At 37.9% G+C, this 54,561-nt stretch overlaps 4 protein-coding genes across 6 annotated transcripts; 1 reads left to right on the top strand and 3 right to left on the bottom strand.

Moving 5' to 3' along the window:
• Nucleotides 1-4,100: 4,100 nt before the first annotated feature.
• Nucleotides 4,101-20,513, bottom strand: LOC100642242. Its single transcript, XM_048405570.1, has 16 exons — nt 19,920-20,513; nt 19,201-19,829; nt 18,537-18,622; nt 17,372-17,668; nt 10,515-10,817; nt 10,253-10,354; nt 10,031-10,182; nt 9,539-9,702; nt 8,726-8,789; nt 7,482-7,534; nt 6,813-6,898; nt 5,709-5,999; nt 5,286-5,588; nt 5,027-5,128; nt 4,819-4,955; nt 4,101-4,471 (listed from the first exon to the last, which is right to left on the bottom strand). Exons 3-16 carry the CDS (start codon nt 18,616-18,618, stop codon nt 4,313-4,315), a joined length of 2,295 nt encoding a protein of 764 aa, XP_048261527.1. The 5' UTR covers nt 18,619-18,622; nt 19,201-19,829; nt 19,920-20,513; the 3' UTR covers nt 4,101-4,312.
• On the bottom strand, nt 15,362-16,972 carry LOC125384944 (venom protease-like). The gene is made up of 4 exons (XM_048405165.1): nt 16,571-16,972; nt 16,315-16,416; nt 16,092-16,243; nt 15,362-15,744 (listed from the first exon to the last, which is right to left on the bottom strand). Exons 1-4 carry the CDS (start codon nt 16,905-16,907, stop codon nt 15,586-15,588), a joined length of 750 nt encoding a protein of 249 aa, XP_048261122.1. The 5' UTR covers nt 16,908-16,972; the 3' UTR covers nt 15,362-15,585.
• Nucleotides 20,514-27,623: 7,110 nt separating the features above from the next.
• On the top strand, nt 27,624-41,916 carry LOC125385040. The gene is given in 8 exon segments (XM_048405575.1): nt 27,624-28,158; nt 28,570-30,296; nt 30,298-31,529; nt 34,295-34,333; nt 35,011-35,182; nt 35,837-35,930; nt 39,820-41,534; nt 41,728-41,916. Coding segments are annotated over 8 exon segments (5,703 nt in total).
• Nucleotides 36,498-47,016, bottom strand: LOC125384943 (venom protease-like). 3 transcript variants are annotated; one of them, XM_048405158.1, is made up of 9 exons: nt 46,662-47,016; nt 46,451-46,503; nt 45,776-45,861; nt 45,242-45,331; nt 44,462-44,764; nt 44,200-44,301; nt 43,978-44,129; nt 43,395-43,649; nt 36,498-36,775 (listed from the first exon to the last, which is right to left on the bottom strand). In XM_048405158.1, the coding sequence occupies exons 2-8, from the start codon at nt 46,456-46,458 to the stop codon at nt 43,485-43,487; spliced, it is 906 nt and encodes a 301-aa protein (XP_048261115.1). In that variant the 5' UTR covers nt 46,459-46,503; nt 46,662-47,016; the 3' UTR covers nt 36,498-36,775; nt 43,395-43,484. The 3 variants fall into 3 exon arrangements, with proteins under 3 accessions (XP_048261115.1, XP_048261117.1, XP_048261116.1); XM_048405160.1 differs by having other exon boundaries at nt 43,359-43,649; XM_048405159.1 differs by having other exon boundaries at nt 46,451-46,587.
• Between the last annotated feature and the right edge of the window lie 7,545 nt (nt 47,017-54,561).

A 54,561-nucleotide genomic window follows, 5' to 3' on the forward strand; every position in this document is an offset into this window, starting at 1 on the left:
CGATAACGAATCCGCGGTCAACGGGATAACAAATGTACGTTCTTCCAAAGTCTAAGTCTGACTCGATTTACTTGTCTACGGTACAAGTATAACTAAACTAGCTCTTTGTTAAAACGTAAAATATTCACCGAGCGTAAAGACACTATGTAACTCGCTAATGCGACCTCACGAGAGAATGACTGTCCGTCACGATAATGTTGCAGAGGAAAACTATAATGGGGCGTGTCTAAGGACATGAGATTGTCACGACCGGCATACCTCAAATTCGATGGATCGATGATGGAGATAGAGATGTGGCAGCCTTGGCGACAATGTATATCGCCGAAGTGCCTAATGAGTCATCTGTATCCCAACGGTCTTTCCACCGAATGTCCTAGAAGTGTGACAACGGTCACGTACGCCTACAGGGTAGTGGGGATATTGAGGGATGACAAACAAAGAAGAAACAGATGTTACCGAAAGTCAAAATGTAAGAGCTTCAGTCTTGGAAAGTCACGGCTGGAGCTCAGAACAAAATCGCAGTCAGTGTAAATTCAGAATACAAGAAATAAATTCTCTTGTTTTTTTGTTACCTTAATTTTTTCTTTTCGTTCGAGCCTCCTGCTTTTTATTTTACGTGACAAGATCATCGGATTCGTCGAGAAAAGTCTTCGTTCGGAAAGTGAGAGAAATTGACGTTGCTGTTAATTGGTCAATTTCCATGTTGGCGGTTAGAGAGAAATTTCAGAAAATGATACTTTAATAATACTCAATAGTATATATTCAACAATATTTGTGGAAATTGGAACTTACTCGAAAATGGCACCTCCTCCACCAATCTAAGAATGGCAATATCATGATTGTGTATATTGGGAATATAATCTGGATGTATTAGTTTAGATTCGAATCCCATTTGAATAGGATGCGCTCCGTCGTCATCTCGTTTTAGATTTAAATCCGCGATACGAACCACGTACAAATCACTGCGTATTGCACAATGTGCTGCGGTCAAAACATGCTTAGCCGATATTAGGGTACTTCCGCACAACCATTGTGTTACCCAGTGTGGGTTTGAGCAGTTACGGAAACCTACTGCAGCGATTCATGGCCAGGTACCTAAAATGCAATAGACATAGTTGTGAACATACATCATTTTTTCTCGCGTAATGAGTTAAAAACTATTGTTATCGATAACTACATTTGTACAAATACGATACATAAATACAATTATGGAAATTGAACTTAAATAGAAATTTCTTTGATTAAATACAATTAAGTATCATAACTCATTTATTACGTTAATCCTTAAGAATATAACAAAAACTTTACTTTCAATATTTTCGATATCTTTACACATTATTCTATGCAATTTGTGTATTTCTACACTTTTAAATTTACTATAAATGTACAGTCTCATTATAACATTATAACTCATCACAATGGCTTTGTCTAAATTACGTTTGTAGAATACGTCTTACATTTGTCAACAGAGGGCCATCGATATCAACATAGGGCTCCCGATGTTAATTACTTTCTCACTAGTGGTCACATTGACTGTTTTTTCAATAAATATAACTTCTAACACAAGTTTTCCTATTCCAGTGTCTAAGGTATATAGGTCTGCTAGGTAAGCCTTACTGAAGAGTCCAACTAGCAGATCTCGGACGAAACACTGCTGCTCCTCTCTACTCCTTTTCCTTTATTTATCCATCGTAAATCAAGGCCGGAGTATTTTCGCGATTGAGGATTAATTGAAGAATGAGTGTTGTAACGAACTGGTGTTGGGATTGTAAATTTATCTCTTATGTTCTTACAGCATTTCTTCTCTTCACATTCTCAAGTCCCATGGAGGTTCTGGAGAGAGGGCAAAAGACTAAATATGTGCCAAAGATGCCATATGAGGCTCTCTACTAAATCTAGTCATAGCTCATTAGGTTAACACATCAGTATTAAATCTATACCATGATAGTATTAACCTAATCAGTATTATCCCCCTCCTGATACGGAGTGGGATGCCGCTCCAGTGGGAAACATCGCAGAGAGGATGTAGGAGAACCGCTCGGGCCTTGGATACAGCGGCGCAAGAGGGAGGAGCCTTCGATTACCAATGTTCCTACCATATATATACAATTCCTCCCTCTTCCTGTCTTCCATTGTGTCTAAGGCATGAGCCTGCTAGGTAAACCTTACTGATGAGTCCACTAGCAGGCTCTGGACGAAACACACTTTTTTTTTCTTTTTCTCCATCTTCTTTCATATATTCGTGATAATTGTAGCTGCTGCATGTAGATGTCGTCGTGCTTCTTTGCTGGGGTACTGCTGTATTTTCTTCTTATTTAGATGTCATGGAAGAAAAGTCGGACGTCGGAAAAATACGGACGCCGGGGATTTGAACCCGGGTCCCGAACGTTTGTACCCCAAGGCGCTAACCACTGCGCTGCCGTCGTCCGACACTAGTTCGCGTCGAGTGGTGGTGTCTAGTGCAGCCACAGAAATGACTACAATGTATGATGTATAATATAATGAATTCAAATTGTCCAAAAAATATTACAAGTTTATAAAGATTTTTATGTAAAATGTTTTAAAAAGAAGCTGATGCTATTATATAGCATTTTCAAGCATTTGCGAATAGTAATGTAATTATTAGGTCTTAGTTAAAGCCAAAGGACGGAACATAGAAGTATCTAACACTTAAGCATTCGAACTAAATTGAAATTCTAAGTCTTTTTAATTTTCATGGAGAAATTTATTCTTTTTCTGAATTAAAATTCTAACTGAAATACTAAATAAATGTTAGAAATTTTGATTTTAATGAAAATATCACAATTCAATCAAATAAACTTTCAATCACAATATAAAATGTATAAAATTTAAATTAAACTGTAATGTCATACTGGTAACTTCATACTGGTAAAAGGATATACATGTCGGGTTGGCGTTAAGATTACGGTTAGGATTAGGGGCGTGAAACGAATCCTCATTTGAATTAGACGTTGTTATTATGCAATAGAGAAGATATTTACTAGTACAAATATGATTATTAGTACAAGTGTGGATATTGCAGAATTGACAAGTAACCGCTGTGATTAGACATAACGACTCACGTTTTCGGCTGTGTATTAATTAATTTATTTATGTATTCCAAATATATTTGACGGGTTGCGACAGCAATTTCTCGCTCTCGTTATTTCACATTATCTATCCTCGACCAATCCTCCACAAGTTTATATGAGCAATATTGAAGCGTTCAAGGGATACAAAGGTAATGTATACATGTATTCTCATGCAACAAAATACAAACAGATTTAATAGTATAAGGATTTTTATTTGTCATAATAGTTTGGGAATTTATGTCCATAAGTATCTGTAATGTGTAAGTATACCTTTGGCTGAATGGAAACTTCTCTTAAATCTAGCTAAAAATGCAGAACGAGTATATTCAATTGGAAAGTGATAAAAACATAAGTAAAGTTTCGGTGATGCACGTCATTGCATGTGTCACGTAAAATAAAGAGAAATTTTATAAGGAAGAAGAAAACTTTATTTTTACTTCGTTTATACACTTATAAGACACTTCCGAGCTCTAGCCGTGACCGTACGAGAGTGAGTGCCTACAATCTTTTTACTTTCGATCATCTGTTCTCTCATTATCCCCACTACCCTGTAGGCGTACGTGACCGTTGCTACGCTTCTGGAACATTTTATGGAAGGACCGTTAGGCCATAAATGAATCCTCAGGTACTCTGCTAATATACATTGTCGCCAAGGTCGCCATGTGTTCCTCTCGTCGGTCCATCGGGTGCGAAGTATGCCGACCGGGACACCATCCTGCCCCGTGGTGTGTGTGTGTGTCCTTATCTCTGATGTGATTTACGTTACACATGAGTAGATACGACGTTTTTAACGAATAAAAAAATAGTTTTGGGAGACACGATACTTATCTTGTATCTTATACACTCTCTGTGTCCGAACTTCCTGAAGCTCTTTATCTTATACAATGTTTCAGAGTATTCGGCAATTTTGCATGTATATATAAGAAATATACGTCTTATGTGGAATACTTAATCATTCTCTTTATACATCGGAAGCAAAATTTATAAGAGCTTTCTGAAAGTTGATTTATTATTACCATCAAACAAAGAGAAGCATGAAAAATTAATGTCATTTAAAAGTTATATTTTGCGCATTCTAACACTATAATTCGTGATATAAAAGACAATGTAAATTTGAGCTACCTCTACAGCTATAGTAGTGTAGTCCAACTAGCTACAGTAGTATAGTCCAACTTTTTCTTTTTTGTACGCGGAAAATGATATAAACCTTAATAATTGTATTATTTCAACGCTGGGAGAATAAAGCTGTCGAGATAGGACGTGACCCTAGTGTAAACGCCAGGATATCCAGGTAAACCGCAGAAATAACCATAAGACACAACACCTATTTCATAAAAGGTGAAGATTTGTGGTATCATCAGTGGTACTCCGCTGTCACCCTGGAACGATTGTTACATTTTTAATTTTAATGCTTAAAGCTTTTAATCAAAGTTGAAATATTTCACTCGAGTTATATTGAAATTATACTTTCATACAGTAATAATCTATCATTACTTTATGTACTGAAATATTTCAGTTTATGATGTACGCATTATATGTATTCTGAGTAAAACTAATACTGGATGGAAATGAGATTAAATACCTTAATGTTGTGTGAGAAGTGGGCAAAAATATTAAATTGTGTTTATCTATTATTTTTAATGTTTAAGACGTCGATTTGATGTTGATTCGAATTGACGTGTCTTCAGATACCGTATAATTTATATTAAATCTGTAATTTAATTACCGTACAAGCATCCTTTCCACCCTCAGCGTATCCGGCGCATATTACTTTATCAGAAACGCCGGCATAAACCTGTTGGCATTCGGCTGTGCTAAGTACTGGCACTTGTACTTCCATTAATACATCACTATATGGTCCGTCTACGAAGAAAATGAGAAAGACATTTAAGACTAGGACTGTTCAGTTTTATTATAAAATTAGTATCGCTTACCAAATTCTAATCTTCCCCATCCAACAACAAAGGCATTATAGCCCACGAAGTTGTTATTTCGAAGGGACTCCTCTATGGGAAGACAAATGGGACGTATGTAGTCTGAAAAATGAAGAAATAAATGATAACGAAGGAAACGGTTGACGAAAAGTATGAGAAAGAATTTTACATGTTTTATGATAAAAAATTGAAAGAAATGATAGTTTAGTAATACTCCATAGCATGAATATTGGAAACTCAGCAATATTTTACGACTTACCCGAAAATGGTACATCTCTCTCCAATTTAAGAATAGCGATATCGTGGGAGTGTTGTCCGGAAATATAATTAGGATGAATTAGTTTAGATTCGAATCCCATTTGAATAGGATGCGCTCCATCGTCATCTCGTTTTAGATTTAAATCCGCGATACGAACCACGTACAAATCACTGCGAATTGCACAATGTGCTGCGGTCAAAACATGCCTAGTCGATATCAGGGAACCACCGCAATGCCATTCCGGACCCGCCTCTGGGTTTGTGTAGTTGCGAAAACCTAATGCAACCATCCATGGCCAAGCTCCTAAAACGCAATAGTTATAGTTGCGAACATACATCATTTTCTCTCGCGTAAGTAGCTTTAAAGTTCATTCTTCGCAGTAAATCGCTTATTATTAATTGGGAAGGAACAGATAAAACGTACCAAGCTTAGCTGGTTTATCATCAACCACCCTGGTATGCGCGGCGTTGCTAAAACCACAATATGGTGGACGCAAGGGCACATACTTATACACAGTTTCTATTAAAATCCCTCTCTTCTCTTTGTTTGGATCGTTTGGGCAGCAAACTATCGGATCATGGCCCTCATATCTGCATAGTGATTGCCTCAAAAAATTGGTAGCTGTATGGTCTTGTGTCTGCGGTATTTCTTGCAGAGGCTTACATGATTTCATGTTGAGGCAGTTGTCTGTTTGATTGTTCGGTGTTGTACATTCTGGATCAAACAATTTTAAAATAAAACAATTATGCGGTTCTAAGATGCGTAAGAACGCAACATCGATTACTCAACATTCGAAATAAAAATCCGAACAAGTCCATCGGATTGCCCTACAGACACGTATTAATCCGTCAGAGTTAGTCATTATCTTGATAATAATTATCTGAAGAAACTTTTGACGTGAAAAGATAAAGTTTTAATTGATTATATATTGTGTTAGCCGTACTTGAAAGAAAATACCTTCAACCTTATTTTTTAAATAAACACATTCTCTATTTTGCGGTAAATAATTTCTTAGGAGTTCAGGACAATTTTTAGTGAATCATTTCATGGAATTAGCAAAATTTTCAGCGAGAGTATATAACACAGTTAGGTAAAAGTGATTCAAATGCAGTACTGACATTAAACTAGAAAGCTATAAAGTTGTCATTGGAAATTCTGAGAATATCTTTGCACCTTTATCTTAGGCATTACGCCAATAATTTTCATTGACGCGATGCAATGTTTATCACGTTTATTTTGCACGTAAAACGAGTCGTTGGAATATTCGCGAAGTTAACGAAGCTTTTTCTGGAAACTAAACCGCGGAAATAGACGTGAACAATCAAATTCAGTTTTGTCACTAACTTTGTCGCCACCTCGAAAATAAAAGATCATAAAAATCGTTTGTATTTTACATGATATTGCGTAGCTTCTTTCTTTTCATTGATAATTAACAAACACGTAAAATTTCGAAATAGCTCGAAGATTCTGTGACGAGGTCATATTAGAATCTGAAGTGCATGGAAAAAGACAACTTAAAGTGCAAACCTTCGGCAGACACCATGTGAACTAATGGATGCAGGAGAGTAATTAATACCAAACATGCAAACAGCATTTTCCAGTCCGTCATTGTCCTGAAATAAAAAAGTGACGAATTGAAAAGAAGCAGGACTGATAACGATCAATGAATCTAATAAAAGAAACTTGGTTCACACTATGATCCAATATTTTGAAACAAAGAGCCAAAACAAGAGCAAATTAGAAAGACACGGAACTGATGACAATAAAGGAAACTTAATTGGTATTATAAATTGAATTTGCATTAGAAAAGAGGCACGATCGCGCGAAATAGATCATAGGAATGACAAATATTATCGACATAAGTTTCTGTGTAATCTCACTTTTGAAAATTGTTTAGTTTAACACTAGAACGATCAAACTCGTCGCAATGACAAGCTTCAAAATTTTCATTTGTGCAATTCACTAAAAAGCACCATAATACTTTTTGTAAAATTAACGTTGAATTAGTCTGATATCTACAAGGAACTTAGAACAAAGGTACAAATCAGGAAAATCATTAATTTCAGATAACTTTTAATAGAAAAATCTAGATTCTTGTAAATATTAGAACACGTTTCTATAGGTACATAGGAAGATTTATAAAAAAATGCTCTTTGCTACATAACTTCAAATCTTATTGTTTCTATTTCTACTTACCTCACCACTCTTGGAAAGATATGATACAATTGTTCCAACTTTCCTCTAAGTACCTATTTATATCATCATTTTGTCGCTTCTCTTACAATTATGTACTATATAGTATATTCAGTCGCACATTACAAGTTGATAGTTCTAGTACTAAAATCTGTAAAATATCAATAACATGGTAACAGAAATAAACACTTTTGCACGTAACACATCACATAAAAGTTACTTCTACGATAAAAACCGTTTACTTGTGTGATAAGTGCAACTTTAATTGATCTTAAAAATGATTCATGTGTAGTCACAGAATTATTAAAAATCAAATACGATCGATCTTACGATCCTTTTACTTACACACTTGACGGCTAATTGATCACACGATGAGAGATGTTTTTACCCTTTTTCTTATGCTCACTTTTACAAAAATCTTGTAATTCTTCAACTGTGGTGCTTATATTGAAGTATTTCTAATATCATTCAAAGGTACCAATTCTGCTCCTGTTTTTTAATCACAGAAGAATTTTCTCAGTTACATATGTTCAAAAATACGTTGAACCATGCAATGAATGAAGTATATATCACCTACAATGAAAAAGAGATTTCCTATACTGGTCCATTCTTTTCCTTATTCATTGAATACCAGCGTATTCTTCGAAATTACGAATAAATCCGGAAAATTGTTTAATCTGAAAAGAGACATAAATTGTTAACATCATTCATCCATATGAGATTCAGAATTTTTGCTTTGTGTTGCAGAAAAAGAAGGCAGCAATTCAATGCTTGATAAATTATTTCTCGCTTGCCTAACACAATCACTTGTTTCTTTCCTTAATCCGTGACTAATGATTTAAATAGACTTAACGGTTGATACGATGAAGCAACATACCAGAATTGGAGAAAATGTGTAATCTTGGGGAGGTAGCCACATATATGTAATCAGAGCTGTTAATATAATTTTTAAAATCTATTATCCTGTCTAACTGAACAGTTGCTATTCCATGATCACATTGAGGTCCTTTTATTCCAATCACATGACCATGATAATCTGACTCTTCAATGTATAATATTCCAAAATGTATTAGATGTGTAAGATGTACAAATCATGATATCAAGGTATCAATTCTTTCTTCCCAAGGTATAGTCTCATTAAAAATTAATTGTTCATATTCAAATAATTACATATTTTCAATCGAGTATAGTCAAAGATATATATCGGAACAAATGTAGGGATGATTTCTTTATAATCAAAATGTCACCTGGTTGTGACCTTGATGTGTCATTGCGCCACTTCTTCTTCTTGCATCAGCCTTTTGATTAACACTTTGAACAAACATACAAAGTAGTTTTATAAAATATGTATAAAATATAGTAAGTATGACCTATTTGAAGCCTTTAAGGCATACAAAGGTAATGTTCTTCACGTACATGTGTACTTAAATGCAATAAAATATGAATAGATTTAACAGTATAAATTTTTGTATTCATCATAATAGACTGGGAATTTATATCTCGTAAGTATCTGTAATGTGTAAGTATACCTTTGACTGAATGGAAATTTTTCTTACATATAGCTAAACATGCAGAAATAATGAATTTAATTGGGAAGTGATAAAAGAATAAGTAAATTTCCGAGGATGCATGTGATTGCATGAATAGACAGGATGTTTTTAACGAATAAAACATAGTTTTAGGACACGCGAAACTGATTTTGTATTTCATGGACTTTCTGTGTCCGAACCTCTCGAAGCTCTCTATCTTATGCAATGTTTCAAAGCAGTACGAAATTTTGTATGTACATACAAGAAGTATACGTTCTAAGTGGAATATACAATCATAGTCTTGATACATCAGAAAGAAAATTTATAGGAGCTTTCTGAAATTTGATTTATTATTACCATCAAACAAAGAGAAGCGTGAAAAATTAATGTCATTTCAAAGTTACATTTCATGCATTTTAAGACTATAATTCTTGATGTACAAAACAATATAAATTTGAGCTGCCTCTTTTCTCCACAATAATACATTCCAACTTTTCTTTTCCTGCACGAAAAATGATATTTATGGAACACTAATAATTTTGCAACACTGGGATAATGAAGTCGTCGAGGTACGACGTGACTCTAGAGTAAATGCCCGGATAATCAGGTACGCCGCAGTTATGACCAGATGACACAACACCTATTTGATAGTAGGTGAATTGCTGTGGTATCATCAGTGGTCCTCCGCTGTCAGCCTGAAATGATCGTTAAATTTTTAATCATAGTTACTGAAATATTTCAATCGAATTGTATTGAAATTATACTTATATACAGTAATGATCTATTATTGATTTATGTATTGAAATATTCCAATTTATAATGTATATATTATATGTATTTCGAGTAAAACTAAGATTAGAAGGAAATCAGATTACATTCTATAATGATGTGTGAGAAATGGGCAGAAGCATTAAGTTGAGTTTATCTAGTATTTTTAATGTTTAAAAGCTCGATTTGACGTTGATTCGAATTGACGTGCCCTCAGATACCGTATAATTTATAGTAAATATCTAATTTAATTACTCCACAAGCATCCTTTCCACCCCGAGGGTCTCCGCCGGCGCATATTTCTTTATTGGTAATAGTTACGTCAAACTCCTCATAAGCTTTCTCGCATACGGCGTTGGTAACCACTGGCAGTTGTAGTTCCATTAATGCGTTAGTATATGGTTCATCTACAAAGAAAATGGAAGGATATTTAAGGCTGAAACTATTTAATTTTATCATAGAATTGGTATCACTTACCAAATCTTAATGCTCCCCATCCAGCAATGAAGGGATTATAGCCCACGAAGTTTTTATTTCGAAGGGATTTCTCTATGGGGAGACAAATGGGATATATGTACTCTGAAAAATAAGAAAATAAATGAAAGTGAAGGAAACGAATGACGAAAAGTATGAGAAAGAATTGTACATGTTTTATGGTACAGTATACGTGTACAGTAAGAAATTTCAGTAATACCCAGTAGCATAAATATTAGAAACTCAATAATATTTGAAGACTTACCCGAAAATGGAACATCTTCCTTCAGTTTAAGAATAGCAATATCATTATTGTTCGACTCGGAAGAATAATCGGGATGTATTAGTTTAGAGTCGACTTCTATTTGAATAGGATGCGCTCCGTCGTCATCTCGTTTTAGATTTAAGTCCCCGATACGAACCACGTACAAATCATCGTCATCTGCACAATGTGCTGCGGTCAAAACATGCCTAGTCGATATTAGGGTACCTCCGCACAGCCATTGTGTTACCCAATGTGGGTTTGAGCAGTTACGGAAACCTACTGCAGCGATCCATGGCCAGGCACCTAAAATGCAATAGACATAGTTGTGAACATACATTATTTTTTCTCGCGTGATGAGTTAGAAACTATTGTTATCGATAACTACATACGTACAAATACTCTCAAAGAGAAATTTGATTAAGAGAGAAATTGAATTTTGACTTCAATGGAATGACACTTATTAGTTAATTCTATACAATTTCTACTTGAACTATACGAACTCTAAAGTTCAAATATGTAATTTCTTCCCAACTTTTTGATAGCCATTCATATCATTACTCTTATGTCGATTTTTAATTTCAAGTAAAAACATACTCTTTCTAACATGAACTAAAAGGAAGAAATAATTCAAGTTAATAAGCAAAATTATTACAAATGAAATCGTAGTATTATTAATTAATTTAATTGAAACGTACTTGTATGTGCTGTTTAGTGCCTTTCCAGTTCGTCCGTCATAGTATATCGCTTATTATTAATTGGAAAGGAATAGATAAAACGTACCAAGCTTAGCTGGTCTACCACCAACCACCCTGGTATGCGTAACGTTGCTGAAACCACAGTGTGGTGGACGCAAGGGTACATTCGAGGTTGCTATAAAACATTTATAGAGGAAGAAGTTATTATATTTAGAGAATTGACAGTAGAGTGATGAATTCATTCCTCTTCGCTGGTTGATTCACGTTTATCCTGGTTATCACGTTTGCTTTGTACGTGAAGCGAGTACAAATATATACGTGGAATATTCGCGAAGTTAACAAAGCATTTTTCAGAAACAAAACCGATGAAGAGGTGAATACTTAAGTGGAATTTTCACATTAACTTCGTGACCATAAACTTCGTGACCATTAACTTCGTGACCATTAGCTTCGTGACCATTTCGAATATAAAAAATCAAACGTGTACCTATCAATTTTACGTGATCACGCGTGACTTCGCTTTTTTCACTGATAATTACCAAACGCGTAAATTTCGAAACTGCATGATGCTATTGAACTGCAATCTGTAGTATGGAAAAAGACAACGTAAAGTGCAAACCTTTAGTGCGCCCCGCTTGAACCGATGCATGCAGGAGAACAATTAACGCCAAACATGCGAACAGTATCTTGAAGCCAGTCATTGACCTGAAATAAAAAAGTGACGAATTGAAAAGCCGCAAGACTGATAACGTTCAATGAATCTAACAACGGAAATTCGGATCACACTACGATATAATGTTCCGGAAGAAAGAGTAAAATACTGTGGCGAATGAGAAAGACGCTGAAGAAATAAAAATAAAAGAGACTTAGTTCGTACGATAAATTGAATTTATATTAGAAAGGAAGCAAGATCCTGCGAAATAGCTCACAGGAATAACAAATATTATCGACATAAGTTTCTGTGTAATCTCACTTTTGAGAATTGTTTAGTTTAACACTAGAACAATCAAACTCGTCGCAATGATAAGCTTCAAAATTTTCATGTGTGCAAATCACAAAAGAGCACCATAGTACTTTTTGTAAAATTAACGTTGATTTTTGCGGTGTTAGTAAGATGTCTACAAGGAATTTAGAAAAAAGGTACAAATAGGAAAATGATCAACTTCAGATAACTTTTAATAGAAAAATCTGGATACTTGTAGGTATTAAAACACGCTTCTATACGTACATGGGAAGATTTATAACAAAATTCTCTATATAAATTTGGATCTTAGTATAAATCAGTTCCACTTACCTCATCATTCCAGAGAAACGAAGATACACTTGTTCCAACTTTCGTCCAAGTACCTATTTATACCAACACCTTGTCATTTCACTTACAATTATCTATTATATAGCGTATTTTATCGCACATTACCGATAGTATTGCAACTAAAATTTACAAAACAGCAATAGCGCGGTAACAGAAATAAATACTTTTTGCGCGTACATTACATAAAAGTTACCTTTACGGTGAAAGCTGTTTGCCCGTGTTTGCATGTGCAACTTTAATTCATCCTAAAAGTCATTGATTTGTAGACACCGAATTATCAGAAGTCAATCACGTAAACCTTCAGAACCTTCTACTTGTACGCTTGATGGCTAACTGAGAAATGCCACTCAACGATGCTCACTTTTACGAATATTTTGCAATGCTCCAACAGAGATACTTCACACTCGCGTTATCATACGTTCATAGTATGTGGTACCTCTCTGTATATAATATTTACGCACTCTAGAGAGAGATTGACACTTCGTTACTCTTTCTTCGGGAATCAACCTCATCTTTACCATATTCTTAGCACGGATGCTCCGTATTTTCCTACGAATGGAATTATTATTAAATAAATCTAATATATTTTCTGATATATTTCGTATTATTTACTATTGTGTAATGGCACAGGGGTCAAAGGACGTCGCTAGTCGAAAACGACTCGTGTTGTTGTTTTGCCTCAAGACATTGACTTATCCTTGATGCATGAAACATAATGACAAATAAACTCTGGGCGAAACAATGTCGCCGCTACATGCAACCATCGAATGAAGACGAATTTGAATTTTCCGACTCTCTCCCGACCGGCTTAAGTAAACGGATGCGATCGCGAGCGACAGTACATAGCGAGTTCATATCGAGTATCTAACACCATCTACAGTATCTTCGAGTACCTTACGAGCGTCTATCAAGTTACGCGACGAGCATTTACGAGTATTTCCTTCGCGATTTTATTTTGCGATTTATACTTCGTACTAACGACTAATGTCCTCCTCACGCAAACATCTACAATTGCTTAGTCCGTGCTTTTCGGCTTTGGACAAACTTTCGGTTTTACATCTCTTATGTCCATTTCTCTTCTTATATGTCTACTTCCCCTCTTTTCCACTCTATTCTATTGCACTCGCTTAATTATTCTATCTCTAAAAGCTGAAACTAGGAACTACAAATAAACAACTAATGACTAAAAACTATTGCAACTTTGGGTTTTAGTCTCCTTGCTGTGCATCCTTCCTGTAGTTTGCCCTTCTCTTCTCTATTATTGTTTTTAGTCCCGTTAAACCTACTCCAGTCTCATTTAGCGTTTTTCCTATGTCCTTTGGACCTCCCGTTATTTCACATTCTTCTATTACATGTCTTAGGTCTTCTTCTTTCCTTTTACATAGTTTGCATCTTTTTTCTCTCTCGTCTTTCCAGTAGTCCTTGCTTTGGTTTCGTTTCCACATCTGAATCTTGCTAGTAATCTTCTGTCCTTCCACTTCTTCCTCCCACCAAGGTAACTTTTCTCTGGTTATATTTCTGTAGTGTATATTATATTTGGATTCCCTTAACCTTTTCCCCCCTCCAGGCTGCTTCTCACTTTCTTCTTCTATAGTTTGGTCCGCTGTCATCCTTTCTTGCTCATGTCTTGCTTCTATCTGCGTCCCTCCCTTTCGCACCTCTTCTAGTCCCATCTTTCTCTTTCTTGCTCTTTTTCCGTCATGGCCATTTCGCCAGCTTCTCTCTTTTTTATTTATACACTCCCTTACTAATTCCTTTTTTGATTCTAGGGCTTTCTCTTCATACCTTGCTGCTCCTTTTAATGCTTTTTCTTTTATTTTTATTATCTTGCATTCCTCTATCAATATGTAATTTGGTGTTGTCATATCCAAGCCTAATATCCATTTCGCATATCTTCGTTGTACGATATATATTCTATACATCTTCACTATAAATTTTACTCATGCTACATGAATTTAGGATTTTCATACTTTTCTATTCTCTTGCTTTCTGTATTTAATTTCTCCATCTTTCTGTATTTTTGGAAAAACTACTTGAAAGAGTAAGAACGATTAGTTCCTTTCAAGATTTCTTATCCTTTTCTAATGCAAATATCTAAGTCCTTTTCAGCATGTTTTATTACATTAATGCTAATGTAGAGCTAATGTAGAGGTGATTCCTAAATATTCGTAAATGTCATCAGGCCACATTATTGCGCCTCTTCTTCTTTGCGCACCAGCCTTTTGATTAACACTTTAAACAAAGATACAAAGTAGTTTTATAAAATATGTATAAAATTAAGTAAATTTAACCGATTTTAAAACGTTCAAAGGGATACAAAAGTAACGTACATTACGTACATGTGTACGTACATGCAATAAAATACGAACGGATTTAGCAGAATAAACAGTTTTATTCATCACAATAGATTGAGAATCAAAGCGTCTTGTAACTAGCTGTAATGTATAAGTATACCTTTGGCTGAATAGAAATTTCTCTTACATATAGCTAAACATGCAGCAAGAGTGTACTTAATCGGAAAGTGATAAAAGAATAAGTAAAATTTCGAGGATTCATGTGATTTCAAGAATAGATGGGACATTTTCCTGGGATAAAAAATAGTTTTGAAAGATGCGAGGTTTATCTTGTATTTTATGTACCCTCTGTGTCCAATCTTCCGGAAGTTCTCTATCGTATGAAATGTCTCAGAGTAGTCGAAAACTTTGTATGTACATACAAGAAATACATGTTCTAAGTATGATATTTAATCATTCTCTTAATCTATCAGAAACACAATTTATATGAGTTTTCCGAAAGTTGATTTATTATTACCGTCAAAAAAAGACAAGCAGAGAAAGAAATTTAATTAATGTTCCTTTATTATCTCTATATATCTAAATCGTACAAGTGTAGGATGTGTAAAAAATTACTGTCGCTTTAAAGTTACATTTCGTGCATTTTAAGGCAATCATTCCTGACGTACAAAACAATGTAAGTTTCAACTGCTTATTATCTCCAAAACAGAAAGTTACAACTTCCTTTTTCGTACACGAAAAATGATACTTATGCAACACTAATAATCGTTTTATTCCAACGCTGGGAGAATAAAGCTGTCGAGGTAGGGCGTGACCCTAGTATAAACGCCAGGGTACATAGGTATAGCGCAGTTATAACCAAAGGACACAATACCTATCTGATAGTAGGTAAATCGCCGTGGTATTGTCAGTGGTCCGCCGCTGTCACCCTGGAACGGGCGTTACATTTTTAATTTTAATGTTTAAAGCTTTTAATCAAAGTTGAAATATTTCACTCGAGTTATATTGAAATTATACTTTCATACAGTAATAATCTATCATTACTTTATATATTGAAATATTTCAGTTTATGATGTATGCATTATATGTATTTTGAGTAAAACTAATACTGGAGGGAAATGAGATTAAATACCTTAATATTGCGTGAGAAGTGGGCCAAAATATTAAATTGTGTTTATCTTTTATTTTTAATGTTTAAGACGTCGACTTGATGTTGATTCGAATCGACGTGTCTTCAAACATGGTATAATTTGTAGTAAATCTGTAATTTAATTACCGTACAAGCATCCTTTCCACCCTGAGCATATCCGGCGCATATCATGCCATCAGTGATAGGTGCATTACGAAAATTGGAATATGCTGTCTTGCATTCGGCATTCCTAACCACTGGTACTTGTACTTCCATTAATACATCACTATATGGTCCGTCTACGAAGAAAATGAGAAAGACATTTAAGACTGGAACTGTTTAATTTTATTATAAAATTAGTATCGCTTACCAAATTCTAATCTTCCCCATCCGGCAACGAAAGGATGGTAACCCTCGAAGTTGTTATTTCGAAGGGACTCTTCTAGGGGGAGACAAATGGGACGTATGTACTCTGAAAAATAAGGGAATATATGATTGTGAAAGAAACGGAAAAAGTATGAGAAAGAATTTTACATGTTTTATGATAAAAAGAATTGAAAGAAATGATAGTTTAGTAATACTCCACAGCATAAATATTGGAAACTTACCAATATTTGACCACTTACCCGAAAATGGTACATCTCTCTCCAATTTAAGAATAGCGATATCATGGGGGTGTTGTCCGTCAATATAATTAGGATGAATTAGTTTAGATTCGAATCCCATTTGAATAGGATGCGCTCCGTCGTCATCTCGTTTCAGATTTAAGTCCCCGATTCGAACCACGTACAAACTATTAAGTATTGCACAATGTGCTGCGGTCAGAACATGCCTAGCCGATATCAGGGAACCTCCGCAATGCCATTGCGGATCCTTCCACGGGTGTGTGTAATTATGAAAGCCTAATGCAACGATCCATGGCCAAGCACCTAAAACGCAATACTTATAGTTGCGAACATACATAATTTCCTCTCGCGTAAAAACTATTATTATCTATTCGATATTCGATCATGTAGAAGACGATAAGTACATACCTACAAATGCTCTCAAATAGAGATTTGATAAAGAGAGAAATTAAATTTTAACTTTACTGGAATAAAAATTATTAAACAATTCTATATAATTTCTACTTAAACTGTACTGAACTATAAAGTTCAAACATGTAATATCTCCCCAGCAGTTTTTGATCTCTATCCATATTATTACTCCTATATCGATTTTTAATTCCAAATAAAAAGATACTCTTCCTAACATGAGGTAAAAAAGGAAGTAATTCAAGTTAATAAGTAAAGTTACTACCGATGAAGTCCTAGTATTATTATTTAATTTAATTGAAACGTATTTTGATGTGCTATTCAGTGTATTTAAAGTTCATACTTCGTAACAAATCGCGTATTACTAATCGGAAAGGAAGAGATAAAACGTACCAAGCTTCGCTGGTTTACCACCAACCACTCTGGTATGCGTAGCGTTACTAAAACCACAGTATGGTGGTCGCAATGCCCTATACTTATACTTAGTTTCAATAGAAATCAAAAGTCCTCTCTTCTGTTTGTTTGGATTGTTCGGACAACAATAGATCTGATCATTGTCATTGGATGGGCACAGTGATTGTCTAAAAAAGTCGGCGGCTGCATGGTCCTGTGTCTGTTGTATTTCTTGCAGAGGCTGACATCTTCTGAAGTGGAGGCACGTGCCTTCCTGATTGTCCGGTGTGATACATTCTGGATCAAACAATTTTAAAATAAAACATTTGTAGAGAACTGAAATTATTACATCTAAGAAATTGGCAATAGAGTTACGAATTAATTCGTTTTCTCCGGTTAGCTCCTTAATTAAAATTTTTAATAATAATGTATATATATATTTTTTCAAATATTAACCATTACTCCTGATACTTCGTTCGCACCGTATACCGTCCGATTACACGCTTCTTCCATCATTAACAACATAGTTACACTGCAGGTACGTTATTCATTTTCATAACGTAGATATTTATTCTTATACTATAACATATAGTTATTAGCACGACGACAGCACGAATTTGCTACAATCAAACGCTTATGTTACTATACATCAAGTATTGTTATCATCGATTGATTCTTCAGCAAATACAGCGAGGGATACGTATAAACTTCGTTGCGTAGTTTCCTGCGCAAGATACAGGTTACTTTTTTGATTCTCGATCAACTCGAAATTATGAGTATTGGAGCGTGGTGCCCGAAAATACGAATATAGATAATTGTATATATGTACAATTCGCACACTAATCAACAATACGGTGGTAGATGTAACATTGATAGAAAAATATCATAGTAAATTCGACACAATTTCATGGAAACGCATGTTAGTGTGCCTATTATGTCTTATAAAACGTAAATCAGCATGTAACAGAGCAATCTCTATGAATTCGATTCGACTCGAAATGCGCAAATAAGTAGTATACATATTAGTTCTGGTAGATTTGAAATCAATTACTTTCTCTGATTGATGAATCATAACCGCGTAAAATTGCGAAATTACACGCAGATTCCATGACAAGATCGAACTAGAATCAGAAATGCATGGAAAAAGACGACTTAAAGTGCAAACCTTGAGCAGACACTGTATGAACTAATGGATCCAGCAATCTAATTAACACGAAACATGCGAACAATATATCGAAGCCTGTCATTATCCTGAAATAAAAAAAAATGTTGAATTGAAAAGACGCAGAACGAACGAACAGTGAATCTAATAAAAGAAACTTGGATCACACTATGATTCAATATTTTGAAACAAAGAGCGAAAAAATGTGGCGAATTAGAAATACGGCAAGCTGATAATAACAAAAGCAACTCAATTCGTGTGATAAGTAGAATTTACATGAGAAACGTGGCACAATTTCGCGACATGGATCATAGGAATGACAAACATCATTGACATACGTTTCTGTGAAATTTCATTTTTGAAAATCGTTTAGTTTAACACTAGAACGATCAAACTCGTCGCAATGAAACTTTCATTTGCGCAAATCACCAAAGTGCACCATAACAGTTTTAATAAAATTAGCGTTGATTTTTTTTTAGATTGATATAATTCCACGGAACTTATAAGAAAGGTACAAATAGGAAAATCATCAATTTCAGATAACTTTTGATGGAAAAATCTGGATTCTTGTAAATATTAAAACACATTTCTATACGTTCATAGGAAGATTTATAACAAAATGCTCTATATAAATTCAATTCTTATTGTGCATTTCGCTCCTACTTACCTCACCACTCCTGAGAAGCGTAGTTACACTTGTACCAACTTTCGTCGAAGTACCTATTTATACCATCACCTTGTCGTTTCACTTACAATTATCTATTATATTGCATGTTTTATTGCACATAACCGATAGTTGTGCTACTAAAATTTACAAAACAGCAATAGCGTGGTAACAGAAATAAGTACTTTTTGCGCGTAAATTACATAAAAGTTACCTTTACGGTGAAAACTGTTTGCTCGTGTTTGCATGTGCAACTTTAATTCATCCTAAAAGTCATTGATTTGTACGCACCGAATTATCAGAAATCAATCACGTAAATCTTTAGAACCTTCTACTTGTACGCTTGATGGCTAACTGAGAAATGCCACTCAACGATGCTCACTTTTACGAATATTTTGCAATGCTCCAACAGAGATACTTCACACTCGCGTTATCATACGTTCATAGTATGTGGTACCTCTCTGTATATAATATTTACGCACTCGAGAGGGAGATTGACACATCGTTATTCTTTCTTCAGGAATCAACCTCTTCTTTACCATATCCTTGCCACGGATGCTCCGTATTTTCCTACGATTGGAATTCCCATCGTTGCCACATTCCCAGAATCGAGCAAACATTTTACGATGTTACTAATGAAAATATTCTAAGTTATGATTTACGATTATCAGATTTTTTACGTCAGAGAAAAAGCCTGTGTCGCTGTATGACTTAACACTTACCATTCCATAATCAGTCAAACGATCAATGTTAAGAACGTATAAACCATGGTATTCTATGTTACTGTGAAGATACTTAGTTATATTATCTAACTGGATAAGAATATCACGAAATTCAGGTCCTTTTATTCCAATCACATGACCATGATAATGTGACATCAATCGCATCTCAACCTACATCAGAGATAAAACATCGATCCCCGAGCTTCGAACTCCTTTGGATACATCACCACCTTATCATCACAGCCTACACAGAAGCTACGACACAACTTAGTTTACATCGTACATAAGACATCGATCCCCCGACCTTCGGATACTTTTCCACGTCATAACCTACTCCGAGCTCCTCAACATCCTCAAACCAAAACGCATATAAGCCGAGACTTCAGCCAGCTCCGGCCGTTCTTTTTCTAGTTCCTGTTCTTGTGTACCCCCTTTCTTCGGTTCAGTGTCATTCTATTTTTATAAGTGCTAAATTTATAATAAAGTTCGATAAAAGAAAATTAACAGTTGGGTCACGACTCAGCCTTCTTTTCTCTTACAATCCAAGTGTCAATTTTACGTAGCAATAATCTAGCTCTTCAATGTATAATATTCCAGAATTTAAATTCTCTAATTATGATTAGACCGTGGATGTTTATATAATTTCGCAGCTTTATTTAACGCTATAACATAAATACAATTATGGAAATTGAACTTAAATAGAAATTTCTTTCATTCAAGGCAATTAAGTATCACAACTCATTTATTACGTTAATCCTTAAGAATATAACAAAAACTTTACTTTCAATATTTTCGATATCTTTACACATTATTCTATGCAATTTGTGTATTTCTACACTTTTAAATTTACTATAAATGTACAGTCTCATTATAACATTATAACTCATCACAATGGCTTTGTCTAAATTACGTTTGTAGAATACGTCTTACATTTGTCAACAGAGGGCCATCGATGTCAACATAGGGCTCCCGATGTTAATTGCTTTCTCACTAGTGGTCACATTAACTGTTTGTTTCAATAAATATAACTTCTAACACAAGTTTTCCTATTCCAGTGTCTAAGGTATATAGGTCTGCTAGGTAAGCCTTACTGAAGAGTCCAACTAGCAGATCTCGGACGAAACACTGCTGCTCCTCTCTACTCCTTTTCCTTTATTTATCCATAGTAAATCAAGGCCGGAGTATTTTCGCGATGGAGGATTAATTGAAGAATGAATGTTGTAAAGAACTGGTGTTTGGGATTGTAAATTTATCTCTTATGTTCTTACAGCATTTCTTCTTCTCTTTACATTCTCAAGACCCATAGGAGGTTTAGGAGAGAGGGCAAAAGACTATGAATGTGCCAAAGTAATACTCAGAGGGCTCTTCAAGTCCTAAGCTCATTAGGTTAACACCAGTAATATTACCAGTATAATACTGATATTAATATCTCTGGACCAGTATTGTACACCAGTATTAACCTAATTATCCCCCTCCTGATACGGAGTGGGATGCCACTCCAGTGGGAAACATCGCAGAGAGGATGTAGGAGAACCGCCTGGGCCTTGGATACAGCGGCGCAAGAGGGAGGAGCCTTCGATTACCAATGTTCCTACCATATATATACAATTCCTCCCTCTTCCTGTCTTCCATTGTGTCTAAGGCATGAGCCTGCTAGGTAAACCTTACTGATGAGTCCACTAGCAGGCTCTGGACGAAACACACTTTTTTTTTCTTTTTCTCCATCTTCTTTCATATATTCGTGATAATTGTAGCTGCTGCATGTAGATGTCGTCGTGCTTCTTGCTGGGGTATTGCTGTATTTTCTTCTTATTTAGATGTCATGGAAGAAAAGTCGGACGTCGGAAAAATACGGGCGCCGGGGATTTGAACCCGGGTCCCAAACGTTTGTACCCCATGGCGCTAACCACTGCTTTTTTTTAACTTTGTTTATTAATTCGAGGTTTTTTACATATTTTTTTTTTACATGATTTTTTTTCCAGAATAAACGCCGAATTCTAATTGTAGGATGGTACAGGCAAAAGTACCGATACGCGACGGTACGACGTAGCCATGCATTATTACATTTTTTTTTTTTTTTAAGATTATTATTGTGCCTTAAATTTAAGCCGCTGTTGCGCTGTGCTTATGTACGATATTTTAATTTATGTCCTGAAAGCCTGGACGCAAAAACAGGACAGTTCGCTAGCCTATTGGGGAGGAGGGGAGGGGTGTTCTGTGGGATTAGTATAATATTTGTTTATCTATTTACATATTTACATATTTACACTTTATTTGGTGAGCGTTGCCGTTCTGTGGTTCTTTATCTTGTTGTTTTTTGTTATGGGTTCCGTATCCACCAATATTTTTTTGTGTTTTTTCTATGTTTGTCTTCTGTATCCTTTTGGGGGAAGGCCATGTTATATCTCCACCTAGTATCTGCAGTACGGCCATCTAGGTTTTCCTCGTATTGTATAGATTTTATTACTATTTTCCTTTGCATATGGTAAATTATAGGGATGTTGTTTTGGTCTTGGAGATAGTTTCTTTCGTCTAGGTATAGGAAGGCTTCGGGGGGGATGTAGCCTGTTAACAGAGTGTTTTTCAAGTATGCGTCGTTTGGGAATAAGCAGCCGAAGATTAGGCTGTTTTCTTTGATCTTCGCGGCTTGCGCGAAGTGGTTTCTTGTTAGTTTTAGGATGTGACAGTCGATGCGGTGGATGTTGGCTAAGTCGTATATTTTTTTGTTTTTTACGTATTTTCTGTATCCGCTGTGTTCTGATCTGTAAATGCTCAGGCAAGCTTTGGTGCATTTTCTTTCAAATATGCGAATTTTTTCCATTACTGACGCTGGTATGTTGTACCATATTGGACAGCCGTAGGTTATAATGGGTCTTATTAGCGTTTGGTAGCACATGATTTTTACTTTGCTATCGAGATGTCTGGAATAAAACAGCCTTTTTGTATTCCAAAAAGCTTTGCTGGCTTTGGAGAGTTGGATTTTCATGTGTTGCTTGTATTTTAGTTTTTCATCTATATTTACTCCTAGGTATTTTACGCGATTTTTGTGTGGTATGAGGTTCTCTTCGTTTGCTTTTTCTTTTAGGTAGAATTTCCTGACGTGTTTCCTTTCTGCTGGGCCGATTTTGCTTGTCATGGGTCTGAATAGAATGGTTTCGCATTTGCTTGCGTTAATTTTTAGTTTCCATGTATGATAGTAATCGCTGATTTTGTTAAAGAGTTCTTGCAGTTCTGTTCTTATCGTTTTGGTTTTGCGGCCTGTTACCGGCTATTGTGTAGTAGTTTTCCTGTTTGTCGAGCTGTAAAAGTTGGAAGAGATTGTCGAATTCGTCGTTAAATTGTTTCTGGTTTCCGTAGGCTGCGTAGGCTGCGGTGATAAATAAGTTTTCCTTATTGTTTATTTTTATTTTTATGATCGTCGTCTCTAGGATTTTGAAGTTTGTTATTTTGTCGTTTTGGATTATTTTGAACTTCAGGGGGTTTTTTATGAGGATTGCCGTTCCTCCTCCTTGGGTAGCGTTTGGTCTGTCGTGTCTTATTATAGAGTAGTTTTTGTAGTGCACTTTGTGTCTATAGTTCAGTTTTGTTTCTGAGATAAGTACTATGTCGGGGGTTTCTTTCTTAATTAGGGTTAGCATGCTGTATCTTTTTTGGTTTGGGATTAGGGAGTTGGCGTTTATTGAGATGATTTTCAGATGTTTAACTTTTATCTGATTTGTTTTTTGCTGTAATTGGTGGACGAGTAGGTTTTGGCTAATCTTCGTCTATATTTTCGATGATGTTGAAGATGGAGTCGATTCTTTCTTCATGCGTATTTAATGCTTTTTTTATTTCATTTAGTTGTGTTTGTTGGTCGCTTAGTGCTTTTAAAATGCTTTTTTTGAAGTCTTCAATGACATTTATTATGCTTAGTTGGGGTGTGTCTATCTGTATTTTCGAGCTATCGCGGGGAGACGCGGTCGTTAGAATACGCGTCAACGGGAGTCGTAAATTCCCGTTACGATTTGAATAATGGACACCACGAATAGTTCGATCCCCGTATTTCGGTTAGGATAATCGGGGTGGTTAATGCGGTATAACACTGGGAATCAGAGTTATAATAATGTATATTTCCAACACTTTATACAATCACACAAAGTAGTAACGCCGTTGATTAAGATACAGATAACGAGAGAAGAGTTAGTCTTGGATGAGAGAAGGAGAGCTTTAGGCGCTCTAGGCCCTTGAGAGTTATGGGAACTGTCGGAGTTCTGGATAAGTGAGAGCCGTAGAAGACTCTAGGCCGTGTAGGCACCTTGATGAATGATGAAGGAAGTCAGAAAGATACAGGAACGGTGAGAGTTGTAGGAAATGCAGGAACTCTAGGCACCGTGAGAGACGATCAAGCTCAAAAGCTTATTCTAATGTGAATACGGAGGAAAGCTTGGTATGGGTGTGCCCTTTGAACGAAGAACGCGGATTCGTTGCTTACATTTTTAGTTAGTAAAGTGAGGGCAATAATCCGCGATGTCGATTGGTTGGGACCAATGTTAGGAAGGAAGAGAGGAGGAAGAAACCTCCTACCAACTTGGGTCCTAGGCGACATTATTTACAGGGAAACTCAGATTTTTCGTTAGGTATATCTCCGCTTTCTTCGTAATTCTTAAGAGCACATAATAAACCCAAGGACCCTTCTAAAAAACCAGCTGAAAACACTTCTGGAATTAGAAAGTCCTTTCTGGAAAACAGATTGACGTAAACCATGTGTGCGAACAATGCAGTTAGAATTTCGACTTTATGGTGGGTCCTTAGGCCTGTGGAGGGTTCGAAGGACGGCACGTAGACCGTTGGCTGTCACGCCGCGCGAGATGGAATGCAGATGTGTTGCGCGGCGTAACACTATCGTTGGGTTGGAGTTTTGTTTGACTCGTGCCGCTATATTTGTTACTTATGGGCTTGTCTCGCTTATACTTGTTCCTTGTTTTACTATGTCCGCGAACTTTAGCTCGGGGACGTACTTACGGCTTATTTTGGCGATTCTTTCGGTTTTTGTTGTTTTTGCTTTGGTGATTTTTTTATTAATCTTTTTACGTAATTCGGCGAGTTTTGGGCATCCTTTGTATGATGCAGGATGCCCGAAGTTTTTGCAGTTTACGCAGTGGATTTTTTCTTTGCTTACTGCGACTTCTTTTTTTAACTTGCACTCGCCTGGTCCGTGCGGTTCGGTGCATTTTACACAGCGGTAGTTTAGGTTGCAGTTTTGTGCTGTGTGGCCTATTCACTGGCATTTGTAGCACTGCGTGATGTCGTTTTTTTTATTTTTTCCCATGCTATTTTCAGGTAGTTCAGTCTGTTTATTTTTAGTAGATTCCCAATGTTGCTATCGGGGGAGACTTGAATTATATAGATTGGGAGCAATATATTGTTCTCCTTTGATTTTCTTGTTGAGAATCGAGACACTTTGGTGAAGTTAACTTCTTCTATTTTTAGGGCTTTTAGGTCTTCTAGTATTTCCGCTTCTGTGTAGCTGTTTCCTAGCCCTTTTAGTAGGTACGTGTGGGGTTTTTGAGATTTTGGGGTATATGTGAAATAGGCCGTGTTGGCTGCGGTCAGTATTTTTTTTTGCATTCGCGTAGTCATTTAGGTTTTGAAGATAAAGCACGTGCTTACCTGAATGGATTCTTTTGATATGAAAATTCTTGATTTTGAGGGAATTTTCCACGAGTACTATCGTGTCTTTCGGGTCTTGTAGTGTTATGCTGATGGGGGGCGGCCTGGCCCCTTTTGCCGGTGCGGGGGAGTCTGCCTGGTCTTCAGCGGGGTGGCTGGGGGGCAGGCCCTTATGCGTCTGGCTTTTCAGTGGGGTTGTAAGTTGTGGTGTTGTTTTCTTCGACGGAGCGGCGGGGGAGGTACTTGTCCGGGCGACATTGTTTTTGTTCGTGGTTATCGGTGATGTGACCAGGGGTGTGGGCTGTCTGGTTGCTTTTTTCCTTAGTAAGTCGTTTTCTTTTTTAATGTTTCGATGATAGTTTCCTGCGGTTGCGATGCGCAGGGATCTTGAGCTTGGAGGGCTTCGAATCTGTTTTTTATTGGGATTGCCATTGGTTGGGGGCTTCTTTTTTGTTTCGTGTTTTCGTTTTTTTCGTAACGCTCTTCTTGAGAATCGCTTTCTTCTTCTTTTAAATTTTCTTGTCTGATTTCTTTTTTGTTCCTGCTTACCAGGTTTGGAGGCGGATTGAGTTTCCGCGTCTTTTGTGCAGCAGGTCTTATGCTGCTATCTTTAATTATCTGTTGCTTTTCTATCTTCCTTTTGACCCCTTTTTTTGTCGGGCTTATGCCGGATTCCGCCTCCTTGGTTTCAATTTCATTCCTTTCCTCTTCTATTTTTATATTGTTTGTAGTGTGGGTGATGTTATCACTATTTTTTCACTGTTTAGCACTCTTTTTGTTTTTTTTTTCTCCGCTCTCTCACTGTATACTGTACACTGTATAGCTTGCCGCGCTCACTGTTAGGGCCTACGCCTGGTAATCCCTTAGGGCCGAGAGGTCCGGCCTGCTCGGAAGATCACGGTCAACTGGCGCTAACCACTGCGCTGCCTTCGTCCGACACTAGTTCGCGTCGAGTGGTGGATTTTGTGGTGTCTAGTGCCGCCACAGAAATGACTACAATGTATGATGTATAATATAATGAATTCAAATTGTCTAAAAAAGTTTACATGTTTATAAAGATTTTTCTATAAAATGTTTTAAAAAGAAGCTGATGCTATTATATAGCATTTTCAAGCATTTACGAAAATTGATGTAATTATTAGGTCTCAGTTAAAGCCAAAGGACGGAACATAGAAGTATTTAACACTGAAGCTTTCGAACTAAATTGAAATTCTAAGTCTTTTTAATTTTCATGCAGAAATTTATTCTTTTTCTGAATTAAAATTCTAACTGAAATACTAAATAAATGTTAAAAATTTTGATTTTAATGAAAATATCACAATTCAATCAAATAAAATTTCAATCACAATATAAAATGTATAAAATTTAAATTAAACTGTAATGTCGACCGTGTAATTTTCATACTGGTAAAAGGATATATATATGTCGGAGATGCAGAGACATCGAGCCTTTCTTTTGGAAGATTTCTCAATACTTGGGCTCGGGGTGACATAACTGGTCGCCGAACGTAGCCACGGTCACGGGATGAACGAAATGTTTTACAAAGGAGGTTCCAGTGTTAAGGGATACGCTGTATAAACAATCAAGTCTTGATCAGGAGCAATGCTGGTTTATGTGGAACTGCCTAGTTACGGCGCTTGGGAATTTGTTGATATTCCCGATCGATATGTATTTGATATATGTAACTGTATCTGTCTTTTATTTTGCAATCTCCTTGGAGAGTTTACTGTCATCGTCTTGGAGTCAGTCTTAGAGAAACCCTGTGCCAGAGTGAACGTGTCAGTGTGCTATCAAAAAAATATATTAAAACGTACAGAAAGTTTCCCGTTGACCGTGGATTCGTTACAGAACCCAAGAATATTATTTAAAGCATTTGTTTACTTATTGTTTGATATCTTAGTTAACCGATAAACTAACTTTGTAAAGAAATATAATTTTATGTAAATACAACCTTTATTGAACATCATGATGGCAAATGCTAACGAAGAATCGTCTCGCGCTCGAAATCCAAACGATAATTCGACATCAGAAGTGGGATACGTGCCGTTTATTACTATGCAAGAGCATTTGACTGTCATGCGAGAGTTGATTCAGACGCTAGTGCAAAAACCGAAAGAAGAACCAAAAAAATTATCGCTTCCGCGCTTTAATCCTGAAATTGCGGGTTCTGACTCAGCTGCATGGTGTGCAGTTGTTAATTTGTATATGAAAGAGAATCCTTTACAAGGCAGTGCGTTGTTTTCTGCTTTAAGTTGCGCACTGGAAGGATCGGCAGCACAATGGCTTACGCAGGTGCTAGTAGGTAGAGAAGTTACCTGGACAAAATTTAAAGACCTTTTTATTGCGCGTTTTGGTGGTAGAGAAACAGCAACTTCGGCGTTAATGAAAATGTCCAACGAAAAACCGCTGAAGGATGAAACCTTGGGAGCATTTGGAATTCGTCTTCGCTCTCTCTTGAAAGCGAGGTGGGAAAATTCAACTATGGCTGAGGTGATCAATGCTTCTGTCCTTTTCCAATTGGCTTCGCAAGATCAACGAATTGAGCGAATAGCACTTACGACTGATATCAAGACAGAGGATCAATTTCTAAGTGAAATGAGAGCATTCTCCTTTGCGAAGAAGAGGTCAGTGTCTTCGTTGGATAACTCTACTGCGGCTCCTGAAGCAAAACGATATAAGATTTCTGATTTCTACCGAAACAAATGTCATTACTGTGGTAACTACGGTCATAAAGTAGTGGATTGTCAGAGAAGAATAAAATTTGGAAAGCAGAAAAACATACAGAACTCAGAGGAAAGGCGATCAGCTACATCATCAAAAGTGACATGCTTTAAGTGTCGCGAGGAGGGACATATTGCGCCTTATTGTCCGCTGTTGCGGAAGGGGAAAAATAACAGTAGTACACCAAAGGGTAGCAATGATTATAATAATGAGCGTCGGGTCGACTTCTGTGTTACGGAAACTTCAATGGGTAGATTAACTCATCTGGGTGAGTCGTTTCCATTTTATTTTGATTCTGGAGCAGAGTGTTCGCTGATTAAAGAATCTGTGGCTTTGAAATTTTCCGGTAAAAGAGAGACGAATGTAGTAGTGATGCGAGGAATAGGAAATACTACCATTAAGAGTACTTTACAAATTTTGTCTGTTGTGTGTATTAACGAATTTACGTTGGAGATAGTTTTCCATGTCCTTGCTGATAAATATTTAAAATATGACATAATGATTGGTCGTGAAATTTTGAGCCGGGGTTTTGATATAAAAATCACTCAAAATAGTGTTGCTATTAGTAGAACAAAAGTAATTAATGTGTGTAATAAAGACACTAAAAATGAGATTAATATTAATGATGTTGATACTGAAGTTATAGGAGAAGATAAAAGCCGATTAATTTCTGTTCTTGAAAAATTTAAAGATTCATTTATTACGGGTTTTCCTCGTGTTCGTGTGAATACGGGCCAAATGGAGATACGATTGATTGATCCTAATGTCACAGTACAAAGAAGTCCTTATAGACTTAGTGAGGAAGAGCGTAGGCTTGTTCGTGAAAGAATAAACAAATTAATGGAAGCAGAAATTATTCGGCCCAGTAATTCTCCTTTTGCCAGCCCTATATTACTTGTTAAAAAGAAAGATGGCTCAGATAGATTATGTGTAGACTACCGGGAGTTAAATAAAAATACGGTTGCGGATCGGTATCCTCTACCACTTATTGCAGATCAGATTGCGAGATTGAGACAGGCTAAATACTTTATAAGTCTGGATATGGCTAGTGGTTTCCACCAAATCCCTATTCATCCTAATTCGACAGAGTTTACAGCGTTTGTTACCCCAGATGGACAATACGAGTATGTGACAATGCCGTTTGGGTTGAAAAATGCTCCATCTGTTTTCCAAAGAGCCATTTTCAAAGCTTTAGGTGAACTTGCTTATTCGTATGTTATTGTATATTTAGACGATGTTTTGATTATTGCTGATACGATAGATCAAGCTTTAAAAAGATTGGATATTGTGTTGAAAACTCTTGTGGAAGCTGGTTTTTCTTTTAACTTCGCAAAATGCTCTTTCCTTAAAACAACAGTACTCTATTTAGGATATGTAATTCATAACGGGGAGGTACGCCCCAACCCGGGAAAGATACAAGCTTTGAGTTCTTTACCCCCTCCAACGACAGTCACACAGCTTAGACAGTTCATTGGACTGGCTTCTTACTTCCGAAAATTTGTTCCAAAATTTTCACAAATAATGAAGCCTTTATATGCACTCACTTCTAGTAATAAGAACATAAATTGGACAGATAGGCACGAAAGCATAAGACAAAAGGTAATTTCTATATTGACTGATGCGCCAGTGTTGATTATATTTGATCCAAAATATCCAATAGAGTTACATACTGATGCAAGTATGGATGGATATGGGGCTATTCTTATGCAAAAGGTGGAAGGTAAGAACAGAGTAGTAGAATATTTTAGCAAAAGAACTAGCCCTGCGGAATCTAGGTACCATTCATATGAATTAGAGACGTTGGCGGTAGTGAACGCTGTTAAGCATTTCCGTCACTATTTACACGGACGAGAATTTCTTGTTGTAACAGATTGTAATTCTTTAAAAGCATCAAGTAAAAAGGTGAATTTAAATGATAGAGTACACAGGTGGTGGGCTTATCTACAAACCTTCAATTTTGACATTGTATATCGAGAAGGTAAACGTATGACTCACGTAGATTTTGTTTTCACGAAACCCCATAGATATAGAACGTATTAAAAATAATAAAATTAAAGAAAAAGAGATTAATTTGACTGAAATTTCTGAAGGATGGTTGTTAGTGGAGCAACGTCGTGATCCTCAAATTTTGGAGATTGTAACAAAGTTGCAAAATGACGAACTCACAGAAGACATCGCGAGTACATATGAATTACGGTCTGGTACTCTTTATCGTAAGATACAAAGGAAAGGCAAGACTCTCTGTTTACCTATAGTTCCTAGAGGTTTTAGATGGTCCGTTATCAACCATGTGCATCAATCAATTATGCACTTAGGTTGGGATAAAACGCTTGAGAAGTTGTACGAGTATTACTGGTTCGAAGGAATGGCGAAATATGTTCGCAAATTCGTAGAGAACTGTCATGCTTGTCAGGTTTCTAAAGCAAGTTCGGGCAAACCACAAGCCGAACTCCACCCTATACCTAAGACCAGCATACCTTGGAATACGGTGCACATGGACATAACGGGTAAGTTGAGTGGAAAAAGTGATTTAAAGGAATATGTCATTGTTTTGATTGATGCTTTTACAAAATTTGTGTATTTATATCATACTCGTAAAATAGATTCTTCTAATATAGTAAAGGCGCTTAAGTCAGCAATATTTTTATTCGGCAGTCCTTGCCGAGTTATAGCGGATCAGGGTAGATGTTTTACTGGTAAAGAATTTCAGGATTTTTGTCAAAGTAAACATATTAAACTTCACTTAATAGCTACCGGTGTTAGTAGGGCCAATGGTCAGGTGGAGCGTGTCATGGGAACCTTGAAAAACATGTTTACAACTGTGGAAACGACTGGTCGATCTTGGCAAGAGGCGATTGGTGAAATACAATTGGCTTTAAATTGCACCACCAATCGTGTGACTAAATCAAGTCCTTTGGAATTACTAATTGGGAAAACAGCAAGACCTTATGGTTTATTGCTTCCCGATGACATTGTAGAAAAGGAAGTAGATATCTCCAATGTAAGACAGCAGGCTATACAAAACATAGAGTCAAACGCTAAATATGATAAGGAAAGATTTGATAGAACTAAGGCAAAAAAAGTTAAATTTAATCTTGGAGACTTTGTATTACGTAAAAATGAAGAGAGAAATCAAACAAAATTAGATCCTAAGTACAGGGGTCCATTTATAATAGCAGAGATTTTGGAAGGAGATAGATATATTTTAAAAACGATGGATGGCAAACGGTCGTATAAGTACAGTCATGATAAGTTAAGGAAAATGCCAGATGGTTGTATTCCTGCTGAATTGGATGTGTGTAATGATGATATTGGCAACGACAGTGACGATTGAGGTACAGTGATTGAGAAGGAATGTTTTGATCATAACATTTCACACACGCCCAATGTGGTGTTGTGAAGTAATTTGGTGTTTCACACACGCCCAGTGTGGTGTTGAGATATAATTTGGTATATTCATGTATAAGAGTAGTACTGTGATGTGTTCTGGTGAGAGGTTCAGAAGTCTAATGACTGGAGGATCAGAGGATGCAACTAAATAACAGTTTTGGAGAAAGACATTGTAATATGACAGATTGTTGTTTATGTTTGTTAACAAATATTTAGTAAGAATCTTTGTTGTTGTGGTGGACCCTTGGCTTATTAGAATGTTTTGTTAAATTGTAAAAGATGTTAAATTGAGTCTAATGTTAAGAAAACCGAATATTTTAGATGCACCCGAGGACGGGTGATTGTCAGGATGGCCGTGTCGGAGATGCAGAGACATCGAGCCTTTCTTTTGGAAGATTTCTCAATACTTGGGCTCGGGGTGACATAACTGGTCGCCGAACGTAGCCACGGTCACGGTTACGGCGCTTGGGAATTTGTTGATATTCCCGATCGATATGTATTTGATATATGTAACTGTATCTGTCTTTTATTTTGCAATCTCCTTGGAGAGTTTACTGTCATCGTCTTGGAGTCAGTCTTAGAGAAACCCTGTGCCAGAGTGAACGTGTCAGTGTGCTATCAAAAAAATATATTAAAACGTACAGAAAGTTTCCCGTTGACCGTGGATTCGTTACAGAACCCAAGAATATTATTTAAAGCATTTGTTTACTTATTGTTTGATATCTTAGTTAACCGATAAACTAACTTTGTAAAGAAATATAATTTTATGTAAATACAACCTTTATTGAACATCATGATGGCAAATGCTAACGAAGAATCGTCTCGCGCTCGAAATCCAAACGATAATTCGACATATATATCGGGTTGGCGTTAAGATTACGGTTAGGATTAGGGGCGTGAAACGAATCCTCATTTGAATTAGACGTTGTTATTATGCAATAGAGAAGATATTTACTAGTACAAATATGATTATTAGTACAAGTGTGGATATTGCAGAATTGACAAGTAACCGCGGTGATTAGACACTACTGATAATGGTCGTAGGTTCGATAACGAATCCGCGGTCAACGGGATAACAAATGTACGTTCTTCCAAAGTCTAAGTCTGACTCGATTTACTTGTCTACGGTACAAGTATAACTAAACTAGCTCTTTGTTAAAACGTAAAATATTCACCGAGCGTAAAGACACTATGTAACTCGCTAATGCGACCTCACGAGAGAATGACTGTCCGTCACGATAATGTTGCAGAGGAAAACTATGATGGGGCGTGTCTAAGGACATGAGATTGTCACGACCGGCATACCTCAAATTCGATGGATCGATGATGGAGATAGAGATGTGGCGGCCTTGGCGACAATGTATATCGCCGAAGTGCCTAATGAGTCATCTGTATCCCAACGGTCTTTCCACCGAATGTCCTAGAAGTGTGACAACGGTCACGTACGCCTACAGGGTAGTGGGGATATTGAGGGATGACAAACAAAGAAGAAACAGATGTTACCGAAAGTCAAATTGTAAGAGCTTCAGTCTTGGAAAGTCACGGCTGGAGCTCAGAACAAAATCGCAGTCAGTGTAAATTCAGAATACAAGAAATAAATTCTCTTGTTTTTTTGTTACCTTAATTTTTTCTTTTCGTTCGAGCCTCCTGCTTTTTATTTTACGTGACAAGATCATCGGATTCGTCGAGAAAAGTCTTCGTTCGGAAAGTGAGAGAAATTGACGTTGCTGTTAATTGGTCAATTTCCATGTTGGCGGTTAGAGAGAAATTTCAGAAAATGATACTTTAATAATACTCAATAGTATATATTCAACAATATTTGTGGAAATTGGAACTTACTCGAAAATGGCACCTCCTCCACCAATCTAAGAATGGCAATATCATGATTGTGTATATTGTGAATATAATCTGGATGTATTAGTTTAGATTCGAATCCCATTTGAATAGGATGCGCTCCGTCCTCATCTCGTTTTAGATTTAAATCCGCGATACGAACCACGTACAAATCACTGCGTATTGCACAATGTGCTGCGGTCAAAACATGCCTAGCCGATATTAGGGTACTTCCGCACAACCATTGTGTTACCCAGTGTGTGTTTGAGCAGTTACGGAAACCTACTGCAGTGATTCATGGCCAGGTACCTAAAATGCAATAGACATAGTTGTGAACATACATCATTTTTTCTGGCGTGATGAGTTAGAAACTATTGTTATCGATAACTACATACGTACAAATACGATACATAAATACAATTATGGAAATTGAACTTAAATAGAAATTTCTTTGATTAAATACAATTAAGTATCATAACTCATTTATTACGTTAATCCTTAAGAATATAACAAAAACTTTACTTTCAATATTTTCGATATCTTTACACATTATTCTATGCAATTTGTGTATTTCTACACTTTTAAATTTACTATAAATGTACAGTCTCATTATAACATTATAACTCATCACAATCGCTTTGTCTAAATTACGTTTGTAGAATACGTCTTACATTTGTCAACAGAGGGCCATCGATGTCAACATAGGGCTCCCGATGTTAATTGCTTTCTCACTAGTGGTCACATTAACTGTTTGTTTCAATAAATATAACTTCTAACACAAGTTTTCCTATTCCAGTGTCTAAGGTATATAGGTCTGCTAGGTAAGCCTTACTGAAGAGTCCAACTAGCAGATCTCGGACGAAACACTGCTGCTCCTTTCTACTCCTTTCCCTTTATTTATCCATTGTAAATCAAGGCTGGAGTATGTCGCGATGGAGGATGAATTTGAAGAATGAGTGTTGTAATGAACTGCTGTTAGAACTTGTAAATATACTTGTTATGTTCTTGCAGCATCTCTTTCTTCACTTTACATTCTCAAGTCCCATAGGCGGTTCTGGAGAGAGAGCGCAAAAGACTTTGATATGTGCCAAAGTTTTATAGTTCAATTCTGATGGTGCTAATCTAGTCACGTGCTTCCTCTAGTATAAGACCCCTTAGTATTAAGTGGGATGCCGCTCTACTGGGAAACATCGCCGGGAGGATGTAGGAGAACCGTCCGGGCCTTGGATACAGCGGCGCAAGAGGGAGGAGCCTTCGTTTCCCAATGTTCCTACCATGTATATACAAATTCCTCCCTCTTCCTGTCTTCCATTGTGTCTAAGGCATGAGCCTGCTAGGTAAACCTTACTGATGAGTCCACTAGCAGGCTCTGGACGAAACACACTTTTTCTTTCTTTTTCTCCATCTTCTTTCATATATTCGTGATAATTGTAGCTGCTGCATATAGATGTCGTCGTGCTTCTTGCTGAGGTACTGGCTGTATTTTCTTCTTATTTAGATGTCATGGAAGAAAAGTCGGACGTCGGAAAAATACGGACGTCGGAGATTTGAACCCGGGTCCCGAACGTTTGTACCCCAAGGCGCTAACCACTGCGCTGCCGTCGTCCGACACTAGTTCGCGTCGAGTGGTGGTGTCTAGTGTAGCCACAGAAATGACTACAATGTATGATGTATAATATAATGAATTCAAATTGTCCAAAAAATATTACAAGTTTATAAAGATTTTTCTGTAAAATGTTTTAAAAAGAAGCTGATGCTATTATATAGCATTTTCAAGCATTTGCGAACGTTAATGTAATTATTAGGTCTTAGTTAAAGCCAAAGGACGGAACATAGAAGTATCTAACACTTAAGCTTTCGAACTAAATTGAAATTCTAAGTCTTTTTAATTTTCATACAGAAATTTATTCTTTTTCTGAATTAAAATTCTAACTGAAATACTAACTAAATTAAAAAGTTTGATTTTAATGAAAATATCACAATTCAATCAAATAAATTTTCAATCACAATATAAAATGTATAAAATTTAAATTAAACTGTAATGTCATACTGGTAACTTCATACTGGTAAAAGGATATACATGTCGGGTTGGCGTTAAGATTACGGTTAGGATTAGGGGCGTGAAACGAATCCTCATTTGAATTAGACGTTGTTATTATGCAATAGAGAAGATATTTACTAGTACAAATATGATTATTAGTACAAGTGTGGATATTGCAGAATTGACAAGTAACCGCTGTGATTAGACACAACGACTCACGTTTTCGGCTGTGTATTAATTAATTTATTTATGTATTCCAAATATATTTGACGGGTTGCGACAGCAATTTCTCGCTCTCGTTATTTCACATTATCTATCCTCGACCAATCCTCCACAAGTTTATATGAGCAATATTGAAGCGTTCAAGGGATACAAAGGTAATGTATACATGTATTCTCATGCAACAAAATACAAACAGATTTAATAGTATAAGGTTTTTTATTTGTCATAATAGTTTGAGAATTTATGTCCATAAGTATCTGTAATGTGTAAGTATACCTTTGGCTGAATGGAAACTTCTCTTAAATCTAGCTAAAAATGCAGAACGAGCGTATTCAATTGGAAAGTGATAAAAACATAAGTAAAGTTTCGGTGATGCACGTCATTGCATGTGTCACGTAAAATAAAGAGATATTTTATAAGGAAGAAGAAAACTTTATTTTTACTTCGTTTATACACTTATAAGACACTTCCGAGCTCTAGCCGTGACCATACGAGAGTGAGTGCCTACAATCTTTTTACTTTCGGTCATCTGTTCTCTCATTATCCCCACTACCCTGTAGGCGTACGTGACCGTTGCTACGCTTCTGGAACATTTTATGGAAGGACCGTTAGGCCATAAATGAATCCTCAGGTACTCTGCTAATATACATTGTCGCCAAGGTCGCCATGTGTTCCTCTCGTCGGTCCATCGGGTGCGAAGTATGCCGATCGGGACACCATCCTGCCCCGTGGTGTGTGTGTGTGTCCTTATCTCTGATGTGATTTACGTTACACATGAGTAGATACGACGTTTTTAACGAATAAAAAAATAGTTTTGGGAGACACGATACTTATCTTGTATCTAATACACTCTCTGTGTCCGAACTTCCTGAAGCTCTTTATCTTATACAATGTTTCAGAGTATTCGGCAATTTTGCATGTATATATAAGAAATATACGTCTTATGTGGAATACTTAATCATTCTCTTTATACATCGGAAGCAAAATTTATAGGAGCTTTCTGAAAGTTGATTTATTACTGTTACGCCACGAGGTTTAACACAGGCTGTATTTTCTAACCGTCACTCGCGGCCCTACAATGTCTCAGTCAGATCGTCTTATCTGACCGCCGGATCATATACAATGTATCGACGAGCGCATAGCTGTTGCCAAGCAGCGAGTTCTCGAAACGTCGAATTTGGTCCGTTACGTTTTCCACGCAAGAACAGACATACGTGATCATAGGCGCGAACGGTGGCGTGACCTAAGGATAGTGGGGGTCGTCTTAAAGATGAGACAAAGAAATCATCCAAAGTCGATCAGTTCCTTGTGACGCGTCGAACATTACACATTGCCAAACATTCGCTCATTCTGTTAAGTATCATATCGTGCTACGTCCACCAAGAGACTAACTTCAAGTGTAAGAGCCTTGCTCGATACTGTATACATTTACATTATCTGCGTGCGATAAAGTTGTTAATTGTTTATATCTTTTCAATCGTGTAGACTAGTTGTTGGAAATATACATTATTATAATTCTGTGACTCTCAGTGTTATACCGCATCAACCACCCCGATTATCCTAACCGAAATACGGGGATCGAACTATTCGTGGTGTCGATTATTCTAATCGTAACGGGAATTTACGACTCTCGTTGACGCGTATTCTAACGACCGCGTCTCCCCGCGATAGTACGAATTTTCATGGTCCTTCGAGCCGGATCCTGTGTCAAGTGAAAAGTGCACGCCAGTGACACCCACTCTCATACAGTGCCACGTGAATCCAACACAACCAGCAGCAGAAGCGTTACCACCCCAGCGAGGTCAGTAACGTAAAGGGTCGTCACCTTTGAAGAGGTATAATTCGGTGGTTGAAACGCAACCACACAGCCTCCCGCCACAAAGTGGGCAATCGCCATGGACGCTCTTAGGGAAAAATTCGACTGCCACCGCCAGATCTGCATGCGTCACTGGGACCTGATTCTCGACTATCCCAGAATAACTAAAGAAACACCCGAAGCCATAGACGATCTTATCGAGACAGTCAAAGTACATCTTCAAGCGTTAGAAAGACTCGGGGACCCAGTCACGTCAAACGCCTTTCTCATAAAGCTTGTCACGTCGAAGTTACCCTCAGCCGTCGTTCGCGAATGGCAACATACCCTACCGGACAAGAAATTGCCGCCATATACGCATTTAGTAGATTTTCTAAAAACACGGACGAATAGCGACAGAGCGTGTTCATCATTAACCGTCAAAAAAGGGGCGTCCGATCAACACGACCGTCGGCGACAGGACGCGCCGCGAAGCTACACATTCATAACTACACATAATACGTTGTTGTGTCCGAACTGCCACGGACAACACAAATTATGGAATTGCCTTGTCTTCAAAACGAAGACGCCCAAAGAACGCCTGGAAATCGCCAAAAGGGCGTCGCTCTGTACCAATTGTTTAGGCAAGGGACACGCTCTCACTCAATGCTCCGCGGGATCATGTCGCATCTGTAGACAGCGACATCACACGTATCTGCATCAAGACCAGGGGCATAGCAAAACACGAACACGTGTCGACCGAACATCGAGCGGCCGATCGTCGAGCGACCGATCATCCAGCGGTCGATCTTCGCCCAGTTCACCGTCCCCGCGTTCGTCACATCGTTCGAGACGCTCATCTTCGTCTCCCCGAGCGTCTCGCCAGTATTCTCGCCGAGAGTCTCCCCGAGCGTCTCCCCGAACGTCTCCCCGAGCGTCTCGTCGAGATTCTCGCCGAGAGTCTCCCCGAACGTCTCCGCGAACATCCCCGAAACGCGAATCTCGGTTACCGCGATCGTCGGCATCGGGATCGACCATATCGTCCAGCCCTAAACGACACGGAAAACAATGACGTCATCAGACGAGCCTGTTAGGGACCGAACCACAGAAAACGGACTCATCGACCCCGCTCCCTTTTGAACAATTGCAACACGACTTGTTAGTCACAGCGCAGGTCAACATCTTGAATAATGAAATTCAACCAGTTCGTTGTAGAGCTCTGCTAGATACCGGCTCTAGCATGAACTTTATCACCGAAAGGCTCGCTAACTCATTAAAACTCAATCAACAGAAAAGTTCGGTCCCTATCGGAGCACTCAACACGTTATCGACGACCTCGAAACGCTACATCACGGCCACGATCACCTCTATTGACGGCACATACGAACGCAACTTGACGTTTCTGATCATACCGACTATCGCGTCTTGGGTCCCAAACCAACCCGTAGATCGCTCAACGATACAGATACCTAGGAATCTCCAATTAGCCGATCCAAGATTCCATAGACCTGCTCCGATCGAAATATTGTTGAGCGCCGGACCAACACTAGCATCACTCTGTGTCGGCCAACTTGATATCAGTCAAGCAAACGGGCCCGACTTGCGTCTGCAAAAGACGAGATTCGGATGGGTCATCGGGGGGAGCCCAACCTCACAATCATTAGCATACGCATTTCACACCTCCACGACGGCTTTACAGGCGGACCTCGCCCGTTTTTGGGAAATCGACGAGGGACCGCCCACCGCAAGAATTTCGGAATCGGAACGACAGTGCGAGGAGCACTTTCGAAATCACGTTCAACGCAACAACGAAGGGCGATACGTTGTCGCTCTCCCATTCAATGAAACAACTCCTCCGCTTGGATCTTCGAAAGCCATGGCAATGAAGCGACTCACTTCCCTCTGCCGTCGATTCCAACGAGACAAACAATTCGAAGCCGACTATCACGCCGTAATACAAGAATACTTGGAATTAGGACATATGACGAAGATCACCACGGACCACTGCACGGACGACGGATATTTTCTGCCACATCACGGCGTGATCAAAGAATCCAGCCGGACTACAAAACTCCGAGTTGTGTTTGACGGATCTGCACCAACCACCACCGGAGTTTCATTAAACGACGTACTTCATACGGGACCGAAACTACAAGACGACATATTTCTTATCCTTTTAAGATTTCGTTTTCATCAGTATGTCATTACAGGCGATGTCGAAAAGATGTATCGACAATTTCTTGTGCGTCCAGAGGATCGGAAATTCCAACAAATCTTGTGGCGCAACTCGGACGGAGAAGTGGACATCTATCAACTTAACACAGTGACATTCGGGCTGTCAGCGGCCCCCTACCTAGCCATTCGGTGCCTCAAACAACTGGCAGACGACGAGGGACATCGATACCCACGAGCAGCGATGGTCTTACAGCGAGACTTCTACGTCGACGATGTTCTCACAGGAGCCGAAACAAAGAACGAGGCACAATCACTAAGAACGGAGCTCATAGAATTGCTTAAATTAGCCGGCTTAAACATCCGAAAATGGGCAGCGAACGACCGGGAACTGCTACGAGGACTTTCCGAGCAGGACATAAACGATAAGCTGCTACTAGGCGAATCGCAAACTTTCAAAACTCTGGGTGTTGTTTGGAATTCCTTTGACGATTCGATCCTGTATTCCGTCAAAATCAATCCTACCGCCTCTCGAATTACGAAGAGAACAATCAGCTCCGAAATTGCCAAGATCTACGACCCTCTTGGATTACTGGCACCAGTGATCGTTCGCGCTAAGATGTTGCTCCAACGACTTTGGACTTTAAAACTTGACTGGGACGAATCTCTTCCGGCTGACGTACACACAGAATGGAGCAAATATTATTCACAGCTACCTTTGCTAAATAACGTGAAGTTTCCACGTAAAACTATAATCAAGACTGCAGCGGAAATTGAATTACACGGATTCTGCGACGCCAGCGAAAGGGCGTATGGGGCATGCGTCTACCTTCGCACCATCGCTCCGGATGGTCATGTTTGGACACGACTCCTCACCGCAAGGTCAAAAGTGGCTCCACTCAAATCACAAACCATTCCAAGGCTGGAACTGAGTGGAGCACTTCTTCTCGCATCATTGGCCACTACAGTCCTTCAAGCGTTACCAAGCAACATTTCTCGGACCGTTTACTGGACTGATTCTACAATCGTTTTACACTGGATTAATACATCACCCCATACGCTGAAAACCTTCGTCGCCAATCGTGTGACAGAGATTCAACAAAAGACTCACACCTCAGATTGGCGCCACATTCCCACTACCGATAACCCTGCAGATCTCATATCTCGAGGCCAATCACCCCAAGACTTCCTGCGATCTACCATTTGGCAACATGGACCAGAATGGCTCCAACAACCTGAAAAATACTGGCCGTCGTGGAACCCAGTACCATTAGTTGAAATACCAGAGCAAAAGAAGGCAACATGTCTGTCCGTGACTCCGCCTGACCACAGTCTACTGGAGAGATATTCTTCTTGGCCCAAGCTGATAAGAATTGCCGCTCGTTGCCTCCGATGGAGGCAAAAGCAGGATCGGGGGAGACCTCTAACCACACATGATTTAACCAATGCGCATAACAAATTGGTCAAATTGTTACAACTTTGTTATTTTCCAGATGAAATACGTACTCTCCGCACAGATCGAAATTCTGCAGTGAAGGGGAAGCTGCAACGACTCAATCCATTTCTGGACAAGGACGAGATATTGCGAGTCGGAGGCCGACTCAGTCATTCACCAATGCCCTTCACTCAGAAACACCCAATCATTCTACCCAAATCCTCAGTTACAGCACTCATAATCGAGCATGAACACCTCCTAAATCTCCACTCCGGAACTCAAGCTACCTTATATGCCTTAAGGAGATCTTACTGGCCTATCGACGGCCGTAGTCAAGTTTGGAGCACGCTGAAGAAGTGCGTACGTTGCTGCCGAGCCAATCCACCTCCAGTAGAGTACGTAATGGGCGACCTTCCAGCTGCACGGATAACGGAATCTCGTCCATTTACGAACGTCGGAATCGATTATTGCGGACCGTTCTACATCAAGGAACGAAAGGATCGCAACCGACGAAAAATCAAGGTATATGTAGCAATCTTCGTATGCCTTGCAGTTAAAGCAGTCCACCTCGAGCTGGTCACCGATCTCACTAGCGAGGCCTTCATTGCTGCTCTGCGAAGATTCATCGCTCGCCGAGGATTCTGTGCAACAATTTATTCTGACAACGGCACCAACTTCGTTGGCGCCAACAATGAATTACGAGAGCTCCGAAACCTCCTGCAGTCCGACGATCATAAGGTAAGGATTCAGTCCTTTTTAGCCGATCGACGAATCGAATGGCACTTCATTCCTCCCAACTCACCTCACTTCGGCGGGCTGTGGGAGGCTGCGGTGAAGTCCTTCAAACGACATCTCAGACGTGTCGCAGGTAACGAGCTCTTAACATACGAAAATTTGAACACACTGATCATTGAAATCGAGTCTATCCTCAACTCCCGTCCTCTGACTCCAATATCATCTGACCCAAACGATCTTCTTGTCCTTACTCCCGGTCACTTCCTCATCGGAGATGCACTAACAAGCTTTCGAGAACGAGATTTCCAGGATACTCCATCCAATCGTCTCTCCAGCTGGCAACATATTCAAAGGATCAAACAACATTTCTGGCGCCGTTGGCATCGAGAATACCTGAACGAGCTGAACATCCGAAATAAATGGAGCAAGGGCAGTCACGACATCCGAGTAGGCACCGTAGTAGTCCTCAGGGAGGATAACGTACCATCCATGCAATGGCCTTTGGGCCGCGTGATCAAGGTCCATCCAGGAGTCGACGGAATCATACGGACCGCCACCGTGCAGACGGCAACAACTACCCTGGATCGTGGCGTCAAAAGACTGGTCCCCTTACCCATTCACCCAGATCCAGACGAGTCCGACCACCCACACGGAGCCAAGGAGATTCGCCAGCGACGCAACTGACTCCACATCATATCATTTGATCGGTACCCTCTCAACGGGGGGAGGATGTTACGCCACGAGGTTTAACACAGGCTGTATTTTCTAACCGTCACTCGCGGCCCTACAATGTCTCAGTCAGATCGTCTTATCTGACCGCCGGATCATATACAATGTATCGACGAGCGCATAGCTGTTGCCAAGCAGCGAGTTCTCGAAACGTCGAATTTGGTCCGTTACGTTTTCCACGCAAGAACAGACATACGTGATCATAGGCGCGAACGGTGGCGTGACCTAAGGATAGTGGGGGTCGTCTTAAAGATGAGACAAAGAAATCATCCAAAGTCGATCAGTTCCTTGTGACGCGTCGAACATTACACATTGCCAAACATTCGCTCATTCTGTTAAGTATCATATCGTGCTACGTCCACCAAGAGACTAACTTCAAGTGTAAGAGCCTTGCTCGATACTGTATACATTTACATTATCTGCGTGCGATAAAGTTGTTAATTGTTTATATCTTTTCAATCGTGTAGACTAGTTGTTGGAAATATACATTATTATAATTCTGTGACTCTCAGTGTTATACCGCATCAACCACCCCGATTATCCTAACCGAAATACGGGGATCGAACTATTCGTGGTGTCGATTATTCTAATCGTAACGGGAATTTACGACTCTCGTTGACGCGTATTCTAACGACCGCGTCTCCCCGCGATAGTACGAATTTTCAATTACTACCATCAAACAAAGAGAAGCATGAAAAATTAATGTCATTTAAAAGTTACATTTCATGCATTTTAAGGCTATAATTCTTGACGTACAAAACAATATAAATTTGAGCTGCTTCTTTTCTCCACAATAATACATTCCAACTTTTCTTTTCCTGCACGAAAAATGATATTTATGGAACACTAATAATTTTGCAACACTGGGATAATGAAGTCGTCGAGGTACGACGTGACTCTAGAGTAAATGCCCGGATAATCAGGTACGCCGCAGTTATGACCAGATGACACAACACCTATTTGATAGTAGATGAATTGCTGTGGTATCATCAGTGGTCCTCCGCTGTCAGCCTGAAATGATCGTTAAATTTTTAATCATAGTTACTGAAATATTTCAATCGAATTGTATTGAAATTATACTTATATACAGTAATGATCTATTATTGATTTATGTATTGAAATATTCCAATTTATAATGTATATATTATATGTATTTCGAGTAAAACTAAGATTAGAAGGAAATCAGATTACATTCTATAATTATGTGTGAGAAATGGGCAGAAGCATTAAGTTGAGTTTATCTAGTATTTTTAATGTTTAAAAGCTCGATTTGACGTTGATTCGAATTGACGTGCCCTCAGATACCGTATAATTTATAGTAAATATCTAATTTAATTACTCCACAAGCATCCTTTCCACCCCGAGGGTCTCCGCCGGCGCATATTTCTTTATTGGTTATAGTTACGTCAAACTCCTCATAAGCTTTCTCGCATACGGCGTTGGTAACCACTGGCAGTTGTAGTTCCATTAATGCGTTAGTATATGGTTCATCTACAAAGAAAATGGAAGGATATTTAAGGCTGAAACTATTTAATTTTATCATAGAATTGGTATCACTTACCAAATCTTAATGCTCCCCATCCAGCAATGAAGGGATTATAGCCCACGAAGTTTTTATTTCGAAGGGATTTCTCTATGGGGAGACAAATGGGATATATGTACTCTGAAAAATAAGAAAATAAATGAAAGTGAAGGAAACGAATGACGAAAAGTGTGAGAAAGAATTGTACATGTTTTATGGTACAGTATACGTGTACAGTAAGAAATTTCAGTAATACCCAGTAGCATAAATATTAGAAACTCAATAATATTTGAAGACTTACCCGAAAATGGAACATCTTCCTTCAGTTTAAGAATAGCAATATCATTATTGTTCGACTCGGAAGAATAATCGGGATGTATTAGTTTAGAGTCGACTTCTATTTGAATAGGATGCGCTCCGTCGTCATCTCGTTTTAGATTTAAGTCCCCGATACGAACCACGTACAAATCATCGTCATCTGCACAATGTGCTGCGGTCAAAACATGCCTAGTCGATATTAGGGTACCTCCGCACAGCCATTGTGTTACCCAATGTGGGTTTGAGCAGTTACGGAAACCTACTGCAGCGATCCATGGCCAGGCACCTAAAATGCAATAGACATAGTTGTGAACATACATTATTTTTTCTCGCGTGATGAGTTAGAAACTATTGTTATCGATAACTACATACGTACAAATACTCTCAAAGAGAAATTTGATTAAGAGAGAAATTGAATTTTGACTTCAATGGAATGACACTTATTAGTTAATTCTATACAATTTCTACTTGAACTATACGAACTCTAAAGTTCAAATATGTAATTTCTTCCCAACTTTTTGATAGCCATTCATATCATTACTCTTATGTCGATTTTTAATTTCAAGTAAAAACATACTCTTTCTAACATGAACTAAAAGGAAGAAATAATTCAAGTTAATAAGCAAAATTATTACAAATGAAATCGTAGTATTCTTAATTAATTTAATTGAAACGTACTTGTATGTGCTGTTTAGTGCCTTTCCAGTTCGTCCGTCATAGTATATCGCTTATTATTAATTGGAAAGGAATAGATAAAACGTACCAAGCTTAGCTGGTCTACCACCAACCACCCTGGTATGCGTAACGTTGCTGAAACCACAGTGTGGTGGACGCAAGGGTACATTCGAGGTTGCTATAAAACATTTATAGAGGAAGAAGTTATTATATTTAGAGAATTGACAGTAGAGTGATGAATTCATTCCTCTTCGCTGGTTGATTCACGTTTATCCTGGTTATCACGTTTGCTTTGTACGTGAAGCGAGTACAAATATATACGTGGAATATTCGCGAAGTTAACAAAGCATTTTTCAGAAACAAAACCGATGAAGAGGTGAATACTTAAGTGGAATTTTCACATTAACTTCGTGACCATAAACTTCGTGACCATTAACTTCGTGACCATTAGCTTCGTGACCATTTCGAATATAAAAAATCAAACGTGTACCTATCAATTTTACGTGATCACGCGTGACTTCGCTTTTTTCACTGATAATTACCAAACGCGTAAATTTCGAAACTGCATGATGCTATTGAACTGCAATCTGTAGTATGGAAAAAGACAACGTAAAGTGCAAACCTTTAGTGCGCCCCGCTTGAACCGATGCATGCAGGAGAACAATTAACGCCAAACATGCGAACAGTATCTTGAAGCCAGTCATTGACCTGAAATAAAAAAGTGACGAATTGAAAAGCCGCAAGACTGATAACGTTCAATGAATCTAACAACGGAAATTCGGATCACACTACGATATAATGTTCCGGAAGAAAGAGTAAAATACTGTGGCGAATGAGAAAGACGCTGAAGAAATAAAAATAAAAGAGACTTAGTTCGTACGATAAATTGAATTTATATTAGAAAGGAAGCAAGATCCTGCGAAATAGCTCACAGGAATAACAAATATTATCGACATAAGTTTCTGTGTAATCTCACTTTTGAGAATTGTTTAGTTTAACACTAGAACAATCAAACTCGTCGCAATGACAAGCTTCAAAATTTTCATGTGTGCAAATCACAAAAGAGCACCATAGTACTTTTTGTAAAATTAACGTTGATTTTTGCGGTGTTAGTAAGATGTCTACAAGGAATTTAGAAAAAAGGTACAAATAGGAAAATGATCAACTTCAGATAACTTTTAATAGAAAAATCTGAATACTTGTAGGTATTAAAACACGCTTCTATACGTACATGGGAAGATTTATAACAAAATTCTCTATATAAATTTGGATCTTATTATAAATCAGTTCCACTTACCTCATCATTCCAGAGAAACGAAGATACACTTGTTCCAACTTTCGTCCAAGTACCTATTTATACCAACACCTTGTCATTTCACTTACAATTATCTATTATATAGCGTATTTTATCGCACATTACCGATAGTATTGCAACTAAAATTTACAAAACAGCAATAGCGCGGTAACAGAAATAAATACTTTTTGCGCGTACATTACATAAAAGTTACCTTTACGGTGAAAGCTGTTTGCCCGTGTTTGCATGTGCAACTTTAATTCATCCTAAAAGTCATTGATTTGTAGACACCGAATTATCAGAAATCAATCACGTAAATCTTCAGAACCTTCTACTTGTACGCTTGATGGCTAACTGAGAAATGCCACTCAACGATGCTCACTTTTACGAATATTTTGCAATGCTCCAACAGAGATACTTCACACTCGCGTTATCATACGTTCATAGTATGTGGTACCTCTCTGTATATAATATTTACGCACTCTAGAGAGAGATTGACACTTCGTTACTCTTTCTTCGGGAATCAACCTCATCTTTACCATATTCTTAGCACGGATGCTCCCTATTTTCCTACGAATGGAATTATTATTAAATAAATCTAATATATTTTCTGATATATTTCGTATTATTTACTATTGTGTAGTGGCACAGGGGTCAAAGGACGTCGCTAGTCGAAAGCGACTCGTGTTGTTGTTTTGCCTCAAGCCATTGACTTATCCTTGATGCATGAAACATAATGACAAATAAACTCTGGGCGAAACAATGTCGCCGCTACATGCAACCGTCGAATGAAGACGAATTTGAATTTTCCGACTCTCACCTGACCAGCTTAAGTAAACGGATGCGATCGCGAGCGACAGTACATAGCGAGTTCATATCGAATATCTAACACCATCTACAGTATCTTCGAGTACCTTACGAGCGTCTATCAAGTTACGCGACGAGCATTTACGAGTATTTCCTTCGCGATTTTATTTTGCGATTCATACTTCGTACTAACGACTAATGTCTACGTTTGTATATTATTTTATTGTCTTAAATATATTTAACGGTTACAACAACGAGTAATCTCGTCATTAATCCTCACGACCTACGTCCTCCTCACGGGTTACGACTCAGCCTTCTTTTCTCTTACAATCCAAGTGCCAATTTTACGTAGCAATAATCTAGCTCTTCAATGTATAATATTCCAGAATTTAGATTCTCTAATTATGATTAGACCGTGGATGTTTATATAAATTCGCAGCTTTATTTAACGCTATTACATAAATACAATTATGGAAATTGAACTTAAATAGAAATTTCTTTCATTCAAGGCAATTAAGTATCACAACTCATTTATTACGTTAATCCTTAAGAATATAACAAAAACTTTACTTTCAATATTTTCTATCGAAAATATCGAAAATAAATGTATTTACACATTACTCTATGCAATCTGTGTATTTCTACACTTTTAAATTTACTATAAATGTACAGTCTATTTATAACTCATCACAATGGCTTTGTCTAAATTACGTTTGTAGAATATGTCTTACATTTGTCAACAGAGGGCCATCGATGTCAACATAGGGCTCCCGATGTTAATTGCTTTCTCACTAGTGGTCACATTAACTGTTTGTTTCAATAAATATAACTTCTAACACAAGTTTTCCTATTCCAGTGTCTAAGGTATATAGGTCTGCTAGGTAAGCCTTACTGAAGAGTCCAACTAGCAGATCTCGGACGAAACACTGCTGCTCCTTTCTACTCCTTTCCCTTTATTTATCCATTGTAAATCAAGGCTGGAGTATGTCGCGATGGAGAATGAATTGAAGAATGAGAGCTGTAATGAACTGCTGTTAGAACTCGTAAATATACTTGTTATGTTCTTGCAGCATCTCTTTCTTCACTTTACATTCTCAAGACCCATAGGCGGTTCTGGAGAGAGACCGCAAAAGACTTTGATTTGTGCCAAAGTTTTAGAGTTTAATCTGTTGGTGCCAATCTAGTCGCGAGCTTCCTCTAGTATAAGACCCTTAGTATTAAGTGGTACGCCGCTCTACTGGGAAACATCGCCGGGAGGATGTAGGAGAACCGTCCGGGCCTTGGATACAGCGGCGCAAGAGGGGGGCCTTCGTTTCCCAATGTTCCTACCATGTATATACAAATTCCTCCCTCTTCCTGTCTTCCATTGTGTCTAAGGCAGGAGCCTGCTAGGTAAACCTTACTGATGAGTCCACTAGCAGGCTCTGGACGAAACACACTTTTTTTTTCTTTTTCTCCATCTTCTTTCATATATTCGTGATAATTGTAGCTGCTGCATGTAGATGTCGTCGTGCTTCTTGCTGGGGTAACTGCTGTATTTTCTTCTTATTTAGATGTCATGGAAGAAAAGTCGGACGTCGGAAAAATACGGGGCGCCGGGATTTGAACCCGGGTCCCGAACGTTTGTACCCCAAGGCGCTAACCACTGCGCTGCCGTCGTCCGACACTAGTTCGCGTCGAGTGGTGGTGTCTAGTGCAGCTACAGAAATGACTACAATGTATGATGTATAATATAATGAATTCAAATTGTCCAAAAAATATTACAAGTTTATAAAGATTTTTCTGTAAAATGTTTTAAAAAGAAGCTGATGCTATTATATAGCATTTTCAAGCATTTGCGAACATTAATGTAATTATTAGGTCTTAGTTAAAGCCAAAGGACGGAACATAGAAGTATGTAACACTTAAGCTTTCGAACTAAATTGAAGTTCCAAGTCTTTTTAATTTTCATGCAGAAATTTATTCTTTTTCTGAATTAAAATTCTAACTGAAATACTAAATAAATGTTAAAAATTTTGATTTTAATAAAAATATCACAATTCAATCAAATAAACTTTCAATCACAACATAAAATGTATAAAATTTAAATTAAATTGTAATGTCAACCGTGTAATTTTCATACTGGTAAAAGGATATATATATATCGGGTTGGCGTTAAGATTACGATTAGGATTAGGGGCGTAAAACGAATCCTCATTTGAATTAGACGTTGTTATTATGCAGTAGAGAAGATATTTACTAGTACAAATATGATTATTAGTACAAGTGTGGATATTGCAGAATTGACAAGTAACCGCGGTAATTAGCTACTACTGATAATGGTCGTAGGTTCGATAACGAATCCGCGGTCAACGGGATAACAAATGTACTTTCTTCCAAAGTCTAAGTCTGACTCGATTTACTTGTCTACGATACAAGTATAACTAAACTAGCTCTTTGTTAAAACGTAAAATATTCACGGAGCGTAAAGACACTATGTAACTCGCTAATGCGACCTCACGAGAGAATGACTGTCCGTCACTATAATGCTGCAGAGGAAAACTATGATGGGGCGTATCTAAGGACATGAGATCATCGGATTCGTCGAGAAAAGTCTTCGTGCGGAAAGTGAGAGAAATTGACGTTGCTGTTAATTGGTCAATTTCCATGTTGGCGGTTAGAGAAGGATGCTAGCCGCCCTTGAGCGAAAGTTGCTAGCGGGAAGCGTCGTTCCTGGAAAAATAGATTTCTCCTATCTTCCCGTAGTCGGGAAGGACTTTGAATAACTGAAACTTGAGATTTATAACGGGTCGTCAGGCTAGCTAAACATATACTGTGGAGATGCGTTGACATTTGGCAATTATCTTACCGAAGGATAAGAGTCTGAGTGTGGCGACCCGCGGGACAGAAACCGTTGTAATGTCTACTGTCGGGTGCCGCTACAACTATTTTTTTTAAGGAGAGCTATAGATTTACTCCATGGCTTTATTAGGCAAAACGTTCATCCCTTGACCGCGGCTACGTTCGGCGACTGATTGTCATTATCACAAATCTCGAACAAATACAATCGTATTGAATGAAAATAATTGCTTAATTGCTGCTATGGTAGAATCTAGGTTAAAGTGTTAGGGGGTTTCCCAAAATTCCAAAGGGAAGGCTTCGGTGTCCTTTCATCTCCGTCTTATATATCTGAGCAAATGTAGAGTGATTCCTTGACCTTCATGAACATCACCACACTACATCATTGTACCATTTCTTCTTCGTTCACCAGCCTTTAGAATAACGGTCTAAACGAACATACAAAGTAGTTTTATAAAATCTGTATAAAATACAGTTTATATTTGCAGTATTGAAGCTTTGGGGATACAAAGATAATGTACATATGCATTCTCACGTAAAAAAATACAAACAACAAAAAGTATACCTTTGGCTGAATGGAAATTTCTCTTACATATAGTAAAAAATGCAGAAACATTGTATTGAATTGGAAAGTGATAAAAAAAATAAGTAATGTTTGGAGGTTGCACGTGACTGCATGTGTACACAGGACATTTTTAGCGAATAAAAAATAGTTTTAGAAGACGCGAGATTTATCTTGTATTTTGTGGACTTTCTGTGTCCGAACCTCTAGAAGCTCTCTATCTTATGCAATATTTCAGAGCAGTCCGAAATTTTGTATGTTCGTTCAAGAAGTATGCGTTCTAAGTGAAATATATAATCATACTCTTGATACATCAGAAACAAAATTTATAGAAACCTTCAGAGAGTTGGTATATTATTATCAAAATTAGTATAAATATGATTAATAGAAATTTAATTAATGTTCGTTTATCATCTTTACGTAGCTATATCGTGGAGATTTACCGTGCGTAAAAAGTTAGTGTCGTTTCAAAGTTACATTACGTGCATTTTAAGGCTATAATTCTTAACGTACAAAGCAATACAAATTTGAGCTGTCTCCTATTTCCACAATAAAATAATCCATCTTTACTTTTCATACTCGAAAAATGATATTTATAGAACAGTAACAATCGTATTATTGCAACGCTGGGAGAATGAAGTTGTCGAGGTACGACGTGATTGTCACGTAAAATAAAAAAGAAATTTAAAAGAAAGAAGAAGACTTTATTTTTTCCTCGTTTATACACGTATAAGACACTTCCGAGCTCTAGCCGTGACCGTTCGAGACTGAGGCTCTTACAATATTTTTACTTTCGGTGACATCTGTTCCTTCTTTGTTTGTCATCCCTCATTATCCCCACTACCCTGTAGGCGTACGTGACCGTTGCTACGCTTCTAGAACATTTGGTGGAAGGACTGTTAGCACATAGATGAACCTTTAGCCACTTCGGCGATATACATTGTCGCGAAGGCCGCCATGTGTCTCCATCATCGGTCCATCGGGTTCGAAGTATGCCGATCGTGAAACTATCCTGCCCGCGGTGTGTGTGTGTCCTGGTCTCTGACGTGATTTACGTTATACACGCATGACCGTAAGACACAGCACCTATTAGGTAGAAGGTTAATTGCTGTCGTATCATCAATGGTCCGCCTGTCACCCTGAAACGTTCGTTAAATTTTTAATCAAAGATACTGAAATATATCAATCGAATTATGTTGAAATAATTATACTATAACTAAGATTAGGAGGAAATTAGATTAAATCGATTAAATTAGATAAATTAGATTAATAAATATTAGATTAAATTAAATGTAGATATCATAATGATGTGTGAAAAATGGACAAAATTATTAAATTGTGTTTATCTATTATTTTTAATGTTTAAGACGTCGATTTGATGTTGATTCGAATTGACGTGTCTTCAGACATCGTATAATTTGTAGTAAATCTGTAATTTAATTACCGTACAAGCATCCTTTCCACCCTGAGCATATCCGGCGCATATCATGCCATCAGTGATAGGTGCATTAGGAAATTTGGAATATGCTGTCTTGAATTCGGCGTTCCTGACCACTGGTACTTGTACTTCCATTAATGTGTCACGTAAAAATAAATAGAAATTTTATTAGGAAGGAGAACACTTTATTCTTATTTCGTTTATACAAGTATAAGACACTTCCGAACTCTAGCCGTGACCGTACGAGAGTGAGTCCCTACAAGCTTTTTACTTTCGGTCATCTGTTCTCTCATTACCCCCCACTACCCTGTAGGCGTACGTGACCGTTGCTACGCTTCTGGAACATTTTATGGTAGGACCGTTAGGCCATAAATGAATCCTTAGGTACTCTGCCAATATACATTGTCGCCAAGGTCACCATGTGTTCCTCTCGTCGGTGCATCGGGTGCGAAGTATGCCGACCGGGACACCATCCTGCCCGAGGTGTGTGTGTGTCCTAGTCTCTGATGTAATTTACGTTACATACCTCCCTCCTTAGATTGATTTTGGTCCTCTAAAATCTCAGTGTTTCTTCAGGATTGTTTTATGGAGGCTAATTGGCTAAAAGTGTGTTTTCTTCTTTGTCTTAATCGACAAGACAAAATAAAAACAAAGTGCATAACAGCTACTTATGGAGAAGGTGAAGACCGTCCTGGAAAATAAGGTTTAATACGATTACCATGTATTTTCCTAATCGAGTCATTCACCATTATTTCGTAATAAGGGGTTTTTACTTTTTCAATGGTGTATGGCCCTAGCCATTCAGTATCTAACTTGTGTTTTTTATGATCATTATGAACTAATATCAAATCTCCTTCTCTAAAAATGGATTGAGGTTTAATAATTTTTTTTCTTTGATCTCTTTGGTATCTTTGTTTACTCTTCATTAGAGTTTCCCTGGCTTTAAGTAGCTTGGCATCCCATTCTCGTTTCCTGAAGCTGACCTCATCAGCGTATGTTCTTTGCGGATTTTGGGATATGGTAGATGGGAGATTGGCCTTGTGCCCAAATGTTAGTTCGAAAGGGGTATATCCAGTGGCATCATGAACCATAGTGTTATATGCTAGACACACAAAATTTAGGTTTTGATCCCATTCTGTTTCATTATCGTTTTGTATAGCTTTTAACATGTCGGATATTACAGCATGTGTTCGTTCTAGGCTTCCGTTGGATTGTGGATGGAATGAGGTGGTTTTTATGTGTTTGATCTTAAATGCTTCCTCGTATCGTTGCATTAGCTCGCTAATGAAACTTTGTCCTCTGTCAGTTAATATACGTTTCGGTGCGGAGAATATATAAATGTAATGATTCAGTAAAGCATTCCAGATTGATTGGGTCTGTTGTGTTTTTAGGGGCACAAGTATTAAATATTTGGTTAGTTCATCGTGTATAGAGAGAATGTATTGGTTTCCTATCTTGGTCTTTTTCAACGGGCCTATCACATCCATAGCGATTTTGTCGTTAGATTCTAACGGGGTGTCGGTTATCTGTGGTTCCTCCTTTCCTCTTATCCGAGTAGTCTTTGATGTTTGACATGTCGCGCAAGTTCCTATTCTGCCTTTTATTCTGTCTATTAGATGTGGGATATCATATTTGCCTCGGATTCTGTCGTACGTCTTTTGTATTCCGGGATGTCCTACCAAGTCATGATTTTCTTTTAGTACTTGTTCTATTTCCTCTTCGCTTAAACTCTGTATTGGTTCGTAAGCAAATTCTATGTCGTCGCGTTGGTCATTGAAAAATAAAAGAAATCTTTTTATGTGTGCTTTGTCTTGTGCGTTTAAGTTATTGTCTCCTATTCCTATCTTTCTATTTGTTTTAAGTATGTCTGATATTTTCTGTAACCATACGGTTTCGTCATATGGGCCCAGATATGGTTTTGTTAATTGGAAAAAGTTGTCTTTGTTAGATGTTAGTTTCAATAATTTTGGTATTTCTTCTGATTTTTCCCAGTCTCTGAATTGTCTTAATAAAACGTCAGTTTGTGTTATCGCGTGTACTCTGGATAGGGTGTCAGCGGCTACGTTTTCCTTCCCTTTTACGTACTCTATATCGTATTCGTATTCCTCTAATCTCAATCTCCATCGAATCAATCGACTAGAGGGGTCCTTGCAGTTGTGCAGCCATTTAAGGGCTTGGTGGTCTGTTTGAATTTTGAATTTGCGGCCTAATAAATATTGCCTAAATCTTCTAACTGCCCAAACGATGGCCAATAATTCTTTTTCCGTCGTAGTATAATTTCGTTCAGGGGGGTTTAATGTCCTTGAAATGAAGCAACAAGGGTGTCCATCTTGTGAAAGGATGGCTCCTAGACCTTCATTACTGGCGTCCGTTGTTAACGTAAATGTTTTCGTATAGTCGGGGTATTTTAGTACCGGTGCTTGGCATAGTCTTTCTTTTAATGTATCGAAGCTAAGTTGTGTTTTGTCA

Source organism: Bombus terrestris, chromosome 4 (assembly GCF_910591885.1).
Source record: "Bombus terrestris chromosome 4, iyBomTerr1.2, whole genome shotgun sequence".
NCBI lineage: Eukaryota > Metazoa > Arthropoda > Insecta > Hymenoptera > Apidae > Bombus > Bombus terrestris.

Excerpts from the sequence above, each read along its gene's own strand:
- LOC100642242 (XM_048405570.1), bottom strand. The coding sequence starts at position 18,618 with ATGACAGGCTTCGATATATTGTTCGCATGTTTCGTGTTAATTAGATTG. Across the intron at positions 6,000-6,812 it reads TCACATGGTGTCTGCCGAAG|AATGTACAACACCGAACAAT; the intron begins GTTTGCACTTTA and ends TGTTTGATCCAG. Across the intron at positions 4,956-5,026 it reads ATGGGGAAGATTAGAATTTG|ACGGACCATATAGTGATGTA; the intron begins GTAAGCGATACT and ends TTTTCTTCGTAG.
- LOC125384944 (XM_048405165.1), bottom strand. The coding sequence starts at position 16,907 with ATGTATGTTCGCAACTATAAGTATTGCGTTTTAGGTGCTTGGCCATGG. Across the intron at positions 16,417-16,570 it reads GAGAGATGTACCATTTTCGG|AGTACATACGTCCCATTTGT; the intron begins GTAAGTGGTCAA and ends CTTATTTTTCAG. Across the intron at positions 15,745-16,091 it reads GTGGAAAGGATGCTTGTACG|GGTGACAGCGGCGGACCACT; the intron begins GTAATTAAATTA and ends CGCCCGTTCCAG.
- LOC125384943 (XM_048405158.1), bottom strand. Across the intron at positions 44,765-45,241 it reads TGGTAGACCAGCTAAGCTTG|GTGCCTGGCCATGGATCGCT; the intron begins GTACGTTTTATC and ends ATTGCATTTTAG. Across the intron at positions 44,130-44,199 it reads ATGGGGAGCATTAAGATTTG|ATGAACCATATACTAACGCA; the intron begins GTAAGTGATACC and ends TTTTCTTTGTAG.